The sequence below is a fragment of the Ranitomeya variabilis genome, chromosome 5, assembly GCF_051348905.1.
Source record: "Ranitomeya variabilis isolate aRanVar5 chromosome 5, aRanVar5.hap1, whole genome shotgun sequence".
Classification (NCBI taxonomy): Eukaryota; Metazoa; Chordata; class Amphibia; order Anura; family Dendrobatidae; genus Ranitomeya; species Ranitomeya variabilis.
Genome location: NC_135236.1, coordinates 667,012,073 through 667,084,161, shown reverse-complemented (window position 1 = coordinate 667,084,161; position 72,089 = coordinate 667,012,073). Strand labels below are relative to the sequence as shown.

The 72,089-nt window shown below is 45.0% G+C and overlaps 1 pseudogene; it reads left to right on the top strand.

Annotated features, from left to right (window-relative positions):
* The first annotated feature begins 28,676 nt into the window (after positions 1 to 28,676).
* LOC143773493 (E3 ubiquitin-protein ligase TRIM7-like) lies at positions 28,677 to 60,531 on the top strand (annotated as a pseudogene).
* The last annotated feature ends 11,558 nt before the right edge of the window (positions 60,532 to 72,089 follow it).

The window sequence follows — 72,089 nt, the reverse complement described above, 5'->3', positions numbered from 1 at the left end:
TTTGGCAAGACAAAAGTTTTGTTGCCTGGTCATATAATGCACCCAATCCTAATTTACATCCTCACCTGTGCTCAGTAAATGATTGGTTAATTAGTGTGTATAAAATGAAACCCAGCACCCCAGACCTTCACTTGAACTGCAACTTGAGCTCTGACAACATGCCAAAAATCCACTCTGCGACCAAAGCCTGGATTATCTAGATGCTGAAGACCAGATCCACTGCAGAGGTGGCTGGCATCTTTAATGTGTCTCAGCATCAAGTACAAAGAATTAAAAAAAGATTTGAAGAGACTGGAGATGTGTTTGACAAGCCCAGGTCTGGCAGACCCCGCAAGTCAACTGCTCAGGAGGAACATTTGTTGGTTAGAAAATCCAAAGCAAGCCCCTCTTCCACTGCCGCAGAGCTCCAACAGGCCTGGTCACCTAAATTCCCTGTGTCAACTAGAACAGTTTGCCGGATTCTGTCTCAAAATGTCTTCCATGGTCGAATCAGTGCCCTGAAGCCAGCACTAAACAAAAGGCAAATAAAATACCGTGTGGCATTTGCAAAGTCCCACAGCCTGCTAAACAGATGGACACTGAAAAAGTGGCAGAAGGTGGATTTCTCTGATGAATCTTCAGTAGAATTGCACCACAGCCGCCACAAATACTGCAGGAGACCTACTGGAGCCCATATGGTTCCAAAATACACCCAGAAAACAGTTAAATTTGGTGGTGGAAAGATCATGGTCTGGAGTTACATTCAGTATGGGGGTGTGCAAAACATTTGCAAGGTGGAAGGCAATATCAATGGCCTAAAATATCAAGAAGTATTAGCTACCTCTTACATTCCAAATCATAAAAGGGGTCAAATTCTGTAGCAGGACGCTGCGCCATCTCATACATCCATCTCTACAACAAAGTTCCTCCAGGCAAAAAAGATCAAGGTGCTCAAGAACTGGCCAGCCCAGTCACCAGACATGAACATCATTGAGCATGTTTGGGGTAGGATGAAAGAGGAAGCTTGGAAGACAAAACCAAATAATCTAGATGAACTCTGGGAGGCATGTAAGACTGCATTCTTTGCAATTCCTGATGCCTTCATTAATAAATTGTATGAATCATTGTTGAACCGCATGGATGCAGTCCTTCAAGCTCATGAAAGTCACACAAAATATTAAATATGACTCTAATAGCACCGCAACTTCATTCACCAATGTTATGCAACATATATTCAAACAAATAATTAACTTAAAATACAAATATCACATTACTTTCTGTGGGCGACAAAACTTTTGTCTTGCCAAAATCTGACCATTCTGTGTCCATTAACTGATCAATATTTCTGCATTGATGTCAATTTATTTTCTTAACCTAAACCACATTTCGAAGGGTTTCAGCTTTCAAAAGAATAATTTATGCAACCAATGGATGAATTTAATGTAAGATTATAAGATTTTATTTACATAACATGGATAAGCGACATAACTTCTGTCAGGGAGTGTATATGCCTGTATATATTTTGCATATCAACATCTTGGTTTGACTAGACATTTATGAATTTTTATTTCTGTGGCATAATGATTACTGGATTATTTGATCTGATTCTTGTCATATATTTGGCCACATTATATTGATTTGCAATCATTGTCCCCTGTGTTGCCCTCTTTTTCTTTGGTATTTTCCCACCCTCCTTATGGTTTTTGTATCTCTGAATAAACATTATTATTATTTTTTTTTTTTGAATATTGGACATTTGTTCGGGCTCTTTTTCGTTGTCAGTTATTTCAATTTCCGATTTGTCCACTTGCATTGTCCATTTGTGCACCGAGTATAATATTCATTTGGATCTATTGTTAATTTTACCATTCATTCTCCATCTTAATCTGTGTGCACTTTGCCTTGGAATTTTTGTATTCACTCTGCCATAAAGGCCTGACTGCATAATGCATAACACAGTGCGGGGCGGGGATTCAGTAACAGGGTGGCCACACTGCCCGCACAGGCGCAGAACGGAACCCGGCATCAGCGCTAGGACGGCCAATGCTCTATGCGCCTGCGCCAGGCAGAAGAGCAGAGCGCAGGCGCCAGAATCGGACGAGAACAGCGCTGAGGGGGCGGCGAAAATCAACACAGAAGAAATGACTGACGGCAGTTGGGTGCTTCAAAGAGGAGGCTTCAGACCCGCCTCCAGGTACAAAGATAGGTATTTGAGCTAAATTATAAATACCTTTATTGTGGGAATAACAGCAACAAAAACTAAAAGAGTCACCTTGTTAGACTGCAGCATTACTGCTGCACAAGGTGGCTCTTTTAGTTTATAACGGCTGGAGGGGGTGACAGTGTCCCTTTAAAACCCCAAGAAACATGTGCTCGGGCTCTTAGGCTGGTTTCACATTAGCGTTTGTGTACGCCTGCATACTTCTTTCCTTAAGACCCGCATGCATCTTGCGTATCTATATTTAACATTGTGTACGTAGGGACATGCATTGTTTGCAGATGCGTCCCCGTGCGTCGTTTTGACATGCCCGCCAAATGCACGGAGACGAAACTGTTGCGTTCGGCAGTCAAGTCAAAACGAAGCACGGGGACACATCCGCATATAACGCATGTCCCTGCTTACACAATGTTAAATATAGGTATGCAAGAAGCATGGGGATCTATGCAGATCTTTAGGAAAGAAGTACGCAGGCCTACGCTGCGTACACAAATGCTAGTGTGAAACCGGCCTTACTCATTTTTAGGCACCATGAGGGTCAGATCTGGCTGAGTATTCACTTACACCCTGATCCCTTGTAGCCCCTTACTAACCCTCCTAGCCTTAAATATATAGGGAAAGTTAATTAATTTGGGATGGTTGATATTAAATATGTGTGTTTGGGTAACCTGGGTGGTATATTATTAGGTAATTGTGGGTTTGAATGTATGTTGTTTTTCTTTTACTGTATTACTGTTGTAGTTCCAATATATGTGTATATATACATTTATAGTCACCAGCTTAGGTATAAATATATTTTTATGTAATAGACTGTAGTCTTATGTGTGTGTAATAAATATCATTTATTGATACACTGTTTTGTCTCAGACGCCATTCGTATAGTATCTACAGTGTGTATATATATATATATATAAAACTCAAAATCTGCAGTAGCCCGCTCTATACAAGTCCACAGTTCTACCCCGATTTGGGCGAAATTTGGCAAGTCCCCTCTCCACCCACAGGAGCAGAATGCTGCGCATGTTAAATCTCACTAGGTCCCCCCATCATGAGATTGGGGCCCCTGAAACTAGGCCCTGTACATATAATGGAGAAATGTGTAGGTAAAAGTAAAAGTGCTGAGGGGAAAACAACAGTTGTGTCTGACAGGGACGGATTATAGTGACAGCGTCAAAGAGTCGCTGCTAAAGGGGCCGTACCACCACACACAACACACAAACACCATACAAACATCACACAGGACATATACACCAACCCACAAGCACAACACCACACAAATGCCACAATGCACCACACAAACACCAGACCTCTCTAGACACACACAACACCACCCCACAAATATCAAATCACCACCCCATAAATATCACATGCACACCACACACGCGCACGCACGGACCACACACGCATGCAAACACACTCAGATGGATGCTCCCTACGCACATGGATGAACAGAGCACATGTGTGCTCACACACACCATGGACACTTGCACTGCACACACACAAACACATGGATTACATGTGTGTGGGAGCTTTCATCACTGAAGCTGCTGAGGTAAAGTGTGTGCAAGCAGCCTTACTGAGCAGCCTTATTGGTCAGGCGAAAAATGCATCATAGTAAGATTGTCATTATTGCTTACTATACAGGGAGCTTTCATCACTGAAGCTGCTGAGGTAAAGTGAAAGCTGAGCTCTGATTGGTTGCTATTGGGCAACTAGACAAGTCTGCCTGTGAGGCGGTTTTCATTACTGAGACGTGAGCTCCTTCAGGTCATAGTAATACTGTGTGATGGCTGCTCTGTATTTACTAATCGTCCTATTACATCTCTTATCACTGTAAGGTGAATACTAAAGGGTCATAATACTAAGGACTGTTTTTAAAAATGCCGTCCAAAAAACAACCATCTATTGGGCAAGTTCATCCAAAAGCTAAGAAAGCAAAACTGTGTCAAAGAGCTGAGACAAGTGAACAACGTGACTCGCGGCTTGAAAAGAAACAGATGAGACAGGCTAAATTTAAGGCAGCTGAGACATCAGCGCAACGGGAATGTTATCTTCACAAGAATCGGATAAGGCAGGCTGAAGCAAGGAATATGGAAACATCTGAACAAAAGGATGAACGTTGTGAAAATGACCGCATACGACATATGCAACGTGTGCAAAGATGTAGGCAGGTTTATTTGAGTTTGGAAGCATTTCACTACAACCCAATTCAAGACTATAGGTCACATCAGAAAGTCATAATTGGCAAAATGGACATAATATGCAAACATTGTCAAGCAAAGCAGTTTAACTTGGAATCGCCTGGTATGTGCTGCTCAAATGGCAGTCAGTTTGCCACCTTTAGACCTACCTCCTGAACCACTTCTTTCATACATGTCAGGAACAACTCCCGAGTCCAAGCATTTTCTGCAAAATATTAGGAGATTCATCTTTCCAAAATGACATCCTTTGGTACGACAGCTGTACTCCAAGAAGTAGGATTTATGCCAACTTTTAAAGTCCAGGGCCAAATCACAAAATCGGTTAAATGCTTCCTATAGCAAATGAAGATACAAAGTTTTTACAAATGTATTTTTGGGGGGACGAACAAATGCAAGCTGATAGATGCTGTGAAGCTATACTTTAGACAAAAGAAGAGATTGTGTTGAATTTGCAAAGATTTTTCCATCAGCATAATAAGTTAGTACACCTTTTCAAAATAGCCTTAGAAAGAATGCCAAGTGATGAATATCAAGTTGTAATAAGAGCAGACAAGACACCGGTTGGCGAGCATGAAAGGCGATTTAATTTTCCCACTGTTAACGAAGAAGCTATTGTAATGAAGCGACAATCTTCAACGTATTGCAGAAACACATAGATCATATGATGCTCTGCAATATCCGATAATATTGGAATTGCCAAGATGGCTATCACTTTAATCTAACACAGACTGATCCCAAGACTGCTAGGGCAACCAATATAAAAAATATCAGCTATGGACTTTTATGCCTACCAAACAATGATCAGACATGGGTCTTCAAACCACATTTTACAATGAAGGCAACTTTTTTATCAATTTATAGTATGCCAAGGTGGGAAGTTAGCGTCTTTTGTATATACGATTGAACCAACAAAAACTTAAGTCAGCAGCTTCTCATTCATTCATCATGGAAAATAACTTCTCTGCAGATTGAATTTCCTGTGAAAATCCCTGAAAACAGGTGAATTCGAATTTTGCCTGATCATATTTTATTATGAAATGTGTTACTAGAGCGCGCCTACAGTTACAACCATGGAGACTTTTTTTTAATAAATTTATCTTTATTAAGTTTTGAATAGGGAATACAAATGCGTATACCGGGTACTAGTTGGGCCACAAGTAGTAGGTCAGGCATAACCACATAATCATAACAATAAACAGTATTTCCAAAATATTTGAAAACAAAATGAAAGAAGTAAACGTAATCCAAGGTAGAGTCGCTGATAGTACATTGGTTCACCGTGTTTTAGGATATGCTGGCGTGGTGACTCAGACTTAAATATTACGTGATTACATATTCATGTGAAGTAACAAAGAGGGATAATAAAAGAAAAAACGAGAAGTTAAAACTAAAAACACAAATAAACACAAAGATGAAGTGAAGTGGGGGAAGGAATGTATGGGTACGAGGGTAAGGGTAACGTCAGCGACGCTCCTGAAGTATAAACATACAGTGGGTACGGACAGTATTCAGACCCCTTTAAATTTTTCACTCTGTTTCATTGCAGCCATTTGGTAAGTTCAATTTTTGCAAATTTATTAAAAAACTAAAACTGAAATATCACATGGTCATAAGTTTTCAGACCCTTTGCTCAGTATTGAGTAGAAGCACCTTTTAAGCTAGTACAGCCATGAGTCTTCTTGGGAATGATGCAACAAGTTTTCCACACCTGGATTTGGGGATCCTCTGCCATTCTTTCTTGCAGTTCCTCTCCACTTCCGTCAGGTTGGATGGTGAACGTTGGTGGACAGACGTTTTCAGGTCTCTCCAGAGATGCTCAATTGGGTTTAGGTCAGGGCTCTGGCTGGGCCAGTCAACATTGGTCACAGAGTTGTTCTGATGCTACTCCTTTGTTATTTTAGCTGTGTGCTTATCGACATTGTCTTGTTGGAAGGTGAACCTTCTGCCAAGTCTGAGGTCCAGAGCACACTGCAAGAGGTTTTCATCCAGGATATCTCTGTACTTAGCCGCATTCATGTTTCCCTCAATGGCAACCAGTTGTCCTGTCTCTGCAGCTGAAAAACACCCCCATAGCATGATGTAGCCACCACCATGTTTCACTGATGGGATTGTATAGGTATTGGACAGGTGATGAGCAGTGCCTGGTTTTCTCCACACATACAGCTTAGAATTATTACCAAAAATGTCTATCTTCGTCTCATCAGACCAGAGAATCTTATTTCTCATAGTCTGGGCGTCCTTCATGTGTTTTTAGCAAACTATATGGGCTTTCATATGTCTTGCACTGAAGAGAGGCTTCTGTCGGGCCACTCTGCCATAAAGGCCTGACTGGTGGAGGGCTGCAGTGATAGTTCACTTTGTGGAACTTTCTCCCATCTCCCTACTGCATCTCTGGAGCTCAGACACAGTGATCTTAGGGTTCTTCTTTACCTCTTACACCAAGGCTCTTCTCCCATGATTGCTCAGTTTGGCTGGACGGCCAGGTCTAGGAAGACTTCTGGTGGTCCCAAACATCTTCCATTTAAGGATTATGGAGGCTACTGTGCACTTAGGAACCTTGAGTACTGCAGAAATTCTTTTGTAACCTTGGCCAGATATGTGCCTCTCCACAGTTCAGTCTCTGAGCTCCTTGGCCAGTTACTTTAACCTCATGATTCTCATTTGGTCTGACATGCACTGTGAGCTGTGAGGTCTTATATAGACAGGTTTGTGCCTTTCCAAATCAAGTACTATCAGTTTAATTAAAGACAGCTGGACTCTAATGAAAGAGTAGAACCATCTCAATGAGGATCACCACAAGGAAATGAACAGCATGTGACTTATATGAGTGTCTGAGCAAAGGATCTGAATTCTTATGACCATGTGCTATTTCGATTTTTCTTTTTTAATAAATTTGCAAAAATTTCTACATTTCTACATTTTTGTTTTTTTTTTTCAGTCAAGATGGGGTGCAGAGTGTACATTAATGAGAAAAAAATGAACTTTTTTGAATTTGCCAAATGGCTGCAATGAAAGGAGTGAAAAATGTAAAGGGGTCTGAATACTTTCCCTACCCACTGTATATGTAAGAAGCTCCCCTCCCCATCACAGAGTGTTTGCTGCTGGGGGAGGATTCAATAGAATGTCCAGTCACTGTCCTAAGAAACAGGTTCAACCAGGATGGGTGGAAATGAACAATGAACCTTAGCCAGTGGGTGGGGAAAATGCAATAGACTCTCCACATCACCCCCACACACACCTGGGACTGGATATGTCCTTCTTGGCTGCTGAACTTAAAACCCCAAGAAACATGTGCTCGGGCTCTTAGGCTGGTTCCACATTAGCGTTTGTGTACGCAGCGTAGGCCTGCATACTTTTTTCCTTAACACCCGCATGCATCTTGGGTATATATATTTAACATTGTGTACGTACGGACATGCGCTGTATGCGTCCCGTGCGTCGTTTTGACATGCCCGCCAAATGCACGGGGACGCAGCATGTTGTGTTTGGCAGGCAAGTCAAAATGACTCACGGGGACACATCCGCATATAACGCATGTCCCTACGTACACAATGTTAACTCCTTCCCGAACTGTGACACAGCGTATGCGTCATGAAAGTTGGTGCCAATCCGACCTGTGACGCATATGCTGTGTCACAGAATGATCGCGTCCCTGCAGGCCGGGTGAAAGGGTTAAATGTACTTTCACCCGACCTGCAGGGACAAGGGGAGTGGTACTTCAGCCCGGGGGGGGGGGGGGGGGGGGGGCTTCGCCCCCCGTGGCTACGATCGCTCTGATTGGCTGTTGAAAGTGACGTTTCACTTTCAATCAGAGCAATCGTAATATTTCACCAATGAAAATTGGTGAAATATTACAATCCAGCCATGGCCGATGCTGCAATATCATCGGCCATGGCTGGAGACTGCGATCTGCCCCCACCACCGATCCACCGCCCCCGTATTTCCTGTCCTGTGCTCCGCTCCCCTCTGTCCTCCTGTCCGCTCTCCCCACAGTGCGATCTCACCCCCCCGGTGTCCGATCCCACCCCTGCATACTTTCCGACCTCTGGTGTCCCTCCCGGTGTCCGCCTGTCTTCTGCATGGGTGCAGCCATCTTCCAAAATTGCGGGCGCATGCGCAGTGCGCCTGCCGAATCTGCCGGCCGGAAGATTCATTCCAGGTACATTTTGATCGCTGTGATAGGTTCTATCACAGCGATCAAAATAAAAAAATAAATAAATAACCCCCCTTTATCACCCCCATAGGTAGGGACAATAATAAAATAAAGAAAATATATTTACTTTTAATTTTCCACTAGTGTTAGGTTTAGAACTAGGGTTAGGGTTAGAACTAGGGTTAGGGATATAACTAGGGATAGGGTTAGAACTAGGGTCAGAACTAGGGTTAGGGTTAGAACTAGGGTTAGGGTTAGAACTAGGGTTAGGGTTAGAACTAGGGTTAGGGTTAGAACTAGGGTTAGGGTTAGAACTAGGGTTAGGGTTGCAATTAGGGTTAGAATTAGGCTATGTGCACACGGTGCGGATTTGGCTGTGGATCCACAGCGGATTGGCCATTGCGGATTCGTAGCAGTTTTCCATCACGTTTACAGTACCATGTAAACGTATGAAACACCAAATCCGCTGTGCCCATGGTGCGGAAAATACCACGCGGAAACGCTGCGGTGTATTTTCCGCAGCATGTCAATTCTTTGTGCGGATTCTGCAGCGTTTTAACCTGTTCCTCAATAGGAATCCGCAGGTGAAATCTGCACAAAAAACGCTGGCAATCCACGGTAAATCCGCAGGTAAACCCAGTGCGTTTTACCTGCGGATTTTTCAAATACTGTGTGGAAAAATCCTCACACGAATCCGCAGCGTGGGCACATAGCCTTAGGGCTAGGGTTGGAATTAGAGTTAGGGTTGGAATTAGGGTTAGGGTTGGAAATAAGGTTAAGATTAGGGTTAGGGGTGTGTTGCGATTAGGGTTAGGCTTATGGATAGGGTTATGGGTGTGTTGGGGTTAGGGATGGGATTAGGGGTGTGATGGGGTTAGGGTTGTGGTTAGGGGTGTGTTGGGGTTAGGGATGTGATTAGGGCTATGGCTAGAGTTGGGATTAGGGTAGGGGTGTGTTGGGGCTAGTGTTGGAGTTAGAATTGAGGGGTTTTCACTGTTTAGGCACATCAGGGGTCTCCAAACGTGACATGGCACCACCATTGATTCCAGTCAATCTTGCGTTCAAAAAGTCAAATGGTGCTCCCTCCCTTCCGAGCCCCGACGTGCGCCCAAACAGTAGTTTACCCAAACATATGGGGCATAATCGTACTCAGGAAAAATTGCACAACAACTTTGGGGGTCTAATTTCTCCTGTTACCCTTGGGAAAATAACAAAATGGGGGCTAAAAACTTATTTTTGTGTGAAAAAAATGATTTTTTATTTTCACGGCTCTGCGTTATAAACTTCTGTGAAGCACTTGGGGGTTCAAAGTGCTCACCACACATCTAGATAAGTTTCTTGGGGGGTCTAGTTTCCAAAATGGGGTCACTTGTGGGGGGTTTCTACTGATTAGGCACATCAGGGGCTCTGCAAACGTAACATGACTCCCGCAGACCACTCCATCAAAGTCTGCATTCCAAAACGTCACTACTTCCCTTCCGAGCCCTGATGTGTGCCCAACCAGTGATTTACCCCCACATATGGGGTATCAGAGTACTCAAGACAAACTGGACAACATCTTTTGGGGTCCAATTTCTCCTGTTACCCTTGTGAAAGAAAAAATTGCGGGCTAAAAAATAATTTTTAAGGAAAGAAAAATTATTTTTTATTTGCACGGCTCTGCGATATAAACTTCTGTGAAGCACTTGGGGGTTCAAAGTGCTCATCGCACATCTAGATTAGTTCCTTGGGAGGTCTAGTTTCCAAAATGGGGTCACTTGTGGGGGAGCTCCAATGTTTAGGCACACAGGGGCACTCCAAACGTGAAATGGTGTTCGCTGACGATTGGAGCTAATTTTTCATTCAAAAAGTCAAATGGTGCTCCTTTCCTTCCGAGCCCTGCCGTGCGGCCAAACAGTGGTTTACCCCCACATGTGAGGTATTGCTGTACTCAGGAGAAATTGCCCAACAAATTTTAGGATCCATTTTATCCTGTTGCCCATGTGAAAATGAAAATATTGAGGCTAAAATAAATTTTTTGTGAAAAAAAAGTACTTTTTCATTTTTACGGATCAATTTGTGAAGCACCTGGGTGTTCAAAGTGCTCACTACGCATCTAGATAAGTTCCTTGGGGGGTCTAGTTTCCAAAATGAGGTCACTTGCGGGGTGCTCCAATATTTAGGCACACAGGGGCTCTCCAAACGCGACATGGTGTCCGCTAAAGAGTGGAGCCAATTTTTCATTCAAAAGTCAAATGGCGCTCCTTCCCTTCTGAACCCTGTGGTGCGCCCAAACAGTGGTTCCCCCACATATGGGGTATCGGCGTACTCAGGACAAATTGTACAATATCTGTCATGGTTCAGTTTCTCCTTTTACCCTTGGGAAAATTAAAAAAATGTTGCTAAAAGATCATTTTTGTGACTAAAAAGTGAAATGTCCATTTTCTCCTTCCATGTTGTTTCTGCTGCTGTGAAGCACCTGAAGGGTTAATAAACTTCTTGTATGTGGTTTTGAGCACCTTGAGGGGTGAAGTTTTTAGAATGGTGTCAGTTTTGGGTATTTTCAGCCATATAGACCCCTCAAACTAACTTCAAATGTGAGGTGGTCCCTAAAAAAATGGTTTTGTAAATTTTGTTGTAAAAATGAAAAATCGCTGGTCAAACTATAACCTTCATAACTTCCTAGCAAAAAAAAATTTTGTTTACAAAATTGTGCCGATGTAAAGTAGACTTCTGGGAAATGTTATTTATTAACTAATTTGTGTCACATAACTCTCTGGTTTAACAGAATACAAATTCAAAATTTGAAAATTGTGAAATTTTCAACATTTTCGCCAAATTTCCAATTTTTTCACAAATAAACACAAAAATTAACAACCTAAATTTACTACTAACATGAAGCCCAATATGTCACGAAAAAACAGTCTCAGAATCGCTACGATCCGTTACAGCGTTCCTGAGTTATTACCTCATAAAGGGACACTGGTCAGAATTGCAAAAAACGTCCAGGTCATTAAGGTCAATATAGGCTGGGCCATAAAGGGGTTAAATATAGGTATGCAAGAAGCATGCGGATCTATGCAGAACTTAAGGAAAGAAGTACGCAGGCCTAAGCTGCGTACACAAACACTAGTGTGAAACTGGCCTTACTCATTTTTAGGCACCATGAGGGTCAGATCTGGCTGAGTATCCACTTACACCCTGATCCCCTGTAGCCCCTTACTAAACCACCTAGCCTTAAATATATACGGAAAGTTAATTAATTTGGGATGGTTGATATTGAATATGTGTGTTTGGGTAACCTGGGTGGTGTATTATTGTGGGTTTGTAATTTGTGGGTTTGAATGTGTGATGTTGTTTTGCTTTTAGGCCCCATACACACGTTCAGGAATTGATGCAGAAAATTCCTGGGAAAATCCTGACATTTCTGCCGGTTTTCTGCATGAAAACCGCATGCGTTTTTAATGCGTTTTTTGCGCGGTTTTGACGCGTTTTTGACGCGTTTTTGACGCGTTTTTGTCGCGGTTTTTCCCAAACATTTCCCAATGCATTAGACAGTGGAAAAACCGCGAAAAAACCGCAAAATTAATGAGCATGTCCGGATTTTTACCGCAATGCGTTTTTCATGCGGAAAAACGCACATCATGTGCACAGAAATTGCGGATTTCATAAAAAATGATAGGATGCTTAATGTATGCAGATTATTTGCGGTTTTATAGCGTTTTTATAGCGCAAAAACGCTAAAAAACCGCAAATAATCTGCACTGTGTGAACATAGCCTTACTGTATTACTGTTGTAGTTCCAATATACAGTATGTGTATATATACATTTATAGTCACCAGCTTAGGTATAAATATATTTTTATGTAATAGACTGTAGTCTTATGTGTGTGTAATAAATATAATTTATTGATACACTGTTTTGTCTCAGACGCCATTCGTATAGTATCTACAGTATATATATAAAACTCAAAATCTGCAGTAGCCCGCTCCATACAAATCCACAGTTCTTCCCCGATTTGGGTGAAATTTGGCAAGTCTCCTCTCCACCCACAGGAGCAGAATGCTGCGCATGTTAAATCTCGCTAGGGTCCCCCCATCATGAGATTGGGGCCCCCGAAGCTAGGCCCTGTGCATATAATGGAGAAATGTGTAGGTAAAAGTAAAAGTGCGGAGGGGAAAACAACAGTTGTGTCTGACAGGGACGGATTATAGTGACGGCGTCAAAGAGTCGCTGCTAAAGGGGCCGCACCACCACACACAACACACAAACACCATACAAACATCACACAGGACATATACACCAACCCGCAAGCACAACAACACACAAATGCCACAATGCACCACACAAACACCAGACCTCTCTAGACACACACAACACCACCCCACAAATATCAAATCACCACCCCATAAATACACATGTACACCACACACGTGCACGCACGGACCACACACGCATGCAAACACACTCAAATGGATGCACCCTACGCACATGGATGAACAGAGCACATGCGTGCTCACACACACCATGGACACTTGCACTGCACACGCACAAACACATGGATTACATGTGTGTGTGAGCTTTCATCACTGTAGCTGCTGAGGTAAAGTGTGCGCAAGCAGCCTTACTGAGCAGCAATATTGGTCAGGCGAAAAATGCATCATAGTAAGATTGTCATTATTGCTTACTATACAGGGAGCTTTCATCACTGAAGCTGCTGAGATAAAGTGAAAGCTGAGCTCTGATTGGTTGCTATTGGGCAACTAGACAAGTCTGCCTGTGAGGTGGTTTTCATTAGGCTAAGTTCACACTGCGTTAGTGCAGTACGTTCAACATATCCGTTAAACGGACTGCACTAACGCAAGTGCCGGCGCTTGCACAGCGCTAGCGCAGATGGAGCTCCTGCTAGCTCCATCTGCGCTAGCAGTGACGGACCCGGAAACGCTGCAGCCCGCGTCTCGGGTCCGTCACTCAAATGACGGCACATCGCTAGCGCACGCCCACAGCGATGCGTTCGCCATTGAAAGTAATGGCGGCGTTAACGGACTACGTTACACCGCGTTATGCCGCGGTGTAATGTAGTCCGTTAAACGGGTTCACACAAGCAGTGTGAACCTAGCCTTACTGAGACGTGAGCTCCTTTAGGTCATAGTAATACTGTGTGATGGCTGCTCTGTATTTACAGAGGGGATGAACAAATGCAAGCTGATAGATGCGGTGAAGCTATACTTTAGACAAAAAAAGAGATTGTGTTGATGCAGCGGCCCAGAGTCCTGGTCGTTGCAGTACTGTGGCTCCGCCACTATGGGGAGCTGTGGTGCGTCCGATGGCACTGAAGGAGCTCTTCTGATCAGGTATCACAGACACCAATACATTTCACAGCTGGGCCTCCGGGGGGGAGCTAAGGGTGCTATTCATTAGGCCACTCCCCCACCATAGTGGGTAAACTGGGGGTCAGACAGGAAGTTAGTGAGAAGCTGACTGGGTCGGAACCAGGCAACACCTTGTGGCAGAGGGTGTTGTAGGGGAAGAGACAGTAGGGTCTCTGTCAGGGGTGGGATCCTGACAGGGGCTTGGCAACGAGAGAGAAAGCAACGGGACCGTGCCTGCACCGAGAAGCGGCGGTGCCCTAAGGAAGGACGAGAAGAGAGATATATTGTGCTGAGTGAGAAACGAGATCGAAGCAAAAGGAGAATACCAGTAGGGGTGATGCTGAGTGAAGGGGGCAACATCCTACTGAGGCGCACAACCGGTGGCCGGAACGCCGAGGGAGTATTTCAATAGACAGCTTCAAGCAATACTCTAAACAGCGGCAGGACAGTCCGTCTCAGGCGGGCTGTCTCACCTAAATCACCTATGCAGTCTTGGGAGGCAATGGGAACTTAAGAAACAGACACAACAGTTGTGGGGTACTTTCCGTAAGCACAGCAGGGAAGGACTACAACACATAGCGCTAAGAAGGAAGGCACTGATTTCCACTTGTGAAGGGAGCTCTGGAAGTGCCATTGGACCGGCCGGACTTGCGTAGCCTGGTGAACCGTATTCTGGACTGAGGACTCAGAGATCTCCAGTAAAGAGGTAAAGAGACTGCAACCTGGTGTCCTCGTTATTTACCGCGACCTGCACCCCACGACTGCACCGCTACACCACCACTATCTACTACTATCTTCGTTACTGACTGTGCGCCCCACGGCAGGGTCACGGACCGGGCCTAGCCACCGTGACAACCCCAGAGCAGAAGCCTCAGAGACCCGGTACCAGGTACCCCTCGGCCCTGCGGCAGTGGGGGCGCTCCAACTTGGCGTCACGAACAGGATCTACTTAAAGGGAACCTGTCACCACGTTTTTGGAAGATGGGATAAAAATAGCGTTAAATAGGGGCAGAGGTGGGCGTTACATTAGTGTGTTTGTTATGCGTTTATTACCCACCTAAGTTGCCGAAATACCTTTGCAAAGTCTCCGTTTTCGCCTGTCAATCAGGCTGGTCTGGTCAAAAGGGCGTTGTCTTCCCCCAGATTTTGCGTAGTTTTCCGTTGGTGGCGTAGTGGTGTGCGCATGCCCAAGGTCCCGAATCCTCTGCCAGGGGATTTAAAAGAGCGCGCTGTTCGTTATTTCATTGGTGATCGGTGGGCGCGGCCATCTTCCTTTGGCCGCGCGTGCGCAGAAGCGGCGCTCTGCTGGCTGCGGCTTCAGGAAAATGGCCGCGGGATGCCGCGCGTGCGCAGATGGAGATCGCGGCGGCCATTTTCCTGAAGCCGCGGCCAGCAGAGCGCCGCTTCTGCGCACGCGTGGCCAAAGGAAGATGGCCGCGCCCACCGATCACCAATGAAATAACGAACAGCGCGCTCTTTTAAATCCCCTGGCAGAGGATTCGGGACCTTGGGCATGCGCACACCACTACGCCACCAACGGAAAACTACGCAAAATCTGGGGGAAGACAACGCCCTTTTGACCAGACCAGCCTGATTGACAGGCGAAAACGGAGACTTTGCAAAGGTATTTCGGCAACTTAGGTGGGTAATAAACGCATAACAAACACACTAATGTAACGCCCACCTCTGCCCCTATTTAACGCTATTTTTATCCCATCTTCCAAAAACGTGGTGACAGGTTCCCTTTAAGCCTGAAGAATCAGGTCATGTGTGCCTTGGAACTGTGATTTGTTGTGCTTGGACTGTAACTTTATTGAGAGACTGTGTATTGCTCTTTGCTGGGGGAAGTTCCCGCCAAAAGCTGCCGCCATTGCTACTTCGGAGAAGAAGGAGGGCGTGCCATGGGAGGAGACTACGAGAGTGGCGCGAGAAATGGCTACCGCCCCCTGCGCTTCTGGCTGCAGAGAGATGACCTGCCCCAAAGCAGAGGACAACCTCCTGATTTGCAACGGCGGGAAGCAGGAGACGGAGAAGCCAGGCCCTGGAGAAATGGCGGAGTCCGATGCATGCATTGCCGCCGATCAGCAGATCATGATGAAGAACAGCGAGTGCCGGAACGGGGAAGGAGCAGTCCTGGCTTGCCCTTGTTCACCGGAGGTGGACCCGTGTCCTCTACAGCCGGAGGATCCGAAGCCCTTGGAACAGATAGCGGAGCCGAGTCACCCAATCACGACCTCGAAGCCAGCGGAGGAGGAACCACAGCGAGCGGAGCCGTGTTCGGGGACCGTATTGCAGGAGCCGCAGTCCGAGCAGCAGCCGACTCCAGCGTCCTTGTTAGCGGACCGGATCGACACCGGTGGAACCACATCAGACGCAGGTACGACGGGTACCCCTGGCCCCACGCTCGATCCCGCTCCCGCGACCGGTCCTCCCCCCAATAGGAGCGGGCTCCTCTCGGCGGAACTAGTAGTGTTACCTCCCGACGACATGGAAAAGATGGTACCGCCGCTGCCGACTAGGATGGGAGAACCCATAGACGTGGGTCCAGACGGGGTGATCCTCCAATGGGACACCCCCCGGATTGGCTCAGACGGGGCTCGGGAGGAAGGGTTCACCCTTGCTGTGCTTACCTGGGAACAGTATAGACAGTGCTTGATCTTACATTGGAGGAGACAAAAAGAGTCAGAGTCAGAACTGATTGGTCCACCGAAAGTACAACCATCGCCTCCTGCATGTGATGACAGAGACGTGATACAGCGAGGAACTGTATTGACTTTCCACCCGAAGAGGGGATGGGGCTCCATACAGGAACCGGGACTACCAACCGACGTTTTCGTTGCCAGCAGCAACGTGAAGACTCCCTGCTGTGGCCGAGGTGGTGACTCTCTACAAAAGGGGGATCAAGTGACCTACTACCGCCATCGTAATACCCAGGGGTGGTATGCCCGTAACGTTCGCCGATGTGGACCTGAGAGAGTGTCATCTACTACTTCAGCTGTGATTGAACCAAATGTGGCAGAGCTTACCAACATTGCCACCGTACGTCTTATTGCAGCAACCGAGCTGGCAGCTAGGATCCGTCTTCAGGTTCAGGCATCAGGTGGTCTGACTGCACCGGGAAGATCCACCAGTGACACTGGCGCGACATTAGCCGGGAGCCAGGGGCCAAGGCCACCTGAATAAGAATAAACCTCGGAAAAATGAAAAATGTACATAGTTCTCTGTTTCACTGCTTGTTGGCTACTGTACTGCTGCTAAACCCGTCCAGGGTTAACCCGTTTTATGGATCCCTTTGTTGACCCGGGATTCCTATTGTTTGTTTTTGATTTTTCCACCTTTTCACTTTTCTAAAGTTTTACACATGTTTTCAGAACTGCAGTAATCATGGACCATGCATGATACAGACTCTTCCTTGTAAATAGTTTACACCTTCTTAAGGGTGTTTCCTACTGGTTTTACTTAAAGACTCTTTGTGAAGATACCTTTCCTACTGATCCTACTTAAAGACTCTTTGCGAAGATACCATACCGGAGCTTTGCTGAGAAAGGACTGGTAGCTAGAGAAGAAGTGCTACCTCATAAAGACTTGATCCCCTCTTAAAGGGGATGCAGAAAGTGTACTTATAAGTGATACTGTTTTAGAACAGTAATGTGAAAGTAAAATGATAATGTTGACATGTAAAAGTTATGTGCATTGAAATGGTTAACTGTAAAAAGTGAAGAAATGTTGATAATGTTCCTTAGAAGAAAGTGTGAGAGCTAGAAGAAAGATGCAGTGGGCCCGTAGGGGTAGACAGAATGTCCTGCATAGTTGGAAGAAAGAAAGTAGTAATGAAGGTTGCTGATATAAGGAAATGGTTAATAATGTTGATAAGGTAATGGGGATAGAAGGTAGACCCTGAGTCCTCCATAGGAAGTTAGAAGAGTTAATAATGTGTTACCGAGGACAGAGAGTGAACCCGTAGGGGTTAGGTGGTAGGTCCTCTTAAGGGTCATATGAAGATGGCCCAGTGCTTCAAAAATCGAAAGAAATGTTATGTTCTATACTGTGTATAGCAGTTGAAAGGCAGTAGGTCCTGGCTGAACGGGACGGTCCTGTAATAGAAAGGAGAGGCAGTAGGTCTGGTGCCGATAGGACAGGCGGTCCTGCAGATTAACAGAAGGAGAATGAAAAAGTTGATATGCCTTATAATATGATTATAGGAAGGTCTTTAGTGGATAAAGAGTGTATATCCTTAAAGGCAATGTTAAATTATTGTTCAACAATTTTGCACTAAGTAGAATACCCGGTTGGGTAACAGGAGTTATTTATAGCCTGTAATTTATAATGTTAACTATGTTTATAACGTTCAAGTGTCCTCACCTCCCATAAAGGGAAGCCTGTTCAAGTATGCTTATGTTATTGCACTCAACAAAAATTGTATGTCTTTTTGCTAAACTTGTATTGTTGTTTTTCTTCCCAGTCCCGGAGTACTGTGTTTAACCAGGGGGGAGTGCAGCGGCCCAGAGTCCTGGTCGTTGCAGTACTGTGGCTCCGCCACTATGGGGAGCTGTGGTGCGTCCGATGGCACTGAAGGAGCTCTTCTGATCAGGTATCACAGACACCAATACATTTCACAGCTGGGCCTCCGGGGGGGAGCTAAGGGTGCTATTCATTAGGCCACTCCCCCACCATAGTGGGTAAACTGGGGGTCAGGCAGGAAGTTAGTGAGAAGCTGACTGGGTCGGAACCAGGCAACACCTTGTGGCAGAGGGTGTTGTAGGGGAAGAGACAGTAGGGTCTCTGTCAGGGGTGGGATCCTGACAGGGGCTTGGCAACGAGAGAGAAAGCAACGGGACCGTGCCTGCACCGAGAAGCGGCGGTGCCCTAAGGAAGGACGAGAAGAGAGATATATTGTGCTGAGTGAGAAACGAGATCGAAGCAAAAGGAGAATACCAGTAGGGGTGATGCTGAGTGAAGGGGGCAACATCCTACTGAGGCGCACAACCGGTGGCCGGAACGCCGAGGGAGTATTTCAATAGACAGCTTCAAGCAATACTCTAAACAGCGGCAGGACAGTCCGTCTCAGGCGGGCTGTCTCACCTAAATCACCTATGCAGTCTTGGGAGGCAATGGGAACTTAAAGAAGTTGTCCACTACTATAACCTTTTTTTTTTTTTTTCATAAATCTTGCTATTATGGGCCACTGAAAACATCTACTGTGTTTATTTTAGCAATATTACCTTTTATCATGCTGTAGCAGCACATTTTAGTGCTGGATTCAGCTCTCATGGGGTTAATCGACAACTTCCTTTCTCCTGAGTCATTGTGCTCTAATACTACAAGTTCCATGATGCATTGCACTGCTACTAAGCCTGAACCTAGCACACCCACTCCAAAACACACCCAAACCCCTCCCTCCTCTCCCTCCTCTAGCTTCAAAAAGATTTGTGATGTCATTTCTGTCCGACCTCCTCTTTTACATTTGTCCAACCCACACTCCATTACACACAGATAGACAGATAGATAGATAGATAGATAGATAGATAGATAGATAGATAGATAGATAGATAGACTTGTGCACATGCTGCGGAAAAAGCCGCACCAAGAACTGCATCAAAACCGCACCAAAACTGCGAAACTGCACCAGGTTTTGATGCAGTTTTTATGCTTTTTTTGGTGCGGTTTATGCGCGGTTTTAATGCCGTTTTTGGAAATAAGTAAATAAACGGAAAATGTGCATGATTTGAATGGAAACATGCATGAAAAAACGGATTCCAAGGCCGGATGCATCATTTCACAGCTCAGTTTCATACTTTTTTTGCCGGATCCGTCGCTGTGCGTTTTTTCACCGGACAGAAAAAACGTTCCTCTGTATGTGTTTTCCATCCGGCGGAAACAGCTTTTTTGATGGATCCGGCAAAAAACGGATGAAACTCTATGAGAAAAAGACGGATCCGACGGGAAAAAATGGATCCGTTTTTTTCAAAACTCGCCGGATTGTGCCTCACGGCAAAAACCTGATGTGTGAAAGCACCCAAATATATGGATAGATACATCTATGTATCTATAGATATATCTATAGATAAATATATCCATAGATATATATGAGAAAGGCCTATGTTTCTATAAGGCTACTTTCACACTTGCGTTTTTCGCAATCCGTCTTTTTTGGAAAACGGATCCTGCAAATGTGCTCTTAGGATGCGTTTTTTACCCATAGACGTGTATTAGTGAAGGATCGCGACGGATGGCCACACGTCGCATCCATCGTGCAACGGATGCATCGTGTTTTGGCGGACCGTTGGCACATCCGTCACGTCTGCCATTTTCTACCGCACATGCGCGGCCAAAACTCCGCCCCCTCCTCCCCGGACTTCAGAATGGGCAGCGGATGCGTTGAAAAACTGCATCCGCTGCCCACGACATGCACAAATTTCACAACGTGCGTCGGTACGTCGGCCCAACGCATAGCGATGGACCCGTGCCGACGCAAGTGTGAAACAGGCCTTAATGAGCGTTTAATTTAATAAAAAACTGAAAAAAACGGCGTGGGCTCCCGCGCAATTTTCTGCGCCAGAGGGGGAAAGCCGACGGCCGGGGGCCAATATTTGTAGCCTGCTATGAATATCAGCCCGCAGCTGTCTGCGTAGCCTTTACTGGCTATTAAAATAGAGGGACCCCCCCAAAAAAATGACGTGGGGTCCCCCTATATTTTATAGCCAGAAAGGCTACGCAGACAGCTGCGGGCTGATATTAATAGCCTAGAGAGGGGCCATGGATATTGGTCCCCCCCCCGGCTACAAATACCAGTCCGCAGCCACCCCAGAAATGGCGTATCTGTAAGTCTACGTTCACATTAGCGTTCGGCGCCGCAGCGTCGCCGCATGCGTCATGCGCCCCTATATTTAACATGGGGGCGCATGGACATGCATTGTGCTGCGTTTTGCGACGCATGGGTTTTTTTGGCCGCAAGCGTTGGGCGCAGAGGACGCAGCAAGTTGCATTTTTTTTGCGTCCAACTTTTGGCCAAAAAGGACGCATGCGTCGCAAAACGCAGCGTTTTAGCGTGCGTTTTGTTGCGTTTTTGTTTGCGTTGTGTGTTGCGTCTCCGACGCTGCGGCGCACAACGCAAATGTGAACGTAGCCTTAGATGCGCCAATTCCGGCACTGAGGCTGGTTTCACACTTGCGTTTTTGGACGCTGCGTTTTAGCGCTAAAAAACGCATGCGTTTTTTTCCTATACTTAACATTAAAAACGCATGCGTTTTTATAGAAAAAAAAACTGAAAAAACACTGAAAAACCACCCACCACCATCAGGGTGATAAAGGGATCCAAACCCTAACCCTACCCCTAACTGTTTAATGAACATTTTATGACATAGTGCCACGATATTTCAGTGCCACGTATGTAAGTGCCACGTATGTGTCACGTATGTAAGTGCCACGTATGTAAGTGCCACATATGTAAGTGCCACGTATGTAAGTGCCACGTGCCACGTATATAAGTGCCACGTATGTAAGTGCCACGTATGTAAGTGCCACATATGTAAGTGCCACGTATGCAAGTGCCACGTATGTAAGTGCCACGTATGTAAGTGTTACGTATGTAAGTGCCACGTGCCACGTATATAAGTGCCACGTATATAAGTGCCACGTATGTAAGTGCCACGTATGCAAGTGCCACGTGCCACGTATATAAGTGCCACGTATATAAGTGCCACATATATAAGTGCCACGTATGCAAGTGCCACGTATATAAGTGCCACGTATGTAAGTGCCACGTGCCACGTATATAAGTGCCACGTATGTAAGTGCCACGTATGTAAGTGCCACATATGTAAGTGCCACGTATGTAAGTGCCACGTATGCAAGTGCCACGTATGTAAGTGCCACGTATGTAAGTGTTACGTATGTAAGTGCCACGTGCCACGTATATAAGTGCCACGTATATAAGTGCCACGTATGTAAGTGCCACGTATGTAAGTGCCACGTATGCAAGTGCCACGTGCCACGTATATAAGTGCCACGTATATAAGTGCCACGTATGTAAGTGCCACGTATATAAGTGCCACGTATGCAAGTGCCACGTATATAAGTGCCACGTATGTAAGTGCCACGTGCCACGTATGTGAGTGCCACGTATGTGAGTGCCACGTATGTGAGTGCCATGTATGTGAGTGCCACGTATGTAAGTGCCACGTATATAAGTGCCACGTATGCAAGTACCACGTATATAAGTGCCACGTATGTAAGTGCCACGTGCCACGTATGTGAGTGCCACGTATGTAAGTGCCACGTATGTAAGTGCCACGTATGTAAGTGCCACGTATATAAGTGCCACGTATGCAAGTACCACGTATGTAAGTGCCACGTATGTAAGTGCCACGTATGTAAGTGCCACTGGTATCACTTTATGGCAAAAAGCTGCGTGGGAACTTTCTCATACAGCATACCATAAAGTGAGACTAGGGACTATTTTCTCACAGGGGCGTAGGAATACATTGTGGGGAATACATTGTGGAAGGATACCTTCCTCCCCTCATTGTCTTCCTGGAGCCCCTGGAGAGTGGTTGCATCAGCAGATGCTCCTGTTCTCCACGGGAGATCGTCGTGGGACACTCGTTTTAATTGGATTTCTGCGGATCAGGGAGTATATTGTTTGTTTATTATTTTAATATTTTTTATGACAATGGCTTCGGGGATCAAAGTGACAAGTGATGGTGAGTATGTAATCTATGTTATATGTACTGTATGTCTGTATGTATGTACTGTATGTATGTACTGTATGCACATGTCGTCACATGGCGCATGTCGTCTCATGGCGCATGACGTCGCATGGCGTCGCGTGGCGCATGTCGGCGCATGTCGTCGCATGGCGCATGTCGTTGCATGGCGCATGTCATGTATGTGTTCTATGTATGTATGTAATGTATGTGTTTTTTTTTTCTTTGTTTATTTTTTTACATTCAACACATTAGCCGGATGATGGGACTACTACTGTCCCATCATTGGCTAATGTGTCACTCACTGTCACTGTAGCAGGCAGAGCCCGATGGGACTTGTAGTCCCATCGGACATGCCTGCACACAGAGACAACGCCACCACCACCGCACAGCCACCTTCAGCACCGGCAGCCGCCGCCAGGGCACCGGCCGCCGACGCACCAGCCGCCGCTGAACCGACCGCAGCCATGGGATCAGCCGCCGCAGCACATCTCGGCAAGCAGATCCCAGCACCAGACACCTGCAGTGCACAGCCCCTCCCGCCCCCAGCAAAGCCCCGCCCGCCCCCAGCACAGCACAGTCCCGCCCACAGCCCAGTCACTCTTGAGTGACTGCTGACTGTGCGGCTGGGACACGCCTGTTTACTGACGTCACGTCAATTTCCAGAGTCTGGAAATTGACGTGACGTCGGCGGGGGAATTAGCGGTGGCTGCAGCCTGGGGGTCACGTGACCCGGACTCAGCCACCAGCATAGCGCCGCTCACAGGCGAAAAAGGCAACGCAAGGTATTTACACAGTTCGTCAGGGGCCCTGGGGGGATACATTGGGGGGATAATTGAAAGTAGTGGACAACCCCTTTAAGAAACAGACACAACAGTTGTGGGGTACTTTCCGTAAGCACAGCAGGGAAGGACTACAACACATAGCGCTAAGAAGGAAGGCACTGATTTCCACTTGTGAAGGGAGCTCTGGAAGTGCCATTGGACCGGCCGGACTTGCGTAGCCTGGTGAACCGTATTCTGGACTGAGGACTCAGAGATCTCCAGTAAAGAGGTAAAGAGACTGCAACCTGGTGTCCTCGTTATTTACCGCGACCTGCACCCCACGACTGCACCGCTACACCACCACTATCTACTACTATCTTCGTTACTGACTGTGCGCCCCACGGCAGGGTCACGGACCGGGCCTAGCCACCGTGACAACCCCAGAGCAGAAGCCTCAGAGACCCGGTACCGGGTACCCCTCGGCCCTGCGGCAGTGGGGGCGCTCCATTGAATTTGCAAAGATTTTTCCATCAGCACAATAAGTTAGTAATGAATATCAAGTTGTAATAAGAGCAGACAAGACACCGGTTGGCGAGCATGAAAGGTGATTTAATTTTCCCACTGTTAACGAAGAAGCTATTGTAATGAAGCGACAATCTTCAACGTATTGCAGAAACACATAGATCATATGATGCTCTGCAATATCCGATAATATTGGAATGGCCAAGATGGCTATCACTTTAATCTAACACAGACTGATCCCAAGACTGCTAGGGCAACCAATAAAAAAATATCAGCTATGGACTTTTATGCCTACCAAATAATGATCAGACATGGGTCTGCAGCGCCCCAGAGTCCTGGTCGTTGCAGTAATGTTGCTCTTCCACCAGGGGGAGTGATGTTACGTCTGATGGCACTAAAGGAGTTCACCTGACCAGGTATCACAGTCACACACTACACTTCACACTCCAGTCCACCTGGGGGAGCAAATGTTCTATCTATTAGGCCACTCCTCGCACACGGGTAAAACTGGTGGGTTGGAAGGGAAGTCAGTCAGAAGCTGCCTGGGTGAGACCCAGAGAAGACCTGTCAGGCAGACAGGGAGAGAAGGAGGAACATCTGAGCTGCAGACAGAGGTCCCTGTCAGGGGTGGGATCCTGACAGAGACAGAGCAAGGGATAGAATGTTACGGAGCTGCGCCTGTACTACATTGCGGCAGCATCCTAAGAAAGGACACGAAGCGAAGTATATTGTGGAGAAGTGAGAAACAAGATCACAGCACAAGGAGATTATACCAGGAGGAGGGTCTGCCCCGAGATCAGCGGCCTCCCTCTGAGGCGCGTAGCCGGTGGCCGGAACACCGAGGGAGTAATTGGCTCTACGCATTGCTTTGAACTACGGCAGGACAGTTAATTCCAAGTTGGCTGTCCAACCTTAATACCTAATGAAGACAACGGAGACAAATTGTGGGAGAGGGGCATCTCTAGGGTCCCTATAAAATAGCTCCAGGCCTACCCCGTCATACGGGTCGTCCTATCCATACCATCTGGGGGACGGAGAGAGAATATCAGAAACATACACGACAGTTGTGAGGACTATCCCGTGGTGCTCAGCAGGGAAGTACTACAACACACAGGCGTTAGTAGGAAGGCTACTGATTTCCACCTGCAAAGGGAATTCTGGATGTGCCTTCGGACCGGCCGGATTCAGCCAGCCCTGTTAGCAGTTCTCTGGATTGTGGACGCTGAAGTCTACAGTAAAAGGTAAAGAGACTGCAACCATGTGTCCTCGTTATTTACTGCGACATACACCATCATCATCTACCTTGCTGGGAAGCCCTGGGGACATACTTCACCTGTGGGAAGGTATTCCATCTAGCTGCCATAACATCACCCCAGCGGACCCCTAAGCAGCGTCGGTCACCCTGACCCCACTGCCCTGCGCCTGGGGGCGATCCAGGTCTTCTAACCACATTTTACAATGTAGGCAACTTTTTCATCAATTTATAGTTGATATGTATGCCAAGGTGGGAAGTTAGCGTCTTTTGTACTTACGATTGAACCAACAAAAACTTAAGCTGGCAGCTTTTCAATCATCAGTGGTTTACAGCCCGGACTGTCCCATTAGCACTGCTCCTGATTGTAAACTGTTTATCCCCAAGATATGGATTACAGCGTGGTATAGAACGCTGGACAGGTATGGGGTATATTGTTGGTTTGTTATTTTTTCTTTATTACAGGAGATCGAGGGCGTCGCATGGATTAGCTGACTAATAAAAATGGCAAACTGTGTTTAGTGTTTTATTTCATTAAAAGACTTTATTCTGGCTGTGTCTTTATTTAACTCTTTACCAACTATAGGATTAGTAATGGAGAGGTGTCTTATTGACACCTCTCCATTACTGGCGTTCTGGATTTGGTGCATCTTACAGATGTGCCTTTTCTGGGGCGGCTGAGTGCTGATGTTTTTAGCTGGGGTGGCAATATCCATGGTCCCTTCTTAGGCTATTAATATCAGCCCGCTGCATAGCCTTTGCTGGTTATTAATTATGGGGGACCTCCACATCAATTTTTTTGGCGTCCCCATTTTAATAGCCAGTAAAGGCTAAGTATACAGCTGTGAGCTGATATTAATAGCCTGGGAAGCTCCATGGGTATTACCCCTTCCCAGGCTATAAACATCTGCCCCCAGTCGCTGGCTTTCCCTCTGTTATTTTTGAAAATTGTGCGGGAGCCCACGCCATTTTTTCCAATAATTAATTGTTTATAAGTTAAATACATGTTCAGTAATTTTCACACACACTGTACTAATTGTATTTGCCACTGACATCTATATATCTACCTATTCTATATGTATTTACTGTATGTAATCCATCTCTTCTATCCTGTCGGCTCCTGCAGTGAATTTATAGAAGCAGGCAGATGAATTACCGGCTTTTATTCTATCTCTCTGTGCAATATAAATACATATATATGTGTGTGTGTGTGGTACTGACATGTGTATATACAGTATATATGTATTCATTTCTATTTATCTATACTATTCTAACCTGTCAATAGGATTTTTACAGTAGCCGCATATGAATTGCCGGCTTTTCAAAGGACACTGGTGCGTAAAAAAACAGACAGCACTCCCATGGTGAGCGTGCTGTGAGTTGTTTACTCGCATCCATTGACTTGCATTGGCGAGTCTCATCCGAGATACGCAGCAAATCGCAGCATGCTGCAATTTTTTTCCGACTTCAGCTGAGAAAAAAAATCGCAGATGAGATGTCTCCCATTGAATAACATTGGTCCGAGTTCAATCCAATTTTTTTATCGGATTGCACTCATCCTTTTTTCTTGCAAGTGAGTATGAGCCCTTAGGTAAGTGTTCACGTTGGACAGGGAGGTCAGGGACCCATCAGATACATGAGGCCACCTTGACGATGGTTGATGGGCTCACACTATTTGGACAGATTTTGTGCAGAGAGTCTCATAAATATTTTTCCTAATGTTCAAAAGCCATTTTGCTATTTATATTTCATGTATTTCATATTAGTAGATTAGGGAGACAAAAAGCGCATATAGTGTCTTATCCTCAGATTAAGTGCAGTTTTTTAACAGGGAGCTGCTCACCTGATGGTGTAAAGCAAAAGCATGTGAAAAGCTGTGGTGGTTTATTCAACGCGTTTCAAGGTCTATCTGACCTCTTCAGCAGGAAAATACCACAAAGACATACAAACTATCCTGCACAATGTATTTCATATTGACATGCTTTGGCACGATAGAGTGCAACCTTTTATTGTTTATTGTGATAATATTGGTGCACTATATGGTGGAATTATTTCATAGCTCTATTGTTATATTGTTGGTGCACTATATGGTGGTATTATTTCACAGCAGCACAGAGGATTTCAGGAGAGGAGTGACCTGATCTTGTAGGAGAGGTCACAGACTAGTTACATACAGAAGCAGCGTCCCCAGCAGCACAGAGTATTTCAGGAGAGGAGTGCGCTGATCATGTGGCAGATCAAAGACTAGTTACACACAGAGTGTCCCCAGCAGCAGAGTGTTTCAGGACATCCTGATGCTGACGCTCACACTTACATGCTGACGGTCACATTGACGCTCACACGCTGACACTCACTCGCTGATACGCATACTCACACACTTACACTCAGCCCGACACGTCATTACTAAGCCGATAAGTAAACACAAACGCACACAAACCTACTCACACATTGTCACCAGCCTATGTAGGAGCGTTAACAGAAGGAACCTACATAGGCTGTAACCCCACAGCAACTGTTAATTTTAAAGGAAAAAAAATTATAAAAAAAATTGCATGGGCTCTCGCATAATTTTAATAACCAGCAGAGGGAAAGCCGACAGCTGAGGGCAGATGTTTACAGCCTGGGAAGGGGGTAATACCCATGGAGCTTCCCAGGCTATTAATATCAGTTTATAGCTGTATACTTAGCCTTTACTAGCTATTAAAATGGGGACACCAACAAAAAATGACGTGGGGTCCCCCTGTAATTAATAACCAGCAAAGTCTATGCAGACAGCTGCCAGCTGACATTAATAGTCTAGGAAGGGGCCATGGATATTGTCCACCCCAAGCTTAAAATATCAGCTCTCAGCCGCCCCAGTGGATTGGTTGTCGTGGGCCACTTGAATGGCCACCAAGGTCTCCCCCTTAGACTTTTATCTTTGAGGTCATCTGAAGGCGATTGTCTATGCTGTGAAGATACGAGATGTGCAGCATCTGAAACAATGGATACTGGAAGCCTGTGCTAGCATTTCTTCTGTGGTGTTGCTATCAGTGTGTCAAGAATGGGAGAAGAGGGTTGCATTTACAATCCAACACAATAAGTAGCACTTTGAACACATTTTATAAGTGGTCATAAACTTGTAAATAACTCATGAAAGAATAAAGTTATGTTAAAACCAAGCACACCATTGTTTTTATTGTGAAATGCTCAATAAGTTTAATGTGTCACATGTCCCTCTTCCCATTGGAAAAAATAAAGTTGGATCCAAAATGGCAGACTTCAAAATGGCCACCATGGTCACCACCCATCTTGAAAAGTTTCCTCCCACCCATATACTAATGTGCCACAAACAGGAAGTTGATATCACCAAACATTCCCATTTTATTTAGGTGTATCCATATAAATAGCCCACCCTGTATATTGATTGAAGAATTAAAAAGTTAACGCTTTAGGAAGGAAAAAATAAAGGGTTAAGTGACTGGGTGTAACTACAAGTTTGCCCTTTGTCCAGGATTAGACACTTTCAGGTTAATTTCTTCCTTCTTCCGTCAGCCATGGCATCTGCTATTCTGAGAGACGAGCTGCTCTGCTCCATCTGTTTATCTACATTTAAGGATCCTGTAACGCTGAGATGTGGACACAACTTCTGCCGGGTCTGTATTAGTCGTGTGCTGGATACACAGGACGAGTCTAGAGTTTATTCCTGTCCTGAATGCAGAAAAGAGTTTCAGGTGTGGCCGAAACTGATGAGGAACATAAATCTCCATAACGTAGCAGAACGTTTCCTGATTACGCAGCCAGAAGAGGAGATCATCGGGATCTGCTGCACTTACTGTGTGGACTCTCCTGTACCTGCTGTTAGATCCTGTCTACACTGTGAGGCTTCTCTGTGTGATAAACACCTGAGAGCTCACAGCAAATCACCAGAACATGTCTTATCTGATCCCAGCACTTCTCTGGAGAAAAGGAAATGTTCTGTCCATAAGGAACTTTTAAAGTATTATTGTACTCGGGATGCCATCTGTATCTGTGTGTCCTGCAGTTTGGCTGGAGAACATCGAGGACACCGTGTGGAGATGCTGGATGTAGCCTCAAAGAAGAAGAAGAAGAAACTAAGAAATGTTTGCAAGAAACTGATCACAAAGAGAAAGGAGACTGAGGAAAAAGTCCAGAGTCTAGAGGAACAGAGGAGAAAAGCTCAAGAAAAAGCAGCTAGAGAAGCCGAGAGAGTCACTGCCCTGTGTACAGACATCAGGAGACGGGTGGACGACCTGGAGAAGAAGGTCCTGAGTGAGATCTCCAGGCAGGAAAAGGAAGAGTCACTGTCACTGTCTGCTCTGATCCATCAGCTGGAAATAAAGAAGGACGAGCTGTCCAGGAAGATGAGACACATTGAGGAGCTGTGTAACATGATGGATCCACTGACTGTCTTAGGGCTGTCCCACACGTCCAGATAATTCCGGTACCGGAATAAATCGGTACCGGAGTTATCCGTGTCCGTGTGCCTGGGAACTCACGGAGGCCATACGTGCGGCACACGTGTGCCGCCCGTATGGCGAGTGGGTACCACATGGAGCGTGTGGTACCCACTCTGCATGGTGCTGAAGCTGCGATTCATATCCTCTCTGCAGTAGCGTTTGCTGCAGAGAAAATATGAAGAATAGTGTTAAAAATAAAGATTTAGGTGTCCGCCGCCCCCCCACCCCCTGTGCGCCCCCCCGCTGGTCAGAAAATACTTACCCGGGTCCCCCGTCGGCTGTCGCTCCTTCCTGGTCTGGCCGCGGCTTCTCCTGCATGCGGTCACGTGGGGCCGATCATTTACAGTCATGAATATGTGGCTCCACCCCCCATAGGGGCGGAGCCGACTATTCATGATTGTAAATGATCAGCCCCACGTGACCGCATACAGTAGGAGGCGCGGCCAGACCAGGAAGGAGCGAGGGAGCGGGTAAGTATTTTCTGACCAGCGGGGGGGCGCACAGGGGGTGGGGGGGCGGCGGACACATGGATCTTTATTTTTAACACTATTCTTCATATTTTCTCTATAGCAAACGCTGCTACAGGGAAGATATGAATACCGGCTTCAGCACCATGTGGGGGGGACAGCGCTTACTGTAGCGCTGTCTCCGGCACGCCACACGGACCCCAGACGGAGAATGTCCGTGTGAGGTCCGTGTTTTACGCGGACCCATTGACTCTATTGGGTCCGTGTAAAACGTGCGCTCCCACGAACACTGACATGTCTCCGTGTTTGGCACACGGAGACACGGTCCGCAAAAAATCAATGACATCTGAACAGATGCATTGATTTTTATGGGTCTACGTGTGTCAGTGTCTCCGGTACGTGAGGAAACTGTCACCTCACGTACCGGAGCCACTGACGTGCCTTACAGGAACCAGACACCGGTGACTTGTGTGATCCTGAGGAGGAGGGAGGTGATGAGGACACAGGAGGACATGATAAACAGCCCCATGATGGAGATGACCTGGATGTGGCTGTGATCTCACACACATTACACACATTATGTGACGTAATATCAGGTATAAGGAGCGGGATCTATGTGGAGGGTCCTGCAGACATATTACTGGATGTAACCACAGCTGCTAATAATCTCCTTATATCAGACGACCTGAAATCTAAAACCTGGACTCGAGAGAATCAGAAACGTCCAGAAAAATCAGAGAGATTCCAGGAATGTAATCAGGTGATGAGCAGGAGAGGATTTACCTCAGGACGACATTACTGGGATGTGGAGAGCAGTAGATCAGTGTGGTGGAGGGTGGGGATGTGTTATCCCAGTATAGACAGGAGGGGAGGTCAGTCATACATTGGAGATAATAACAAGTCCTGGAGTCTGTGCAGATATCATAATCAGTATTTAGTGAGACATGGTCGTAAAGTGATCCAGTTACCTGACAAGAGCTCTAGTGATAGAGTCAGGATATGTCTGGATTATGACGTCGGGCAGTTGTCCTTTTATGAGTTGCAAGACCCCATCAGACACTTACATACCTTCACTGCCACCTTCTCCGAGCCCCTTCATGCTGTGCTATGTGTAGATCTCCCACTATTTATTAATGATACCTGGATTAGAATCTGCATCTGAAGAATAATAGTTGTTGTAAGAAATTTGCCCAGAGACTGGTGACATCACAGGGAGGGTAATCTGATTGCCTGAACACTAAGACTGTATGCCCACGTTGCGCTTTTTATGCGTTTCCGCCACAGTGGAAACGCTTAAAAAACGCATTCCCATGTAATCCTATGGGATTCCGCAGTTGCTATGCCCATGCTGCGGATTTTCCCGCTGCGGATTTTCCCGCTGCGGAATCGCATATCGGGAAAATCCGCAGTATGTTCATTATTTCTGCGGAATCGCTGCGATTCCGCAGCAATAGGATTGCATTTAAACGCTCACTTTATGCATGTGGCTATGCCCACCATGCGTAAAGTGAGCGCTTCATGTGCGGATGGAACCCAGGGCCTGGAGGAGAGGATACTCTCCTCCAGGCCCTAGGTACCATATCCCTGTAAAAAAAAAAAAAAGAATTAAAATAAAAAAATAGGGCTATACTTACCTTCTGATGGCCCCCAGAGTCCTCCCGGCTCTCAGTGGTGCATGCGGTGGCTTCCGTTCACAGGGATGCATTGCGCGAATCACCTGAGATGACATCGCAGTCACGCGAGCGTGACGTCACAAAGGTCCTTCGCACAAATCATCCCTGGGAACAGAACGTACCGGGAGCGCCGCTAAGGAGATCGGGGCCGTCGGAAGGTGGGAATAACCATATTTTTTATTTTTTTAACATTCTATCTTTTACTATTGATGCTGCATAGGCAACAATAGTAAAAAGTTGGTCACATTTGTCAAGCACTATGCTTGACAAGTGTGACCAACCTGTTAATCACTTTTCTAATCTTCAAATCGCTTGGAAAAGCGCAAGCATTCTGCAAGCTAAAAACGCTTGCAAAACGCTTGTGTTTTGCGGGAAAACGCATGCGAATTCCGCATGCAATTTACCTGCGGAAGGGAGTTGCGGAAATGCTGCGGACATTTCCGCAGCATTTCTGCAACGTGGGCACATAGCCTTAATAAAACAGGCCATGTTATTATGGCTATTATGGACGACCCCCCAGGATTATTACTGTTATTAGTTTTAGGGGAAGTTCTCAAAAACGTATAAAAATCATTCAGCGTTTCATCCAGAAAAGTGGGACGATCTTTTTCTCACTTGTCCTCCGTGTACAATCCAATACTTAACAGCAGCTGTTAACCATTTACAGTTTCCTTTGTTACAGAATTACAATGCATCCGTACAAATTGGATACTGTACTGTAGCGCTTTATGACATCACATTTTATTTTTATTTATTTTTTTACGCACTCATAGCATAAATATACTTGAATAGATGAGTCTCATCCTATTTACACACGAAACTTGTGCATGTTGTGATTTTTATTTTTTTTCACCTGCCGACATTGTTCCTGGCGTTGTGTTTTTTTTTTCACCTATATCACTCACACCAGAAAGACCGTCTGTAGAACGACCGTCAGGGCTCCTGCACACGACCTTATATTTCACCCGACCACACTTGGACCAATGTTATTCCATGGGGCAGTACAGATGAACAATTTTTTTCACTGACGAATTCGGTGTGTGAAAATTATTGCAGAGAATCACATGTCACAGTATAGCGCCCGATCTTTACGGATACATTACAATTTTGTAACAGGAAACTGTAAATGGTTAATAGCTGCTGCTGTAAAAAACTAATTTTACACGGATGATAAGTGAGAAAATAATCGTTCTACTTTTCTGGATGAAACTTTGACAATTGTTTATACTCTCGTGTGAACCTCCCCTTAGGCCACGTTCACACAATCAGTATTTGGTCAGTATTTTATATCAGTATTTGTAAGACAAAACCAGGAGTGGGTGACAATACAGAAGTGGTGACGTGTTTCTATTATATTTTTCCTCTGATGGTTCCTGTCCTCGTTTTGGCTACAAATACTGAGTTAAAAAAAAATCCTCACCAAATACTCAACGTGTGAACGTCACCTGAAAATGAACTGGTCTGTGTCCCCCTTTTTTAGAGATCTGCTTTACTTTTCAGGGCTTGTTTTCTACATGATGAGCTGCAGTTTTATAGGTGACATTTTCGGGTCTATAAAAATATTTTGATCGCTTTTAATTGATTTTTTTTAGGGAATTGTGGTGACGGAAGAAACAAATTCTGGAGTTTTGATTTTTTTCCTTTTTTTGCTTCATGATGTTCACCGTACGGGTGAAATAATTTTATATTTTCAACAAGTTGGATTTTTGTGTACGCGGCAATACAAAATATATTTTTTTTAAATTATCATTGTTTGTAACTGAGAAAATACAATATTTTAATTGGGTTTTTATTTTTGTTCATATTTCTTTTTTTTTAGCTTATACTTCTTTTTCAGTGTTGCAGTCGTTTGGTCGCTTGTACTATATACTGTATAATCTCAGGATCGCTGTATACAGTCACTGGCAGTTTCCTATGAAGCTCAGTCACAATCTGGGCCTTACAATAGGACGGAGGGGGCAGAAGACACGGCCTATACATATTACACATAGTGAGGAATTGATAGATAAAGTGTAACAGGAGAATGTATAACTGCTCCTCATACAATAATCTGTGTGACAACCTTATTCCACCTTTCTATCTCGCAGGACAAGGGTTGTCGTTATGTCCCGTGTTGGTCACTTCTGTGATATTTCTGGTTTTCTATCATTTTGGAGATTGTGTTTTTCCTTTTCTTGTAATCCTCGCACTGTATTATATCTAATGTAACCGCTCGGTATAATAAACTGTCCTCTCCTCCTGTAATATTACTACTGTCACGTGTCTCCTTGTGATATAGTGGGGGCTGGAGGCGCAGCTGTAGGGGGCTCACGGGCAGCCATCGCACCAGGGCCAGAGGAATAAGAAGAGACGATCCGGACTCATGGAAGAGTCAGCAAATCCCAACCGCCCCCGATCTTGCCTGAAACTTCCCGGAAACTGGCGATTCCTAAAGGTTTTCATTATTCTGGAGGCTGGGAACAGGTCGCGTCTCCTGACTTTACAGTTCTCTCTATTCGGACCATCTCTTATTGGCCATTGCCCACTATGGAGGCCAAAGTACAATGATATTGTAATGATATTATGGCAGGTGCTCCACCCTCCCCCGATATTATAATGGTGACCTGTCCTAAGGATGTGTGATCATTATAAAAGTAGTGGACAACTCTTTATACCCAACGTGTCTTTCTATAAATCCCCAAATGCTCTATTCATGACGTTTGGCTCCACCGACTTCAATGGAAAATAACATGTACAGAACCGCAACGAATTATCAGAAAACTGCTCAGTGGCCATTATAGAGGTATTCTCATCTTACACATGATGGCGTTGTCACCGTCAGGGCTGAGGTGGTCACATGTGTAATTCTCTCTGGTGACTTCTATGGGACCTCTGGATACAGATGATTACACTTGCCGTGCTCCCATAGAAGTCACCAAAGAGGTAAATTCACGCTCATCTCTCCTCTGACAGCAGGTGGAGTACCAGTCATGATGGAGGGGGGCGCTATTCCCATTCTTGAGAATGATACACGACCACCTGCTGGGACCCTCATCTATGAGAAATCTATGTCATATCTGGAGTTATACCATAAAGGTCTTAAGTCAGAAACACACAGGAGAAAAGATCACATCATGCTGCACTTTTGAGAGCGGATGATTCACTACAGTAATGTGCATAAGTTTTAGACAGGTTTGAAAAAAATTCTGCAAAGTAAAAAAGCTTTAAAAAATTGAAGCACCAATAATTCACCTCCATCCGTTATCAGAATGTAAAGTTAATGAACAAAGGAGAAATGTAAATCCCATCAATATTTAGTGACCACTCTGTGTCTTCAAAACATCATCAATTCTTCTAGATGAACTTACACCATTCTAATGTACAGCGCTGCGGTATATGATGACGCTATATAAGTGTAAGCAGTTATTTTGGGAGATGACAATGAAGAGACAGTGGTACTTAACCAACACTATTTATTTACCTAACACAAAAAGGAAAATCTATTTATAAATATATATACAGGTAAGCACTATATGGCGGGTTACAGTAATGGGCACCAGTACTTTCCACTAAGTCCTAGATATGTGAGTCACTGGGTGTACAGTGAGCATGTCGCACTGGCTGTCTCCATTCCCTGAAGCATGGCCCCAGCCAAATCCTGTACTGTGTGTCTGCACTGGAAGGAACGGCCCACAAGTATGGTCCTCTAATATAGCCGGTTCGTCTCCTGAACCTGGTTCGGATCTGGTCAAAGTCTTTGTGGCGCCGGTCTCAGACTTCTAATGGCGTGGGACATGGATCTTCTACTGGTGTGGAGTAGGAATCTTCCTCACAGCTCAAGCCTTCTCCGGCATCTGACCACTCTCGGACCCTTCTGTGGCAATGGTGGCTGTAAGCCCACCTAGCATCCACATGATCAGTACTAGTACTGGTTCTGGCACCAACTTCTTCTTCACGGCCCAGCCAGGCCTTTTAGAATTAGCAACTAACTGTGACATTGATGTCACCTGACCTGATGTCGTCTTTTAAACTCCTCCTCTGGGAACATGGGTTCCCACTAATAGGTTCTTAATACTGTAATTCTTTTTTTATTTTCACTTTTATTATTAGTATTATTATTTATTTATTTATATAGCACCATTAATTCCATGGTGCTGTACATGAGAAAGGGGTTACATACAGGGTTATAAATATCGTTTACAGTAAACAAATTTACAATGACAGACTGGTACAGAGGGGAGAGGACCCTGTCCTTGCGGACTTACATTCTTTTGCCTTTGACCAGCAGATAGTGGTGTTCACTTGCAATTACTCAGTTAGGCATTAACTTCAACTGTATTCTCTCTTGTTCACTTACTTACATAAGCACTAATAATAATAATAATAATAAGGTTTTTTCCTTTTTCAATATTAAACTGCCCCCAATGTCTTGTTAGTGAGGCATTGAGTATCACTTAGGCTACTTTCACACTAGCGTCGTGCACTGCACGTCGCTATGCGTCGTTTTGCAGAAAAAACGCATCCTGCAAAAGTGCTTGCAGGATGCGTTTTTTCTCCATAGACTAGCATTAGCGACGCAGTGCGGCGCAATGCCACACGTCGCAACCGTCGTGCGACGGTTGCGTCGGACCGTCGGCACACAAAAACGTTACATGTAACTTTTTTTGTGCGTTGTGTGCAGCAATTCCGACCGCGCATGCGCGGCCGGAACTCCGCCCCCACCTCCCCGCACCTCACAATGGGGCAGCAGATGCGTGGAAAAACAGCATCCGCTGCCCCCGTTGTGCGGCGCTTCCACAGCTAGAGTCGGTGCAGTGCACGACGCTAGTGTGAAAGTAGCCTAACATGGTCTTCTCAAGCAAAACTTCACACTATTTATCTCAAAATAACACTTTTTATCCGTAGGTGATTGAATCACATACCTTTTCTTTCGGCCTTAGAGGTGGCGCTTTCTATCCTTCCAGTCACTGTCCTCTTCAAAATTATTCACGCCCATCGCAGCCTGATTGATTGCTTGGACTGCCCCAATATTATGGCAGTCGCCCAGTAAATTTCATGCTCGAGCACTGACTATCAGGTCCCCGTGCATGTGCGCTGAATCGGGATGTACATCCCTTGTTTCACTTCATATCTGCACATGTTCTGGAGCCGCAGTGAGTCAGTGGCTAGGTGACGTATGCGTTGTGAGCGCACACACTATGACCAACGCTATGTTCCCGTGGCTTCATGAGCAGATCCCGTGAGCAGATTTGCAGGCACCATAACGGCTAATGAAGGTGCCAGGAACTGCGAGGGCTAAAGTTAAATAAGTGTTGGGGGAATGACGTCTTTTGAATATGGCACATGTGGGATGATAATTGTTTATAGGGAAAGAGGAAGGGTAAAAAAGGGGTATATAAGTTAAGAGTGGGAAGATACCCCCCTCTTTCCTGCATCTGTCCTAAGGAAAGTAGGGAGTAGAGTCTGTACCATAATGGCTGATGCTCTGGAAAAAATGGTGCTGGACTCTCCCTCTATTCCAATTTTCCACGGTCTCCCTAAGACTCAAACTAATTTTTACTCCTAACCTAGGACCAATTATATCTGGCATCAACTCCCTAAGTGAAGGTCTCAGTACATGGATATATCGGCAAATACAACCTTTAGGCTATGTGCACATGTCCGGAATTGCCGTGGAAATTTCCACGGCAATTCCGCAACTCCCTGCCACGGGTATAACGCATGCGGAATTGGCATGCGTATTCCCGCTAAACACTAGCATTTTGCAAGCGTAATTAGCTTGCAGAATGCTAGCGTTTTCCAAGTGATCTGTAGCATCGCTTGGAAAACTGATTGACAGGTTGGTCACACTTGTCAAACATAGTGTTTGACAAGTGTGACCAACTTTTTACTATTGATGCTGCCTATGCAGCATCAATAGTAAAAAGATATAATGTTAAAAAAAATAAAAAAAATAAAAATTTGTGATATTCTTACCTTCCGACGTCCCCTGTTGTGAATTTGCTTTTTTGCTCCCTCTAGTGGTTACTAGTTTTTTGACTCTGGTTTTTTCTGTCATTCCTTTTATCCGCACCTGGGTCGTTAGTTAGGGGTGTTGCTATATAAGCTCCCTGGACCTTCAGTTCTATGCCTGGCAACGTAGTTATCAGAGCTAGTCTGCTGTGCTCTTGTCTACTGATCCTGGTTCCAGTTATATCAGCTAAGTCTGCCTTTTGCTTTTTGCTATTTGTTTTGGTTTTGTATTTTTGTCCAGCTTGTTCCAAATCTGTATCCTGACCTTTGCTGGAAGCTCTAGGGGGCTGGTGTTCTCCCCCCGGACCGTTAGACGGTTCGGGGGTTCTTGAATTTCCAGTGTGGATTTTGATAGGGTTTTTGTTGACCATATAAGTTACCTTTCTTTATTCTGCTATCAGTAAGCGGGCCTCTCTGTGCTAAACCTGGTTCATTTCTGTGTTTGTCATTTCCTCTTACCTCACCGTTATTATTTGTGGGGGGCTTCTATCCAGCTTTGGGGTCCCTGTTGTGAATTTGGATTCTGGGCTCCCCCGGTGGCTACTGGTGGAATTGAACTGGTGTCTTCATCTTCTCTGTTCACCTGTTTCCATCAAGATGTGGGAGTCGCTATATAACCTTGCTGCTCTGTTAGTTGCTTGCCGGTCAACAATGTTATCAGAAGCCTCTCTGTGCTTGTTCCTGCTCCTAGACAACTACTAGATAAGTTGGACTCTTGTCCATGTTTGTTTTTGCATTTTTGTTCCAGTTCACAGCTGTAGTTTCGTTACTGTGTCTGGAAAGCTCTTGTGAACAGGAATTGCCACTCTGGTGTTATGAGTTAATGCCAGAGTTTTAAAGTAATTTCTGGATGGTGTTTTGATAGAGTTTTTAGCTGACCATGAAAGTGTCCTTTCTGTCTTCTGCTATGTAGTAAGTGGACCTCAAATTTGCTAAACCTATTTTCATACTACGTTTGTTATTTCATCTTGATTCACCGCCAATACATGTGGGGGGCCTCTGTCTCCTTTCGGGGTATTTCTCTAGAGGTGAGCTAGGACTAATATTTTCCTCTGCTAGCTTTATTTAGTCCTCCGGCTGGTGCTGGGCATCTAGAATCAACGTAGGCATGCTACCCGGCCACTGCTAGTTGTGCGTTAGGTTTAGTTCATGGTCAGCTCAGTTTCCATCTTCCAAGAGCTAGTTCCTATATATGCTGATGCTATGATCTCTTGCCATTGAGATCATGACAGTTTGACCGGCCCACTAAAGGGTTAAAATCCTTGGCTGAGAAAGGAGAGAAATAAGTAGTCTGCTGAAATTTTTTTTTTTTTTTCTCTCTCCTTTGAATGGCTCTGTGTTCACCTGTTTGCAATGGATCTTCAGAGTGTAACTGCAGGTTTGAATAATCTCGCCACGAAGGTACAAAATTTGCAAGATTTTGTTTGTCATGCACCTGTATCTGAGCCGAGAATTCCTTTGCCGGAATTTTTCTCGGGGAATAGATCTGGGTTTCAGAATTTTCGAAATAATTGCAAATTATTTTTGTCCCTGAAATCTCGCTCTGCCGGAGATCCTGCACAGCAGGTCAGGATTGTGATTTCCTTGCTCCGGGGCGACCCTCAGGACTGGGCTTTTTCATTGACACCAGGGGATCCTGCGTTGCTCAATGTGGATGCGTTTTTTCTGGCCTTGGGGTTGCTTTATGACGAACCTCATTTGGAGCTTCAGGCAGAAAAAACTTTGATGTCCCTATCTCAGGGGCAAGATGAAGCGGAAATTTACTGCCAAAGATTCCGTAAATGGTCTGTGCTTACTCAGTGGAATGAGTGCGCCCTGGCGGCGACTTTCAGAGAGGGTCTCTCTGATGCCATTAAGGATGTTATGGTGGGGTTCCCTGTGCCTGCGGGTCTGAATGAGTCCATGACAATGGCTATTCAGATCGATAGGCGTTTGCGGGAGCGCAAACCAGTGCACCATCTGGCGGTGTCCACTGAGAAATCGCCAGAGAGTATGCAGTGTGATAGAATTCTGTCCCGAAGCGAGCGGCAGAATTTTAGACGGAAAAATGGGTTGTGTTTCTATTGTGGTGATTCTACTCATGTTATATCAGCATGCTCTAAGCGTACTAAGAAGCTTGATAAGTCTGTTTCCATTTGCACCTTACCGTCTAAGTTTATTCTATCTGTGACCCTGATTTGCTCTTTGTCATCTATTACCACGGACGCCTATGTCGACTCTGGCGCCGCTTTGAGTCTTATGGATTGGTCCTTTGCCAAACGCTGTGGGTATGATTTAGAGCCTTTGGAGACTCCTATTCCTCTGAAGGGGATTGACTCCACCCCATTGGCTAATAATAAACCACAATACTGGACACAAGTAACTATGCGTATTAATCCGGATCACCAGGAGATTATTCGCTTTCTGGTGCTGTATAATCTACATGATGATTTGGTGCTAGGATTGCCTTGGCTGCAATCTCACAACCCAGTCCTCGACTGGAAAGCTATGTCTGTGTTGAGCTGGGGATGTAAGGGGGCTCATGGGGATGTACCTGTGGTTTCCATTTCATCATCTATTCCCTCTGAAATTCCTGAGTTCCTGTCTGACTATCGTGACGTCTTTGAAGAATCCAAGCTTGGTTCGTTACCTCCGCACCGAGAGTGCGATTGTGCCATAGATTTAATTCCGGGTAGTAAATACCCAAAGGGTCGTTTATTTAATCTGTCTGTGCCTGAACATGCTGCTATGCGTGAATATATAAAGGAGTCCTTGGAAAAGGGACATATTCGTCCATCGTCATCTCCCTTAGGAGCCGTTTTTTTCTTTGTGTCAAAAAAAGACGGCTCTTTGAGACCATGTATTGATTATCGGCTTTTGAATAAAATCACTGTTAAATATCAATACCCATTGCCGTTGCTGACTGATTTGTTTGCTCGCATAAAGGGGGCCAAGTGGTTCTCTAAGATTGACCTTCGTGGGGCGTATAATTTGGTGCGAATCAGGCAGGGGGATGAGTGGAAAACCGCATTTAATACGCCCGAGGGCCACTTTGAGTATTTAGTGATGCCTTTTGGTCTTTCAAATGCTCCGTCAGTTTTCCAGTCCTTTATGCATGATATTTTTCGCGATTATTTGGATAAATTTATGATTGTGTATCTGGATGATATTCTGATTTTTTCGGATGACTGGGACTCTCATGTCCAGCAAGTCAGGAGGGTTTTTCAGGTTTTGCGGTCTAATTCTTTGTGTGTGAAGGGTTCTAAGTGTGTTTTTGGGGTACAGAGGATTTCCTTTTTGGGATATATTTTTTCCCCCTCTTCCATTGAAATGGATCCTGTCAAGGTTCAAGCTATTTGTGATTGGACGCAGCCCTCTTCTCTTAAGAGTCTTCAGAAATTTTTGGGCTTTGCTAACTTTTATCGTCGATTTATTGCTGGTTTTTCGGATATTGCTAAGCCATTGACCGATTTGACTAAGAAGGGTGCTGATGTTGCTGATTGGTCCCCTGATGCTGTGGAGGCCTTTCGGGAGCTTAAGCGCCGTTTTTCCTCTGCCCCTGTGTTGCGTCAGCCTGATGTTGCTCTACCTTTTCAGGTTGAGGTCGACGCTTCTGAGATCGGAGCTGGGGCAGTGTTGTCGCAGAAAAGTTCTGACTGCTCCGTGATGAGGCCTTGTGCCTTCTTTTCCCGTAAATTTTCGCCCGCTGAGCGGAATTATGATGTTGGGAATCGGGAGCTTTTGGCCATGAAGTGGGCTTTTGAGGAGTGGCGCCATTGGCTTGAGGGGGCCAGACATCAGGTGGTGGTATTGACTGACCACAAAAATTTGGTTTATCTTGAGACCGCCAGGCGCCTGAATCCTAGACAGGCGCGCTGGTCATTATTTTTCTCTCGGTTTAATTTTGTGGTGTCATACCTACCGGGTTCTAAGAATGTTAAGGCGGATGCCCTTTCTAGGAGTTTTGAGCCTGACTCGCCTGGTAACTCTGAGCCCACAGGTATCCTTAAGGATGGAGTGGTATTGTCAGCCGTTTCTCCAGACCTGCGGCGGGCCTTGCAGGAGTTTCAGGCGGATAGACCTGATCGTTGCCCACCTGATAAACTGTTTGTTCCTGATGATTGGACCAGTAGAGTCATCTCTGAGATTCATTCTTCTGCGTTGGCAGGTCATCCTGGCATTTTTGGTACCAGGGATTTGGTGGCAAGGTCCTTCTGGTGGCCTTCCCTGTCACGAGATGTGCGAGGCTTTGTGCAGTCTTGTGACGTTTGTGCTCGGGCCAAGCCTTGTTGTTCTCGGGCTAGTGGATTGTTGTTGCCCTTGCCTATTCCTAAGAGGCCTTGGACGCACATCTCGATGGATTTTATTTCAGATCTGCCTGTTTCTCAGAAGATGTCTGTCATCTGGGTGGTGTGTGACCGTTTCTCTAAGATGGTCCATTTGGTTCCTCTGCCCAAGTTGCCTTCTTCTTCCGAGTTGGTTCCTCTGTTTTTTCAAAATGTTGTTCGTTTGCATGGTATTCCTGAGAATATCGTTTCTGACAGAGGGACCCAATTCGTGTCTAGATTTTGGCGGGCATTCTGTGCTAGGATGGGCATAGATTTATCTTTTTCGTCCGCTTTCCATCCTCAGACGAATGGCCAGACTGAGCGGATTAATCAGACCCTGGAGACATATCTGAGGTGTTTTGTGTCTGCTGACCAGGATGATTGGGTTGCTTTTTTGCCATTGGCGGAGTTCGCTCTCAATAATCGGGCCAGCTCTGCCACTTTGGTGTCCCCGTTTTTCTGTAATTCGGGGTTTCATCCTCGATTTTCCTCTGGTCAGGTGGAATCTTCGGATTGTCCTGGAGTGGATGCTGTGGTGGAGAGATTGCATCAGATCTGGGGGCAGGTGGTGGACAATTTGAGGTTGTCCCAGGAGAAGACTCAGCTTTTTGCTAACCGCCGTCGTCGTGTTGGTCCTCGTCTTCGTGTTGGGGACTTGGTGTGGTTGTCTTCTCGTTTTGTCCCTATGAGGGTCTCTTCTCCTAAGTTTAAGCCTCGGTTCATCGGCCCGTATAAGATATTGGAGATTCTTAACCCTGTTTCCTTCCGTTTGGACCTCCCTGCATCCTTTTCTATTCATAACGTTTTTCATCGGTCATTATTGCGCAGGTATGAGGTACCGGTTGTGCCTTCCGTTGAGCCTCCTGCTCCGGTGTTGGTTGAGGGTGAGTTGGAGTACGTTGTGGAGAAAATCTTAGACTCTCGTGTTTCCAGACGGAGACTCCAGTATCTGGTCAAGTGGAAGGGATACGGCCAGGAGGATAATTCTTGGGTGAATGCATCTGATGTTCATGCCTCTGATCTGGTTCGTGCCTTTCATAGGGCCCATCCTGATCGCCCTGGTGGTTCTGGTGAGGGTTCGGTGCCCCCTCCTTGAGGGGGGGGTACTGTTGTGAATTTGGATTCTGGGCTCCCCCAGTGGCTACTGGTGGAATTGAACTGGTGTCTTCATCTTCTCTGTTCACCTGTTTCCATCAAGATGTGGGAGTCGCTATATAACCTTGCTGCTCTGTTAGTTGCTTGCCGGTCAACAATGTTATCAGAAGCCTCTCTGTGCTTGTTCCTGCTCCTAGACAACTACTAGATAAGTTGGACTCTTGTCCATGTTTGTTTTTGCATTTTTGTTCCAGTTCACAGCTGTAGTTTCGTTACTGTGTCTGGAAAGCTCTTGTGAACAGGAATTGCCACTCTGGTGTTATGAGTTAATGCCAGAGTTTTAAAGTAATTTCTGGATGGTGTTTTGATAGAGTTTTTAGCTGACCATGAAAGTGTCCTTTCTGTCTTCTGCTATGTAGTAAGTGGACCTCAAATTTGCTAAACCTATTTTCATACTACGTTTGTTATTTCATCTTGATTAACCGCCAATACATGTGGGGGGCCTCTGTCTCCTTTCGGGGTATTTCTCTAGAGGTGAGCTAGGACTAATATTTTCCTCTGCTAGCTTTATTTAGTCCTCCGGCTGGTGCTGGGCATCTAGAATCAACGTAGGCATGCTACCCGGCCACTGCTAGTTGTGCGTTAGGTTTAGTTCATGGTCAGCTCAGTTTCCATCTTCCAAGAGCTAGTTCCTATATATGCTGATGCTATGATCTCTTGCCATTGAGATCATGACAGGTCCCCTTCTCTGGAGGCAAGAAAGGTCTTTTGTTTTCCTCTACTAGGGGTAGCTAGATTCTCCGGCTGGAGCGTGTCATCTAGAATCAACGTAGGAATGATCCCCGGCTACTTCTAGTGTTGGCGTTAGGAGTAGATATATGGTCAACCCAGTTACCACTGCCCTATGAGCTGGTTTTTTGGTATTCTGCAGACTTCCACGTACCTCTGAGACCCTCGCCATTGGGGTCATAACAGTTTGCCAGGCCAGTATTAAATGTTTAATGCATTGCAGAAGAGGGATTATAAGAAAGAAGATTCTGAGTTGTTTTTTTTTTTTTTTCTTCTTCCCCTTTACCTCAGAGTGGCTATGCTTGCTGCAGACATGAATGTCCAGACCTTGATTACAAGTGTGGACCAGCTGGCTACTCGTGTGCAGGGCATACAAGACTATGTTATCAGAAATCCTAGGTCAGAACCTAAAATACCGATTCCTGAACTGTTTTCCGGAGACAGGTTTAAGTTTAGGAATTTCATGAATAATTGTAAATTGTTTTTGTCCCTGAGACCCTGTTCATCTGGAGACTTTGCTCAGCAAGTAAAAATTGTTATTTCGTTCTTACGGGGCGACCCTCAGGATTGGGCTTTTTCGCTGGCGCCAGGAGATCCGGCATTGGCTGATATTGATGCGTTTTTTCTGGCGCTCGGTTTACTTTATGAGGAACCCAATCTTGAGATTCAGGCAGAAAAGGCCTTGCTGGCTATGTCTCAGGGGCAGGACGAGGCTGAAGTGTATTGCCAAAAATTTCGGAAATGGTCCGTGCTGACACATTGGAACGAGTGTGCACTGGCCGCTAATTTTAGAAATGGCCTTTCTGAAGCCATTAAGAATGTTATGGTGGGTTTTCCCATTCCCACAGGTCTGAATGATACTATGGCACTGGCTATTCAAATTGACCGGCGGTTGCGGGAGCGCAAAACCGCAAATTCCCTCATGGTGTTGTCTGAACAGACACCTAATTCGGTGCAATGTGATAGAAAAACCGCAAATTCCCTCATGGTGTTGTCTGAACAGACACCTGATTTAATGCAATGTGATAGAATCCTGACTAGAAATGAGCGGAAAATTCATAGACGCCGGAATGGCTTGTGCTACTACTGTGGTGATTCTACACATGTTATCTCAGCATGCTCTAAACGTATAGCTAAGGTTGTTAGTCCTGTCACCGTTGGTAATTTGCAACCTAAATTTATTCTGTCTGTAACTTTGATTTGCTCACTGTCGTCTTATCCTGTCATGGCGTTTGTAGATTCAGGTGCTGCCCTGAGTCTTATGGATCTGTCATTTGCTAAGCACTGTGGTTTTACTCTTGAACCATTAGAAAATCCTATTCCTCTTAGGGGTATTGATGCTACGCCATTGGCAGCAAATAAACCGCAGTATTGGACACAGGTTACCATGTGCATGACTCCTGAACACCGCGAGGTGATACGTTTCCTGGTTTTACATAAAATGCATGATTTGGTTGTTTTAGGGCTGCCATGGTTACAGACCCATAATCCAGTCCTGGACTGGAAGGCTATGTCAGTCTCAAGTTGGGGCTGTCGGGGTATTCATGGGGATTCCCTGCCTGTGTCTATTGCTTCTTCTACGCCTTCGGAAGTTCCGGAGTATTTGTCTGATTATCAGGATGTCTTCAGTGAGTCTGAGTCCAGTGCACTGCCTCCTCATAGGGACTGTGACTGTGCTATAGATTTGATCCCAGGCAGTAAATTTCCTAAGGGAAGACTGTTTAATCTATCGGTACCTGAACATACCGCTATGCGTTCATATATCAAGGAGTCTCTGGAGAAAGGACATATTCGTCCGTCTTCTTCCCCTCTTGGTGCGGGATTCTTTTTTGTGGCAAAAAAAGACGGATCTTTGAGACCTTGTATTGATTATCGGCTTTTAAATAAGATCACTGTCAAATTTCAGTATCCTTTACCGCTGTTGTCTGACTTGTTTGCCCGGATTAAAGGTGCCAAGTGGTTCACCAAGATAGACCTTCGTGGTGCGTACAACCTTGTGCGCATTAAGCAAGGTGATGAATGGAAAACCGCATTCAATACGCCCGAAGGTCATTTTGAGTACTTGGTGATGCCTTTTGGGCTCTCCAATGCGCCTTCAGTTTTTCAGTCCTTTATGCATGACATTTTCCGGAAGTATCTGGATAAATTTTTGATTGTTTATCTGGATGATATTTTGGTTTTTTCTGATAATTGGGATTCGCATGTGGAGCAGGTCAGGTTGGTCTTTAAAATTTTGCGTGAAAATTCTTTGTTTGTCAAGGGCTCAAAGTGTCTCTTTGGTGTACAGAAGGTTCCCTTTTTGGGGTTCATTTTTTCCCCTTCTGCTGTGGAGATGGACCCAGTCAAGGTCCGAGCTATTCTTGATTGGACTCAGCCCTCGTCAGTTAAGAGTCTTCAGAAGTTCTTGGGTTTCGCTAACTTCTACCGTCGTTTTATCGCTAATTTTTCTAGCATTGTGAAACCTTTGACGGATATGACCAAGAAGGGCTCCGATGTAGCTAACTGGGCTCCTGCTGCCGTGGAGGCTTTCCAGGAGTTGAAACGCCAGTTTACTTCGGCGCCTGTTTTGTGCCAGCCCGATGTCTCACTTCCCTTTCAGGTTGAGGTGGATGCTTCAGAGATTGGAGCAGGGGCCGTTTTGTCGCAGAGAGGCCCTGGTTGCTCTGTTATGAAACCTTGTGCCTTTTTCTCTAGGAAGTTTTCGCCTGCCGAGCGAAATTATGATGTGGGCAATCGGGAGTTGTTGGCCATGAAATGGGCATTTGAGGAGTGGCGTCATTGGCTCGAGGGTGCTAAGCATCGTGTGGTGGTCTTGACTGATCACAAAAATCTGATGTATCTCGAGTCTGCTAAACGCCTTAATCCGAGACAGGCCCGCTGGTCATTGTTTTTCTCCCGCTTTGATTTTGTTGTCTCGTATTTACCAGGTTCAAAGAATGTGAAGGCCGATGCTCTTTCTAGGAGCTTTGTGCCTGATGCTCCTGGAGTCGCTGATCCTGTTGGTATTCTTAAAGATGGAGTTATCTTGTCAGCTATTTCTCCGGATCTGCGACGTGTGTTGCAGAGATTTCAGGCTGATAGGCCTGTCTTGTCCACCTGACAGACTGTTTGTCCCGGATAAGTGGACCAGCAGAGTCATTTCCGAGGTTCATTCCTCGGTGTTGGCAGGTCACCCGGGAATTTTTGGCACCAGAGATCTGGTGGCCAGGTCCTTTTGGTGGCCTTCCTTGTCAAGGGATGTGCGGTCATTTGTGCAGTCCTGTGGGACTTGTGCTCGAGCTAAGCCTTGCTGTTCTCGTGCCAGCGGTTTGCTCTTGCCCTTGCCTGTCCCGAAGAGACCTTGGACACATATCTCCATGGATTTCATTTCTGATCTTCCGCTATCTCGGGGCATGTCCGTTATCTGGGTGATATGTGATCGCTTCTCAAAGATGGTCCATTTGGTTCCTTTGCCTAAGCTGCCTTCCTCTTCCGATCTGGTTCCTGTGTTTTTCCAGAACGTGGTTCGTTTGCACGGCATCCCTGAGAATATTGTGTCAGACAGAGGATCCCAGTTCGTTTCCAGGTTCTGGCGATCCTTTTGTAGTAGGATGGGCATTGATTTGTCGTTTTCGTCTGCTTTCCATCCTCAGACTAATGGACAGACGGAGCGAACCAATCAGACTTTGGAGGCTTATTTGAGGTGTTTTGTCTCTGCTGATCAGGACGATTGGGTGACATTCTTGCCGTTGGCTGAGTTTGCCCTTAATAATCGGGCTAGTTCCGCCACCTTGGTTTCGCCTTTTTTCTGCAACTCTGGTTTCCATCCTCGCTTTTCTTCGGGTCATGTGGAGCCTTCTGACTGTCCTGGGGTGGATTCTGTGGTGGATAGGTTGCAGCGGATCTGGAATCATGTGGTGGACAACTTGAAGTTGTCACAGGAGAGGGCTCAGCGCTTTGCCAACCGCCGCCGCGGTGTGGGTCCCCGACTGCGCGTTGGGGATTTGGTATGGCTTTCTTCCCGCTTTGTTCCTATGAAGGTCTCCTCTCCCAAATTTAAACCTCGTTTTATTGGGCCTTACAAGATATTGGAAATCCTTAATCCTGTATCTTTTCGTCTGGATCTTCCTGTGTCGTTTGCTATTCACAATGTATTTCATAGGTCCTTGTTGCGGCGGTACATTGTGCCTGTAGTTCCTTCTGCTGAGCCTCCTGCTCCGGTGTTGGTTGAGGGCGAGTTGGAGTACGTGGTGGAGAAGATCTTGGATTCTCGCCTCTCCAGGCGGAGGCTTCAGTACCTGGTCAAGTGGAAGGGCTATGGTCAGGAGGATAATTCCTGGGTGGTCGCCTCTGATGTTCATGCGGCCGATTTAGTTCGTGCCTTTCATGCCGCTCATCCTGATCGCCCTGGTGGTCGTGGTGAGGGTTCGGTGACCCCTCACTAAGGGGGGGGTACTGTTGTGAATTTGCTTTTTTGCTCCCTCTAGTGGTTACTAGTTTTTTGACTCTGGTTTTTTCTGTCATTCCTTTTATCCGCACCTGGGTCGTTAGTTAGGGGTGTTGCTATATAAGCTCCCTGGACCTTCAGTTCTATGCCTGGCAACGTAGTTATCAGAGCTAGTCTGCTGTGCTCTTGTCTACTGATCCTGGTTCCAGTTATATCAGCTAAGTCTGCCTTTTGCTTTTTGCTATTTGTTTTGGTTTTGTATTTTTGTCCAGCTTGTTCCAAATCTGTATCCTGACCTTTGCTGGAAGCTCTAGGGGGCTGGTGTTCTCCCCCCGGACCGTTAGACGGTTCGGGGGTTCTTGAATTTCCAGTGTGGATTTTGATAGGGTTTTTGTTGACCATATAAGTTACCTTTCTTTATTCTGCTATCAGTAAGCGGGCCTCTCTGTGCTAAACCTGGTTCATTTCTGTGTTTGTCATTTCCTCTTACCTCACCGTTATTATTTGTGGGGGGCTTCTATCCAGCTTTGGGGTCCCCTTCTCTGGAGGCAAGAAAGGTCTTTTGTTTTCCTCTACTAGGGGTAGCTAGATTCTCCGGCTGGAGCGTGTCATCTAGAATCAACGTAGGAATGATCCCCGGCTACTTCTAGTGTTGGCGTTAGGAGTAGATATATGGTCAACCCAGTTACCACTGCCCTATGAGCTGGTTTTTTGGTATTCTGCAGACTTCCACGTACCTCTGAGACCCTCGCCATTGGGGTCATAACAGTCCCCCGGCAGGCTTCTCGCCCCTCGCGATGCTCCGGTCCCAGTAATGCCTCGCGGCAATGACCCCAGATGACGTAGCATCACGCGAGACCGTATGTCATCACAGGTCATTGCCGTGAGGCATTACTGGGAACGGGAGCATCGCGAGGAGCGGGAAGGCTGCGGGGGCCGCCGGAAGGTGAGAATATCACGATTTTTTATTTTAATTCTTTTTTTTACAGGTATATGGTTCCCAGGGCCTGGAGGAGAGTCTCCTCTCCTCCACCCTGGGTACCATCCACACATGATCCGCATACTTTGCGCGTGGTGGGCATAGCCACATGCGGGAACTAAGCAGATAAATACATTCCTATGTGTGCGGAATCGCAGCGATTTGGCACAAAGAATGAACATGCTGCGTTTTTTTCCGGAATGCGATTCCGCCGCAGAAAAAAATGCAGCATGTGCACAAAAAATGCGAAATGCATTAAAAATGATGGGATGCTTATGTAAGCGGTTTTTTAGCGTTTTTCGGAGGAAAACGACTGAAAAAAGCTAAAAATCCTGAACGTGTGCACATAGCCTTAATGTCTCAAACTCCGGGTTTTCTTACAGACAGCTCTTCGATACTTAATATCGTAAAATCCTTTACATGGTCTAATACCAATAGTTTTGTATCCTGTGATATTGTAATTTATCCTCCTGTATACCTCATGACCTTACACTTACTGCTATTTCATATCACCTTAACCATTATAGCTCTTACAACAATGAACTTAAGGAATTATTAGAGGAATCTCCTATAAAACATAACTTTTTTTATGATAATGTGTGCAAAACTGTAAAGCGATGCGGAATATGTTAAGCGCTATATAAAAATAAAGATTATTATTATTATTATTATGTTTAATTCCCACTTTTATTTTCAAGTTACAGGAGCACCGATGGATTCTCATTTCTCATCTTCCCTTGTTATCCTTTTTCTTACTTGGTGGGAAGAGTTCCACATTTTTTTCAGAGTCAAATCCTTTTTTTCATGACATTCAGTGGTATGGTCGCTATGTCGACGACATGCTACTTATCTGGAAGGGCGACATGGCGACCATACCTCTGTTTGTACAATTCCTTAATCTTGGATCTTACTCTACAAGGTAACCCTATTACAAAAAATGTACCCATGACTCTATTTACCGCAAACCAATCAGTGGTAATAACACATTGCGAGCAAACCGCTGTCACACTAATCACGCTACAAAATCAGTTCCCTATGGCGAGTTAGAGCCAAGAGGATCTGCTTAGAAAATATGTCCTTTATACAAGAGAGTAGAGATGTGGTCACTTTCAGTACCCCTTATAGTCTCCAATTCAAAGACATAAAACATATTATCAATAAATATATCCATATCTTATACCAGGATGATATACTTAACCAAATTCTATCAAATGGACATAGATGTATAGCCCAAAGAGGCAGATCCTTAGGTGACCTTTTATCCTCTAGTCTTTTTCAAAGTAATAGCTCCACCTATAACACATGGCTATCGACAAAAAGGATTCTTCAAATGTGCAGGCAACAAATGCAATATGTGCAAGTACACAATAAAAACACATAATATCAAGAAGCAATACTCCATCAATACTTTCATTAATTGCAACACGCAATATGCTCTTTGCTGCATTTACTGCAATATTTGTAACCTCCAATACATAGGCTGCACTAGTCGCAAACTAAAAACAAGGATTTCAGAACACATCCAAAATAATAATAATAATAATGCAGCGTATTCAGGAGCAAAAAAACACTTTGTGGAAATGCATGGTGAAACTCTCAATAGTTTTCATTTTTTTGGCATAGAAAAAGTTTTCATCCCATATAGAGGAGGCAATCTCCAAAAAAACAATTAATTTTTGTCATACTGGATTATTCAGTTAGGCACTAAACAACCCAAGGAACTTCATTTCCATAAAGACACTATGCTCATTTACTAAGACACCAATTCTTATAATTTTTCCATCCTATATACCATTATACACTTTTTCGCAGTCAATATGGCCGTACCCCAGTTATAAATCATAATACTATAAAAACTGTTCAAATAATGTTTTTCAACTATTTTCACTCATACTTCCTTCTCTTTTCCAATACTGATATAAGCTTATAATCAATTTAGTGCAAACTACATACTCGTGAGAAGTACTGTCTTCCAGGTGCAAAAATGAAAGATGTGTCTGACAGGATATCAGGACTCTTCAGACCTACAGATCACCACCCTTTCCTGCTAATACATGTGGGGACAAATGATACCGCAAGAAACAACCTGGAAACCATCTGCAGCGACTTTGAAAACTTAGGTAAGAAAGTGAAAGAACTGGGAGCGCAGGTGGTCTTCTCTTCCATCCTCCCAGTGGATGGCCATGGAACAAGGAGGTGGAATAAGATTCTGCAGGTAAACAACTGGCTACGGCGATGGTGCCGTCAGCAAGGATTTGGATTTCTGGATCACGGAATCAATTACCTATACGATGGACTAATAGCTAGAGATGGGGTGCACCGAAAACATGTATTTGGAAGTCGCCTTGCTACACTCATCAGGAGAGCTTTAAACTAGAAAAATGTGGGAAGCGAAGCAAAAGGCCAGAAAAAGCCATACCCATGACAAATACTATTGAGAACTCTGCTATTAGAAGTGGAAGGGAATAACAAAGACAAAAAAATCTTAAATAATAAAAATATTGGAGAAAGAGAAACCAATCACAAACAAAAATGTTTCTATACGAATGCACAAAGCATGGGCAACAAACAAGGATAATTGGAACTACTAACACAGGAGAAGAAATATGATGTCATTGGAATCACTGAAATTGGTGGGACGATACACATGATTGGAATACAAGGCTAGAAGGATGCAACTTATTTGCAAGAAACAGACTTGATAAACGAGGAGGTGTCGCATTGTATGTTAGAAAAGCGAATATCTGCACAGAGATTGAAGCTTCAGAGACTGGGAATTCTGTGGAAACTGTTTGGGTAAGAATACAAGGAGAGAACAACGGAAAGGACACCATTGTAGGCATTATTTACTACAGGCCGCCTGTGCAAGTTGAAGATATGGATGAACTCTTTATGCATCAAATGGCCAAGTTCTCCAAAAATATGACATAGTGGTCATGGGAGATTTCCACTATCCAGACATTTGTTGGGAAACTCTCTCAGGCAAAACTAACAGGTCAAACTAATTCCTATCCTCTCTTGCTGATAATTTTATCTTCCAAAAGGTAGAAGAAAAAACAAGAGGATCTGCTACCTTGCATCTAATCCTTATAAACAGGGAGGAAATGGTTGAGGAGGTAAGAGTAGCTGGGACCCTAGGAAGTAGCAACCATGCTATTTTAGAATTTTGGATAACTAGTGGAGGAAGACCTGTGAAGACTCACACATCAAGGTTAGATTTCAGAAAGGCAGATTTTAAGGGACTCAGAAAGAGAATCGGAGGGATCCAATGGCTGGATATCCTTAGGGACAAAAATGTCCAGGAAGGATGGGAAATCTTGAAAAATGAGATTCTCAAATCACAATCATTAACAATTCTGAAAAGAGGGAAGAATAGGAAGCATTTAAGGAAATCAGGATGGATGAACACAGAACTTAAACACATGCTAAAAAGGAAGAAGGATTATCAAATGGAAAGAGGGAGGTATATCTAAAGAAGAATATAATGCTGTCTGCAGAACCTGCAGGGCATGAATCAGATTTTCTAAAGCTGACAACGAGTTAAGGCTTGCAAGAGACATCAAAAGCAATAAAAAAGGATTTTGGGGATATATCAAAAGTAAAAGAAAAGTCAAAGATGCTATAGGATTTTTACAGGATAAAAATGATGAAATGGTAAGAAAGAATGTTGAGAAGGCCGAACTTTTAAATTCCTATTTTGCATCTGTTTTCTCTCAGAAAGGAAATGTAACATGAACTGATGTTCATTGTCCTACTAAGGGAATAGAAGAATCCAGGATATCTATAAACAGAAAGATAGTGAGGAAACACTTAGCTAACATAAATGAATTCAAGTCTCCGGGTCCAGATGAATTACACCCCAGAGTACTGAAGGAGATAGCAGAAGAAATTTTTGAACCACTGTCCATAATCTTTGAAAATTCTTGGAGAACAGGAGATGTCCCAGAAGACTGGAGAAGAGCAAATGTTGTTCCTATCTTCAAAAAGGGGAAGAAGTTGAAACCTAGGGAACAATAGACCGGTGAGTCTGACGTCTATACCAGGAAAGATATTTGAAAAAATGATTAATCAAAATGTATGCAACTACCTGGATAAGAATAAAGTGATTAAACAGAGTCAGCATGGGTTTGTAACTAATAAGTCATGTCAGACTAACTTAATTTCCTTCTATGACAGAATCACTGACTGGGTGGATCAGGGAAATGCTGTAGATATGGTATATCTTGGCTTCAGCAAAGCATTTGACAAAGTATCTGACACAATCCTTATTGAAAAAATGACTAAGTATGGAATGGACAAGGCAACTGTTAGGTGGATTCATAACTGGCTTAGTAATCGGACCCAAAGAGTGGTCATAAATGGCTGCACATCCAGTTGGAAGAATGACTCAAGTGGGTTACCACAGGGCTCTGTCCTGGGCCCTGTATTGTTCAACATCTTTATCAATGATTTAGATGAAGGCATTGAGGGCACACTGATTAAATTTGAGGATGACACAAAGCTAGGAGGGATAGCTAATACTAGAGGAGAGAGAGGATTTAAAAAGATATAAATAAACTGAAGCAGTGGGCAGCAACTAACAGAATGATTGATTTTTAACAGGGAAAAATGCAAAGTACTACATCTGGGCAATAAAAATGAAAAAAGCATATACAGAATGGGAGGAATAGGGCTAAGCAACAGCACATGTGAAAAAGACTTGGGTATAGTAATAGATCACAGACTGACCATGAGTCAACAGTGTGATGCAGCAGCAAAAAGGGCAAATACAATTCTGGGATGTATTAACAGAAGCATACACAAAACAACAGAACGGAGTATACAAGTCCCAATACGCATTTTATTTAAAAATTGTATAATTTTATTTATATTATCAAAATATATAATTCAAACTGAGTAATCAAATATAAATACAATACATATAAATAACAGGATTAGTGGAGGAGGAAACACTATAATAGTGGCGGAGCGGATGACAACACCTATCACATCATATCACAAGGACTGCTATTGTGGGAGCCATAGTATGAAAACAGTCTGTGGCAATAGCCCTAATCATCATAGCTATATTGCTCAAAAAGAAAAGAAGAAAAAAAAAAAAAAAAGTTGCAACAGTGCAGGTTATATCACTAGCTAAAGTGCCATAGTGCCTACAGGACTCATCACCTCATATCATATAAAGCAGCTTACCCATTAGGTCTGAGATGTCTCACCACGCTCCACACACCACCCCCTTGACGCACGTTTCGCGGTCGCTTTCTCAAAAAGGGACCCTTTTTGAGAAAGCGACCGCGAAACGTGCGTCAAGGGGGTGGTGTGTGGAGCGTGGTGAGACATCTCAGACCTAATGGGTAAGCTGCTTTATATGATATGAGGTGATGAGTCCTGTAGGCACTATGGCACTTTAGCTAGTGATATAACCTGCACTGTTGCAACTTTTTTTTTTTTTTTTTTCTTTTCTTTTTGAGCAATATAGCTATGATGATTAGGGCTATTGCCACAGACTGTTTTCATACTATGGCTCCCACAATAGCAGTCCTTGTGATATGATGTGATAGGTGTTGTCATCCGCTCCGCCACTATTATAGTGTTTCCTCCTCCACTAATCCTGTTATTAATATGTATTGTATTTATATTTGATTACTCAGTTTGAATTATATATTTTGATAATATAAATAAAATTATACAATTTTTAAATAAAATGCGTATTGGGACTTGTATACTCCGTTCTGTTGTTTTGTATTTATTGGGGAGTTTCCTAGACTGTCCTATTGTTTCGGACAGAAATATTGGGAGAGATATAACAATCCTTGTCTCTCGGCCACGCATATGTATTAATTTTTGTGAGTTTTGTATTGAGTCTAACAGAAGCATACAGTCTAGATCACGTGAAGTCATTATTGCCCTCTACTCCTCTTTGGTCAGACCTCACCTGGATTACTGTGTCCAGTTTTGGGCACTACATTTTAAAAAAGACATCGACAAACTGGAGCAAGTTCAGAGTAGAGCGACTAGAATGGTGACTGGTCTGCAAACCATGTCCTATGAGGAACGTTTACAGGATTTGAAATGTTTAGCTTGCAAAAAAGAAAACTGAGAGGAGACTTAATAGCTGTCTACAAATATCTCAAGGGCTGTCACATTGTAGAGTAATAATAATAATAATAATTTTATTTATATAACGCCAACATATTCCGCAGCGCTTAGAAGGATCATCTTTATTCTCATTTGCACAAGGAAAGACTAGAAGCAATGGGATGAAACTGAATGTGAGGAGACACAAATTAGATATTAGAAAACACTTTTAGACAGTTAGGGTGATCAATGAGTGGAACAGGCTGCCACGAGAGGTGGTGAGTTCTCCTTCAATGGAGGTCTTCAAACAGAGGCTGGACAGACATCTGTCTGGGATGATTTAGTGAATCCTGCTTTGAGCAGGGGGTTGGACCAGATGACCCAGGAGATCCCTTCCAACCCTAACATGCTATGATTCTAAGTTCCTCTTGAACTCAGAAGTGGGTCGTTGTCCTCTTATCTGTGACGAGCTTTATTCTGTCGGCACCTTTCTTTTCGGTCACAAGTTAAAAAGTAACTATTAACTCTAGCCTTGAGTAAAGCCTTCGCATATCTCAGACGGGGGTCTTCAATATTTCACCTATGATCCCAAGTTACATACGCCAGGACACTTTATTCTGATGCTGGTAAATCTTGCCAACATGCATGTCTGACTATTTGCAGAAACCAGACGCCACAAACTTTTTTGGGGCTATTTATCTTTATCACGTATCCATCATGTTACAACATTTTCTCATATCGATTGTTGGATTAAATGTTGGATTTATTCAACAAATCTATGTATCATTGCCATACAGTTTTAGTGATGTTTGCTTTGTATTCCTTTTTTTTGTTAATTTCAATCACTTTGCATAATATTAGTTATTCCATGACATCAGAAGGGGTAAAACCTCTATATATTACTTCCGCTGTCTAACATTTCTATATTCTACCATTAAAGGCTACGGCCAGAAACGCATTAAAATGTTGGATTCTTTTTAACCTGTCTGGACAATATTTTTCCCTTTTAATGGAATGAAATAAAAATTGAATTTTATTCATACCCAGCCTATGAATCCTTTTTCTCTCTTTTTGCCCTACATTTTTCCGATAGTCAACGGACTTGGATCCTGCCTGCATTATTGAGAAGCAACCATCCATTCATCACACTTGCACTTTTTTATGTTTTGCTGGAATATTCACTGCTCTCCATGCCCAGGAATATTGGTGTGGAGAGCAGTAAACATTAATTTTTATTTAAAAGTGGACACACTGTTAGCCGCAGCCGGCGGGGAATCACGTGTGCCCACTATTAAACAGAATTAATATTCACTGGTCACCACTCCGATGGGTGTGGGGAGCAGTGAATATTTAGTCTCTTTAAAAGTGAGAACATATGATCGCCCAGCAGCTGCAGGAAGCAGGCGGCTGCGGCTAACAGTGTGCCCGCTATTAAAGAAAATGAATATTCACTGCTTCACACGCCCATAAACCCTCCCAACGCTCGACGCCCACCTCAGTGTATAGAGTTGGGAGGGACTATGGGCGTGGGGAGCAGTGAATATTCATTTTCTTTAACACAGGGCACAGTGTTAGCTGCAGCTGCCATCTCCTGCCTCCTGTGACCAGCCCCACCACGACTGGCGCTTCTCTCCCATCCCATCTGCACTGCAGAAATAATCGCTTTTAAAATTTGTCTCTCATACCTTTAAATCGCCACGGGGCAGGTCTTTCCCCCCTAATCCAGATGCACCACCACATCCGTCACTCTGCGGGCCGGGCGCCGCCTCCTCGGCGTTATTCAATTCTCCAGGCGCCTGCGCAGTCATATTCTGCCTTGGACATGCGCAGTTCACGCTGCCCGACCACTGACATCACTTGATGTCTTGCTTACTGCGCTGGGATTCTCAGGCCGCGCGTGCGCACAGGCGCAGTAAGCAAGACATCAAGTGATGTCAGTGGTAGGGCAGTGCGAACTGCGCATGCCCAAGGCAGAATATGACAGCGCAGACGCCTGGAGAATTGAATAACGCCGAGGAGGCGGCGCCCGGCTCGCAGAGTGACGGATGTGGTGCATCTGGATTAGGGGGGAAAGATCTGCCCCCGTGGCGATTTGAAGGTATGAGGGACAATAACTAAAAGAGCCACCTTGCCAGAATGCAGCATTAGTCCTGCACAAGATGGCTCTTTTAGTTATTAACGCCTGGGGGGGGGGGGGGGGGCAGGTTCCCTTTAAAGAGAGAGAGATGAATATTCTAAAACAATTCCTGCAAAAGGGAAAACAATTACAGAATTACTGCTCTTTCATTTAATAATGCACCACCCCCAACAAAAAGTAATCAGTCAAAACGGTATATGTGCAGCCAAATTGTGTATTTATCGAATACAATCTCTTTACTAAACCAAACCTTCATTTAGCTAAATTGATCAAAAAATTTAACAAGTTATCCCTTTAGGAAAGAAATAAAGGGTTAAGTGAATGGGCATAACTACTGTACATATGTGTTATTTCTCCAGCATTAGCCACTTTCAGTTTCCTTTCTTCCTTCTTCCGACAGCCATGGCGTCTGCTGATCTGAGAGACGAGCTGCTCTGCTCCATCTGTTTATCTACATTTAAGGACCCTGTAACGCTGAGATGTGGACACAACTTCTGCCGGGTCTGTATTGGTCGTGTGCTGGACACACAGGACAAGTCTGGAGTTTATTCCTGTCCTGAATGCAGAGAAGAGTTTCAGGAGAGGCCGGCACTGACGAGGAACATAAATCTCCATAATGTCGCAGAACGTTTCCTGATTACTCAGCAAGAACAAGAGGAGATCACCGGGATCTGCTGCACTTACTGTGTGGACTCTCCTGTACCTGCTGTTAGGTCCTGTCTACACTGTGAGGCTTCTCTGTGTGATAAACACCTGAGAGCTCACAGCAAATCACCAGAACACGTCTTATGTGATCCCAGCACTTCTCTGGAGAAAAGGAAATGTTCTGTCCATAAGAAGATCCTGGAATATTACTGCACTGAGGACGCTGCTTGTATCTGTGTCTATTGTTCAGCAGGAGAACATCGGGGACATCGGGTGGAGATGCTGGATGAGGCCTCAGAGAAGAAGAAGGAGAAACTGAGAAATGTTGTGCAGAAACTGACCACAAAGAGAGAGGAGACTGAGGAAAGAGTCCGGAGTCTGGAGGAGCGCTGGAGAAAAGCTCAAGAAAAAGCAGATGGAGAAGCCGAGAGAGTCACTGCCGTGTGTACAGACATCAGGAGACGAGTGGACGACCTGGAGAAGAAGGTCCTGAGTGAGATCTCCAGGCAGGAAAAGGAAGAGTCACTGTCACTATCTGCTCTGATCCATCAGCTGGAAATAAAGAAGGACGAGCTGTCCAGGAAGATGAGACACATTGAGGAGATGTGTAACATGACGGATCCACTGACTGTCTTACAGGAACCAGACACCGGTGACTTGTGTGATCCTGAGGAGGAGGGAGGTGATGAGGACACAGGGGGACATGATAAACGGCCCCATGATGGAGATGCCCTGGATGTGGCTGTGATCTCACACACATTACACACATTATGTGACGTAATATCAGGTATAAGGAGCGGGATCTATGTGGAGGGTCCTGCAGACATATTACTGGATATAACCACAGCTGCTAATAATCTCCTTATATCAGACGACCTGAAAACTGCAAGCGGGAAACGAGAGAAGCAGAAACGTCCAGAAACAGCAGAGAGATTCCAGAATAATCAGGTGATGAGCAGGAGGGGATTTACCTCAGGACGACATTACTGGGATGTGGAGATCAGTAGATCAGGGAATTGGAGTGTGGGGATGTGTTATCCCAGTATAGACAGGAGGGGGCGTCAATCATGCATTGGATATAATAACAAGTCCTGGAGTCTGTGGAGATCTAATTATCAGTATTCTGTGAGACAAGACAGTAGAGTCATCCGGTTACCTGACAAGATCTCCAGTGATAGAGTCAGGATATGTCTGGATTATGAGGCCGGGCAGTTGTCCTTTTATGAGCTGTGTGACCCCATCAGACACTTACACACCTTCACTGCCGCCTTCTCCGAGCCCCTTTATGTTGCGTTACGTGTAGATCTCCCGTCATTTTTTGGTGATACCTGGATTAGAATCTGCAGCTGAAGAATAGTAAGAAATTTGCCCAGGGTCCGGTGACATCACAGAAAGGGAAATCTGATTGGCTGAACAGTTAATATAACAGGTCATGTGATCTGTGGACCCCATTATGGACGACCCCCAGGATCATTAATGGTATTAGTTGTAGAGGAGGTTCACACAATTGTATAAAAAAATCATTCAGAGTTTCTTCCAGAGAAGTCAGATGATTTTTTTTCTCACACGTCCTCCGTGTATAATCCAATTTTTTTACAGCAGCTATTAACCATTTACAGTTTCCTGTGTTACAGAATTACAATGTATCCATAAAAATCGGATCCTATACCGTGGCGCTGTATGGCATCACATTTTATTTTTATTATTTTTTCCACACCCATAGACTTCAATAGATGAGTCTCACCCGATTTACACAAGAAACTCGCGCATGTTGTGATTTTTTTTTCACCTGCCGACATTGTTCCTGGCAACCATATCATTTTACTCTATTGATGATAAACCAGATACAAGACTGTGTGAACCTTTTAGGGGAGAAGGCCTGTGTTCTTTTGTGTGATGTCCTTTGTTTTAGTGATAAGGCAGAGGTGCATCTACATATGAAATGAATATTGGCCCCCCAGCCTAATAGAAGATACAGGTGTACACTGTGGAAATCTTGAATGAATAGCCTCTGTCCTGTTTGTGACCTATCATTATCTACATATGTACACAACTCCTGTGGGTTTCCATTATAAAACACTGCTCATGAGATAGGGGTCTAAAGGTACCTTCACACGAAACGACTTTGTAACGATATCGCTAGCGATCCGTGACGTTGCAGCGTCCTCGCTAGCGATATCGTTTAGTTTGACACGCAGCAGCGATCAGGATCCTGCTGTGATGTCGCTGGTCGCTGAATAAAGTCCAGAACTTTATTTGGTCGTCCGATCGCCGTGTATCGTTGTGTTTGAAAGCAAAAGCAACGATACCAGCGATGTTTTACACTGGTAACCAGGGTAAACATCGGGTTACCAAGCGCAGGGCCGCGCTTAGTAACCCGATGTTTACCCTGGTTACCAGCGTAAAAGTAAAAAAAACAAACAGTACATACTCACCTGCGCGTCCCCCAGCGTCTGCTTCCTGACACTTACTGAGCGCCGGCCCGAAAGTGAAAGCACAGCGGTGACGTCACCGCTGTGCTGTTAGGGCCGGAGCTCAGTCAGTGTCAGGAAGCAGACGCTGGGGGACGCGCAGGTGAGTATGTACTGTTTGTTTTTTTTACTTTTACGCTGGTAACCAGGGTAAACATCGGGTTACTAAGCGCGGCCCTGCGCTTAGCAACCCGATGTTTACCCTGGTTACCCGGGGACCTCGGCATCGTTGGTCGCTGGAGAGCGGTCTGTGTGACAGCTCCCCAGCGATCAAACAGCGACGCTGCAGCGATCGGCATCGTTGTCGCTATCGCTGCAGCGTCGCTTCGTGTGAAGGTACCTTAAGGGGTAACGTTTCTCCTTATGGAGAGTGACATACCATCTCTGGCTTGTCAAGGTAAGGAGGCTTATTCGCCGTGCAATGCTCCTCTGGGAAATTAAATATTCAAATTGCCTCTTCTGAGAAAAAGAGGACTTAAGCTCTATAGCGCCACCTGTTGAAAGTAGCGATCCTACAAGTCACAATCAACCCTTTAACGAGTCGTGCAATATGACTTAGGATAAAAGCCAAATAAGTATCTCAATTTGTGAATTGAGATACTGATTTGGCTTTTATCCTAAGTCATATTGCACGACTCGTTAAAAGGTTGATTGTGACTTGTAGGATCGCTACTTCCAACAGGTGGCGCTATAGAGCTTAAGTCCTCTTTTTCTCAGAAGAGGCAAATTGAATATGCTCATGAGATAGACATCCTGTCTTCGGCCTATGGATATGTATATTGATACACAATGCCTGTGGTGTTTGGGTGACAAACCATTGTTCTTTAAATGGACATCTTGGAGCCAGCCCAAATCGAGTTGAACCTGTCCTACACAAACATTCTTCCCAAGTACAAGGATGCCATTTGCAGGAAGGTGATGATTACTGCAGCCAATGACATGTTCACATTGCCGGAAGATAATTAGATATTTGCCACAGAAGATACCGGAAGCAAGAGTGGAGTAATGGCTTGTATTTGGGTGTGGATGTGTATTAGTTCAATATACAGTATATATAAGGATCAGTTATGTATCACCTCCTTCCCACATCCCAGTTTCCTCTGCCCTCTCCTATTACCTCTTCCCTTTAATTTATCCTTGTCTCTTAAGGTACCTTCACACGAAGCGACGCTGCAGCGATAGCGACAACGATGTCGATCGCTGCAGCGTCGCTGTTTGGTCGCTGGAGAGCTGTCACACAGACCGCTCTCCAGCGATCAACTATGCCGAGGTCCCCTGGTAACCAGGGTAAACATCGGGTAACTAAGCGCAGGGCCGCGCCTAGTAACCCGATGTTTACCCTGGTTACCAGCGTAAAATCTAAAAAAAACAAACAGCACATACTTACATTCACGTCCCCCTGCGTCCACTTCCTGACTGACTGAGCGCCGTACAGTGAGAGCAGAGCGGTGACGTCACCGCTGTGCTGCTTTCACTTTCACTTTGCGGCGCTGAGTCAGAGGAGGAAGCAGACTGCAGGGGACGCAATGTGAGTATGTACTGTTTGTTTTTTTTACATTTTACGCTAGTAACCAGGGTAAACATCGGGTAACTAAGCGCGGCCCTGCGCTTAGTAACCCGATGTTTACCCTGGTTACCAGTGTAAAATATCGCTGGTATCGTTGCTTTTGCTTTCAAACACAACGATACACAGCGATCGGACGACCAAATAAAGTTCTGGACTTTATTCAGCGACCAGCGACATCACAGCAGGATCCTGATCGCTGCTGCGTGTCAAACGAAACGATATCGCTAGCGAGGACGCTGCAACGTCACGGATTGCTAGCGATATCGTTATAATGTCGTTTCGTGTGAAGGTACCTTTAGTTAGACTTCCCTTATGTATGTCATTGTAAATACCTTGTTTGTAATAAACCCCCTTTTAAAGATCCAGTAGTTCTTGTTAATTAGTATTAACTGGCACCCCAAAGCTCAGCAGATTCTACACCTGGTTTTGGTCACAAATACTGAGGTGAAAAAAAACATGTGAACGTGGCCTCAAAACAAATTGGTCTGTGTCCCCCTTTTTTTGAGATCTGTTTTACTTTTCAGGGCTTGTTTTCTACATGATGAGCTGTAGTTTTATAGCTGCCATTTTCGGGTCTATACAATATTTTGATCACTTTTGATTGATTTTTTCAGGGAATTGTGGTGACAGAAAAAAACAGAAATTCTGGAGTTTTGATTTCCATTTTTTGCTTCATGATGTTCACCGTACGGGTGAAATAATTTTATATTTTCAACAGGTTGGATTTTTGTGGACGCGGCAATACGAAATATTTTATGTTTTAAATTGTCATTGTTGGTAACTGGGAAGATACAATATGTTAATTGGTTTTTTTGTTCATATTTTTTTAAACCTTTGTTTAGTTTATCCTTCTTTTTCAGTGTAGCAGTCGTTTGCTCGCTTGTACTATATACTGTATAATCTCAGGGTCGCTGTATACAGTCACTGGCAGTTTCCTATGAAGCTCAGTCACAATCTGGGCCTTACAATAGGACAGAGGGGGCAGAGACGCGACCTATACATATTACACATAGTGAGGAACTGATAGATAAAGTGTAACAGGAGAATGTATAACTGCTCCTCATACAATAATCTGTGTGACAACCTTATTCCACCTTTCTATCTCGCAGGACAAGGGTTGTCGTTATGTCCCGTGTCGGTCACTTCTGTGATATTTCTGGTTTTCTATCATTTTGGAGATTGTGTTTTTCCTTTCCTTGTAATCCTCGCACTGTATTATATCTAATGTAACCGCTCGGTATAATAAACTGTCCTCTCCTCCTGTAATATTACTACTCTGTCACGTGTCTCCTTGTGATATAGTGGGGGCTGGAGGCGAAGCTGTAGGGGGCTCACAGGCAGCCATCACACCAGGGCCAGAAGAATAAGAAGATCCGGACTCATGGAAGAGTCAGCAAATCCCAACCGCCCCCGATCTTGCCTGAAACTTCCCAGAAACTGGAGATTCCTAAAGGTTTTCATTATTCAGGAGACCGGGAACAGGTCGCGTCTCCTGACTTTACAGTTCTCTCTATTTAGATCATCTCTTATTGGCCATTGCCGACTATGGAGGCCATAGTACAATGATATTGTAATGATTATTATGGCAGGTGCTCCACCCTCCCCCGATATTATAATGGCGACCTGTCCTAAGGACATGTGATCATTATAAAAGTAGTGGACAACTCTTTATACCCAACGTGTCTTTCTATAAATCCCCACATGCTCTCTTCATGGCGTTTGTCTCCCACTGACTTCAATATAAAATAACATATACAGAACCGCAACGGATTATTTATCAGACGACTGTTCAGTGGCCATTATAGAGGTATTCTCATCTTACACATGATGGCGTTGTCACCGTCAGGGCTGAGGTGGTCACACGTGTAATTCTCTCTGGTGACTTCTATGAGACCTCTGGATACAGATGATTACACTTGCCGGGCTCCCATAGAAGTCACCAGAAAAAGGTAAATTCACGCTCATCTCTCCACTGGCAGCAGGTGCAGTACCAGGCAGGATGGAGGGGGGCGCTGTCCCCATTCTTGAGAATGATGTTGGACCAACTTGCACTTTTGAGAACAGATGATTCAGTACAGTAATGTGAACTCAAACTAAAAAAACTTCAATATACAATTAAGGTTATATTATTCTGAGACTAGCAAAAACCTTATATCCAAAAGGATAATGATAGATAAAATATTTAGTTTTTATTTGACATTTGTTAAAACCTATAACCACACAGCAAAAATAACACACAACCGTGCTCACTGCAGCTGCCCTTCACACTGTAAACACTAAATTACCCTGCCTATGCAGCGGAGGTTGGCACCCTAATCAAATTACGAGAGAGGCCCCCCCGCTCCTCGATGACTGATCCTATTGCTCCTACACAAATTACTGGGAAAAGTGATACAACTACACCCCAGTCTCACGCGGCAGGAAAGTAGGAAAAAACACAATAGTTGCTTGATGAGGCATTTCATAAACAGTGTGAGATAGAGTGATGCCGTTAATTAAAGTGCAGACATACAGTGCATAAAAACATATACTGACTAAAACTGATCCCTGTTCTGTAGCAGCCTACCTAGCTGTGGAGGTTGGCACCCTACTGTACAGCGGAAGTGGCGCCCCCACTCAACGAGGGCTCACCCTAACAATAGCCCTAAACCCTCTAAATCTGGCTATTGGATGTATAGCCCATAAAGATAATAAATAACAAATAGGTGTAGGCTCAAATTTACAATTTGGATGTAATATACAAAAGGGTACCACACAGCCAACACATAGTTACAAGGCTCTTTAGATATATGCAAAAAACGTGAGCCACCTAAATCATAATCGTTAATATAGGTAGGATGGGTTTAAAATTATAATGCAGTATGGATAAAACTGCACACCCCCGGCATGATATCAAAAAACAGTGTCAGTTATAGCCACAGGATACTCATCATAGGTGATGTTCTTGAGGACCCATGCCTCTTGCCTCAACGCGTTTCACCAATCTGGATCATCAGGAGGCCTGGATAAACGATGCTGCAAAACATTAATGTGCAAAACTTTTAGACAGGTGTAAAAAAAATGTTGGGCCTCATCAGAGAAGGAAGTCCCAGCCTAGGATGAAGAGGCTCAGGAAATCAGCCATCAGCAGGGAAGATAAAGAGATGTGACAAGGACCAGACAGGTGATGGTGAGAAGCAGAGGGGCTGGAGAGAGGAGCTGTGAGATGAGGATCTGTGTTTTTCCTTTTATTACGTTTACAATATAAATATAATTTTAGAGACCCCAGAACATAATAAGGGACATTTACTTCATGGAAAATAACTTCTCTGCAGACTGAATTTCCTGTGAAAATCCCTGAGAACAGGTGAATTCGAATTTTGCCTGCTCATCTCTAGTCTGTCATATTACTATGAGATCTGTAACGAGAGCGCGCCTACAGTTACAACCATGGAGACTTTTTTTTAATAAATGTATCTTTATTAAGTTTTGAAAAGAGAATACAAATGTGTACATCGGATACTAGTTCGGCCACAAGTAGTAGGTCAGGCATGACCACATAATCATAACAATAAACAGTATTTCCAAAATATTTGAAAACAAAATGAAAGAAGTAAACGTAATCCAAGGTAGAGTCGCTGATAGTACATAGGTTCACCGTGTTTTAGGATATGCCGGCGTGGTGACTCCGACTTAAACATTACGTCATTACATATTCATGTGAATTAGCAAAGAGGGGTAATAAAAGAAAAAACGAGAAGAAGTTAAAACTAAAAACACAAATACACACAAAAAGACAAAGTGAAGTGGGGGAAGGGATGTATGGGTAAGAGGGGAAGGGTAACGTCAGCGATGCTCCTGAAGTATAAACATACAGTGGGTATGGACGGTATTCAGACCCCTTTAAATTTTTCACTCTCTGTTTCATGGCAGACATTTGGAAAATTCAAAAAAGTTCAATTTTTGCAAATTTATTAAAAAGAAAAACTGAAATATCACATGGTTATAAGTATTCAGTGTAACGTCAGAGACTAAGGAGAGAGAAACTCCTGAGGTGAACCCGCAGGACAGCGACAACGAACCTCCCAAGGGTGAGCTGGCCTGGTAGACCACCCCCTATACAGGGAGTGTCAGGGGCAGGCCCAAGGGAGACTATTTCTCCCTGGAAGCTGATACCTAGGGACAGAGGATAGGAGTCTCAGGAATAGGCGGGCAAAGAAACGAGTAGCAGAGACTGGGGACTACAGGGAAAGACTGCTAAAGGTCCAACGAGGGAAGAGGGCAGTATGACGTGCAAGGAACACGAAACATACAGGGAGCAGACGGAGACGAACGAATGGAGCTAAGAGGACAAACAGGAAGGTATGGGGTAGACGGCACAGGAAACGAAGCAGGACTAAGTACAGGACAGGCTAGCAGGTAGAGAGAGAACGCTGGAAAGCGAGGCACCTGAATCAAGCCAAAAGCACAATTGACAATCAGGCATGGAAGAGGGGGAGAGGCTACCTGATATAGAAGTACCACAAGATTTCCAGGTCAGGGACCTCCAGGGTCAAGAGAAGGAGGAACGGAGCGAGCGAGAAGCAGCCAGTGGAGGTGCACGTGTGCCATGGATGGCAGAAGGCGAAGTGCGCATGCGCACCCGATGGGAGTCAGGAGACGGCAAAGAGACCGGAAGAGCGGACGGGCGACGTGCACACATGCCGAGTGAGCGCAGGGAGGAACGCCAGGAGCTGGAGGAAGAACCGGAAGACGCGGCAGCAGCAGTACGCAAGAAGCGTGAGACGAACTGGACTCCTCTATTCGAAACTATATGTTGAGGAAAGCCATGAATCCAAAAATATGAGTGATGAAGACTTTCGCCAATTCGGGGGCAGAAGGTAATCCAGGAAGTGGGATGAAATGAGCCTTCTTGGAAAATCGATCCACGACTACAAAAATAACTGAATGACCAGACGACTGATGCAGATCAGTAATAAAGTCCATTGCGATATGAGGCCAAGGACCCAAGGGTACAGGAAGCGGATGCAATAGACCTGCGGGAGAATGCCTAGGAACCTTGTTCTTGGCACACGATGGACAGGAAGTGACAAAACTTCGGACGTCGAGGGAAAGAGATGGCCACCAGTAGTACCGCGATACCAGAGTAAGAGTCTTCTTGAAACCGACATGACCTGTCAGCTTAGAAGCATGACCCCAATGTAGAACTCACCTCCTGTTGTTCTCTTGAATAAAAGTCTTCCCCGGAGGCAATGAAGTCAAACTAACGGGAGTAACAAAGAGAATCTTGTTTGGATCCACGACATCGGTAGTAAGAAACGATCTGGATGGTGAACGTTGGTGGACAGCCATTTTCAGGTCTCTGCAGAGATGCTCAATTGGGTTTAGGTCAGGGCTCTGGCTGGGCCAGTCAGGAATGGTCACAGAGTTGTTCTGATGCCACTGCTTTGTTATTTTAGCTGTGTGCTTAGGGACATTTGTCTTGTTGGAAGGTGAACCTTCTGCCAAGTCTGAGGTCCAGAGCACTCTGGAAGAGGTTTTCATCCAAGATATCTCTGTACTTGGCCGCATTCATGTTTTCTTCAATGGCAACCAGTCGCCCTGTCCCTGCAGCTGACAAACACCCCCATAGCATGATGCTGCCACCACCATGTTTCACTGATGGGATTGTATTGGGCAGGTGATGAGCAGTGCCTGCTTTTGTCTACACATAACGCTTAGAATTATCACCAAAAAGGTCTATCTTCGTCTCATCAGAGCAGAAAATCTTATTTCTCATAGTCTGGGAGTCCCTTGTGTGTTTTTTTGCAAACTCTATGTGGGCTTTCATATGTCTTGCACTGAGGAGAGGCTTCCATCAGGCCACTCTGCCATAAAGGCCTGACTGGTGGAGGGCTGCAGTGATAGTTCACTTTGTGGGACTTTCTCCCATCTCCCTACTTCATCTCTGGAGCTCAGCCACAGTGATCTTGGGGTTCTTCTTTACCTCTCTCACCAAGGCTCTTCTCCCATGATTGCTCAGTTTGGCTGGATGGCCAGGTCTAGGAAGACTTCTGGTGGTCCCAAACTTCTTCCATTTAAGGATTATGGAGGCCACTGTGCTCTTAGGAACCTTCAGTACTGCAGAAATTATTTTGTAACCTTGGCCAGACCTGTTCCTTTCCACGATTCTGTCTCTGAGCTCCTTCGCCAGTTCTTTTGGCCTCATGATTCTCATTTGGTCTGACTTGCACTGTGAGCTGTGAGGTCTTATATAGACAGGTGTGCGCCTTTCCAAATCAAGTCCTATCAGTTTAATTAAACACAGCTGGACTCCAATGAAGGAGTAGAACCATCTCAAGGAGGATCACAAGGAAATGGACAGCATGTGACTTAAATATGAGTGTCTGAGCAAAGGGTCTGAATACTTATGACCATGTGATATTTTGGTTTTTCTTTTTAAATAAATTTGCAAAAATGTCTACATTTCTGTTTTTCTTTCAGTCAAGATGGGGTGCAGAATGTACATTAATGTGAAAAAAAATGAACTTTTTTGAATTTACCAAATGGCTGCAATGAAACAAAGAGTTAAAAATTTAAAGGGGTCTGAATACTTTCAGTACCCACTGTACATGTCAGAAGCTCCCCTCCCCATCATCACAGTGTGTTTGCTGATGTGGGAGGATTCAATAGAATGTCCAGTCACTGTCCTAAAAACCAGGTTCAACCAGGATAAGTGTAAATGAACAATGAACCTTAGCCAGTGGGTGGGGAAAATGCAATAGACTCTCCACATCACCCCCACACACACCTGGGACTGGACATGCCCTTCTTGGCTGCTGAACTTAAAGGGAACCTGTCACCTGAATTTGGCGGGACAGGTTTGTCCAGCCAAATTCAGGTGACAGGTTCCCTTTAAAACCCCAAGAAACATGTTCTCAGGCTCTTACTCCTTTTTGGGCACAATGAGGGTCAGATCTGGCTGAGTATCCACTTACCCCCTGATCCCCTGTAGCCCTTTACTAAACCCCCTAGCCTTAAATATATAAAGTTACCGTATATACTCGAGTATAAGCCGAGATTTTCAGCCCAAATTTTTGGGCTGAAAGTGCCCCCTCGGCTTATACTCGAGTCATGATCGGTGGTGGGGTCGGCGGGTGAGCACTGTCATATACTCACCTAGTCCCGGAGCTCCTGTCGCCCCCCCTGCACGTCCCACGGTCTCCGGGTGCCGCAGCCTCTTCCCCTGAGCGGTCACGTGGGACCGCTCATTAGAGAAATGAATAGGCTGCTCCACCTCCCATAGGGGCGGAGCCGCATATTCATTTCTCTAATGAAGCGGTGCCGGTGACCGCTGATAGAGGAAGAGGCTGCGGCACCGAAGACAGGCAAGGGGAAGGAGCAGGTAAGTATGTCATATTCACCTGTCCTCGTTCCACACGCCGGGCGTCGCGCCATCTTCCCGGCGTCTCTCTGCACTGACTGTTCAGGCAGAGGGCGCGATGACGCATATAGTGTGCGCGCCGCCCTCTGCCTGATCAGTCAGTACGGAGAGACGCCGGGAAGATGGCGCAGAGGAGCTGCAAGCAAGAGAGGTGAGTATGTGTTTTTTTTTTTTTTTTAATTGCAGCAGCAGCACAGATTTATGTGGAGCATATATGGGGCAATGGTGCATAGCACTATATGACAGAGCTATGGGGCAACGGTGCAGAGCACTATATGGCACAGCTATGGGCCAACGGTGCAGAGCATTATATATATGGCACAGCTATGGGGCAATGGTGCAGAGCACTATATGGCAGAGCTATGGGGCAACGGTGCAGAGCACTATATGGCACAGCTATGGGGCAACGGTGCAGAGCACTATATGGCACAGCTATGGGGCAACGGTGCAGAGCACTATATGGCAGAGCTATGGGGCAACGGTGCAGAGCACTATATGGCACAGCTATGGGGCAATGGTGCAGAGCACTATATGGCACAGCTATGGGGCAACGGTGCAGAGCATTATATATATGGCACAGCTATCTATGGGGCAACGGTGCAGAGCATTGTATATATGGCACAGCTTTATGTGGAGTATCTATGGGGCCATAATGAACGGTGCAGAGCATTATATATGGCACAGCTTTATGTGGAGCATCTATGGGGCCATAATGAATGGTATGGAGTATCTATTTCTAATTTTGAAATTCACCGGTAGCTGCTGCATTTCCCACCCTAGGCTTATACTCGAGTCAATAAGTTTTCCCAGTTTTTTGTGGCAAAATTAGGGGGGTCGGCTTATACTCGGGTCGGCTTATACTCGAGTATATACGGTAATTAATTTGGGATGGTTGATATTGAATATGTGTGTTTGGGTAACCTGGGTGGTATATTATTAGATAATTGTGGGTTAGAATGTGTGATATTGTTTTGCTATTACTGTATTACTGTTGTAGTTCCAATATATGTGTATAAATACATTTCCAGTCACCAGCTTAGGTATAAAGATATTTTTATGTAATAGACTGTAGACTTATGTGTGTGTAATAAATATAATTTATTGATACACTGTTTTGTCTCAGTCGCCATTCGTATGGTGTATAGTATAAGGAACAGACATTAAGGAATCACTAATATTGTATATTAATTGTTAATAGGTACGATGCTAACAATATCGGAACTCAATAGAGGTGCAGAAGTTCTCCCTTTAATAACTATATTTTAGAGGGAATCTTTCACACCCTTTTACACATACCATGCAGACAACGTGGAGATAATACTAGAAAGATGATAGATCTTATTGTTGTAGTAAACAAATTGGAGACTACACCATTATTACTCAGTTTAGATGCTGAATTGGGAGGGCAGGATCAGATATAGGAAGCACAGAAATAGGGACCTTACAACTGAATAGCAGAAGTATGTCCTGATACAAGTGTTGCTAAGGCACCTCCCATTTGGGAAGGGTGCCTTAAGTACTTAATGTCTCCCAGCCATTGGCTGGAGACATTTTCAGAAGCGCGACCCCTATAAGAAGCAGGAAACCTGCGTGCAGTGCGCAGGTCCTGGGAGAAAGCAGACGCCGCAGGAGCGCGGGCGGGTAAGTGAACATACCAGCGTCCCTGCTGGGAGGAAGAAGGGGACACATGCAGGGGCGCCGGTGTTGCATTAACAAAGATAAATTCACTAGGCATAATTATGCACGTGGTGCTATAATACTTGACTGTGGTATTTTTTGTGATGGCCATGTACACTGGTCTTTGACTAAAGGTACCTTCACACGAAGCGACGCTGCAGCGATAGCGACAACGATGCCGATCGCTGCAGCGTCGCTGTTTGATCGCTGGGGAGCTGTCACACAGACCGCTCTCCAGCGACCAACGATGCCGAGGTCCCCGGGTAACCAGGGTAAACATCGGGTTGCTAAGCGCAGGGCCGCGCTTAGTAACCCGATGTTTACCCTGGTTACCAGCGTAAAAGTAAAAAAAAAAAAACAGTACATGCTCACCTGCGCGTCCCCCAGCGTCTGCTTCCTTACACTGACTGAGCTCCGGCCCTAACAGCACAGCGGTGACGTCACCGCTGTGCTTTCACTTTCACTTTAGGGCCGGCGCTCAGTAAGTGTCAGGAAGCAGACGCAGGGGGACGCGCAGGTGAGCATGTACTGTTTGTTTTTTTTACTTTTACGCAGGTAACCAGGGTAAACATCGGGTTACTAAGCGCGGCCTTGCGCTTGGTAACCCGATGTTTACCCTGGTTACCAGTGTAAAACATCGCTGGTATCGTTGCTTTTGCTTTCAAACACAACGATACACGGCGATCGGACGACCAAATAAAGTTCTGGACTTTATTCAGCGACCAGCGACATCACAGCAGGATCCTGATCGCTGCTGCGTGTCACACTAAACGATATCGCTA